This window comes from Chenopodium album, chromosome 2 (genome assembly GCF_948465745.1).
Source record: "Chenopodium album chromosome 2, dcCheAlbu1.1, whole genome shotgun sequence".
Taxonomy (NCBI): Eukaryota; Viridiplantae; Streptophyta; class Magnoliopsida; order Caryophyllales; family Amaranthaceae; genus Chenopodium; species Chenopodium album.
Window position 1 is genome coordinate 77,410,839 of NC_137835.1, and position 60,948 is coordinate 77,471,786.

General features: G+C 34.0%; 5 protein-coding genes across 6 annotated transcripts; all 5 read left to right on the plus strand.

The window, feature by feature from the left end:
• Positions 1-5,965: 5,965 nt before the first annotated feature.
• Positions 5,966-6,832, plus strand: LOC145576188 (uncharacterized). Its single transcript, XM_081633971.1, has one exon. The coding sequence runs from the start codon at positions 5,966-5,968 to the stop codon at positions 6,830-6,832; it is 867 nt and encodes a 288-aa protein (XP_081490097.1).
• Positions 6,833-26,415: 19,583 nt separating this feature from the next.
• LOC145588563 (uncharacterized) lies at positions 26,416-30,892 on the plus strand. The gene is made up of 3 exons (XM_081645198.1): positions 26,416-26,813; positions 27,845-28,348; positions 30,152-30,892. The coding sequence occupies exons 1-3, from the start codon at positions 26,544-26,546 to the stop codon at positions 30,683-30,685; spliced, it is 1,308 nt and encodes a 435-aa protein (XP_081501324.1). The 5' UTR covers positions 26,416-26,543; the 3' UTR covers positions 30,686-30,892.
• Positions 30,893-32,444: 1,552 nt separating this feature from the next.
• Positions 32,445-39,144, plus strand: LOC145601348 (uncharacterized). The gene is made up of 5 exons (XM_081657351.1): positions 32,445-32,743; positions 35,443-35,529; positions 36,548-36,607; positions 37,210-37,312; positions 37,857-39,144. The coding sequence occupies exons 2-5, from the start codon at positions 35,443-35,445 to the stop codon at positions 38,804-38,806; spliced, it is 1,200 nt and encodes a 399-aa protein (XP_081513477.1). The 5' UTR covers positions 32,445-32,743; the 3' UTR covers positions 38,807-39,144.
• Positions 39,145-40,066: 922 nt separating this feature from the next.
• Positions 40,067-46,215, plus strand: LOC145601355 (uncharacterized). 2 transcript variants are annotated; one of them, XM_081657373.1, is made up of 9 exons: positions 40,067-40,533; positions 41,015-41,218; positions 41,848-41,905; positions 42,074-42,136; positions 43,035-43,110; positions 44,467-44,582; positions 44,762-44,851; positions 44,935-45,066; positions 45,395-45,701. In XM_081657373.1, exons 1-9 carry the CDS (start codon positions 40,151-40,153, stop codon positions 45,404-45,406), a joined length of 1,134 nt encoding a protein of 377 aa, XP_081513499.1. In that variant the 5' UTR covers positions 40,067-40,150; the 3' UTR covers positions 45,407-45,701. The 2 variants fall into 2 exon arrangements, with proteins under 2 accessions (XP_081513499.1, XP_081513491.1); XM_081657365.1 differs by having other exon boundaries at positions 40,071-40,533; positions 45,561-46,215.
• A 745-nt stretch (positions 46,216-46,960) lies between these two features.
• On the plus strand, positions 46,961-51,177 carry LOC145588565 (SNAP25 homologous protein SNAP33-like). Its single transcript, XM_081645201.1, has 6 exons — positions 46,961-47,268; positions 48,159-48,748; positions 49,862-49,955; positions 50,032-50,162; positions 50,520-50,617; positions 50,775-51,177. Exons 2-6 carry the CDS (start codon positions 48,233-48,235, stop codon positions 50,872-50,874), a joined length of 939 nt encoding a protein of 312 aa, XP_081501327.1. The 5' UTR covers positions 46,961-47,268; positions 48,159-48,232; the 3' UTR covers positions 50,875-51,177.
• Positions 51,178-60,948: the final 9,771 nt, after the last annotated feature.

The following is a 60,948-nucleotide window of genomic DNA, read 5'->3' on the forward strand; positions in this document are numbered from 1 at the left end:
AAATCATCATTTACCTTATTTTCTAGGGTAGGTTGACCTTTTCACTAACTGCTAAATACAAGTTATCCGATCCAATTTCAAATTACTGCTAAATGAGCTCTAAAAATTCATATAAATTTAAATAAATTCGCATAAGTAAAAAATCAAGTGAATAATACAACACACTCCTTTAGTTTAGCTAAAAAAAAAAACATTGTTTACATATACATATACATGGTGCAAAATATCCAATATATACCTAAACATTATAGATTGTACGGATTACTACTTTATAGTAATGGTTTTCATGGGATCGGTTAGATTTAATTGGAATCAGCACCATATCTTAATCGAAATGGGTAAAAAGAAAAGGCTGAGTTGAGTGACCACTTACATTACAGCTTTTTGTGGCAGCAAAGAATTAAATTTGTACTATATATATAAATGGACAAAGGAAGCAACTACAATTCCACCTTCTCTCTTATATACTCCATTTTAGGTTCTAATCATAATGTTGCATGTGTTTCCTTCTTATGCGTAATAATGGATCATGTTTGAGTGACCTAGCTATTCTCTCACCAACAATAATTAGACTAACTAACAGTACATACATACTTAGTCGATCTGAAAAATCAATACATACTTAGTCAATCTGAAAAGTCAATACATGCTCGCCATAATACATCTAATAAGCTAGCTGATATATTATCTTTCTCATATTGCTAGTCAATACATACATATTCTACTTATATAAACTAGTGTTTAACCTTGTTAATCAGTTTTTTTAAATAAGGATAAAAAGAACACGTGCTAAAATATTTTTTATATAATGGACGATTTTATCCCTATGTTGTGCAATGTTGTTGGAGATAAGGATGGTGGTTTGGGTTAGGAATGAGCACACAATGGCACTAATTAGGCATATATCATGCACTAATTGTAGTGTATACCCAACTTATGCATGCACTTAATATTAATTAAGAGCATAGTGGTTAATTTCTTGATTTTGAGTTAGTTAATTAAGAAAAATATTCCTTAGATTGTTGCATTCCTTGTCTACAATCATGTGGGCATCAAAGAAGAAAAGTATATAGTATATATGCATAGCTTTCATATCTCAATTGGTCCTTTTACTTTGGCAAGGGTTACATTTTCTCAACTAGAAGCAAAGTAAGAGTTCGACCAATTCAAGCCCACCAACTAATTTGTGTGAATTATTAACTAATCCACCTTTGACTCAACAAAATAAATTAAAGTATGCTAGGATTAATACTAGTTTCCTAATCATGATAAGTTGATCATCAAGCTAAGTTTACTTGAATTCTAATTAGTTATTTACTTGATCTAGATTCACATTGTTTTTCCCTTATTAAAGCAAGATAGTATAACGAAATTGTGACAAATGAGTTACTCCGATCAAGTTATTACATTATTGTACTGACGTAATTTGTTCATACTATAATTATGAGAATACAATTTCGTTATTCGGTAACAAATAGCTCAAGTTAGTAGTACGCTATGATTTATCATCGATGGCTATGACAATCGGTATTGTCTATATATTTTTTTTTTTTTTTTTTTTTTTTTGGTAATTAGAGAGCCACAAGAGCGGGGTGAGAATCGATCCCACAATCTCGTGAAACCGGGAGAAAAGCTCTTACCACTTGAGCTATCCCACACTCTCTCAATATTGTTTATATTAACTTATGTACAAAATTTTATGTAGGATTAAGATATTTGGGCTTCAAACATATGTAGTATTACTTGGGTACACTTTACTTTCAAGTTTAAGTAATGTATCTTTATCATTAACAAAGAAATGGGTCCAATGTATGGAACAATTTACATGAGTATGGTTTTCGCCTCTTGGTCCACTCATTTAAGGCTGGCCCAAAAGTAATATGGCTGGGCTTCACAAACTCAATACATAATCTATTATACTACTCCCTCCGTATTTTATTATTTGCTCTATTTCTCCATGCACAAAAATTTAGGAGCAATATGTGTGCATGACCGTGCCATCAGTCTTCTCGAGAAAAACTAAGACAAGTTGAACTGAAAATAATAGGCCAATAGGGAGAAAACAAACCCAATTATAACGTTAACCATTTTAATTATAAAGGTTAGCCCATCTGATGTTAACCTTAAGAACATACGTATTTATCATGGATAACCTTAGAAAGAAAAACCTGAGGTTAACCATTTTAATTACAATTATAAAGGTTAGCCATAAAAAAAAAAAAAAAAAAAAAAAAAAAAAAAAAAAGGTTGCTATATATGCTTAATTTTTCTAAGCTAAAGTGTCACTTGATAGAATTGAAAAAAAGTTTTCTTCCACATAGAATTTTTTATTCCATGAGTCCACCATGTAGAATTTTTCATGCATTAATTTATTTAAAAAAAAAAAAAAAAAAAAAAAAACTCATACTTTTTATTCTTGTAATACTTAAATTAATACTTGTATATGTCAAAACTGGGTACCTAACAAATTTTGGTAAAAAAAAAATAGGGAACTGAAACTAATTTTAACCACTCTTTTTATTACTAAAAAAAGAAACCACTTGATCATATTGCGATCCCTTTACAACCAGTTCCTAACTAATTAAAGTTCCATTTTGGTACCCAAAATTTTCGCTCACCCCTCACGATAGCCACAACCTTAATTAAATTGCATCAAGGTTGTAGAATGTTGCTATTCCGTCGAATAAGATTTGAGCCATTTGATGTTTGGTTTAAGATATCAATCAAATAATCAATCAATCAATAACTATATAGCAAAAGAAACACCGGCAATGACATGTGTCATCTTATGGTGTATCCGTATTAGTATATTTTTTAAAAATAAAAAAAAAATAATAGAGAATATATAATACGTAAATATTTTTTTCCCAAAATTTAGGAAAAAAATTATAAAATAATTTATCTACCAATTTAGATTTCTCACCATATCTTTATATTAATTCCTTTAATGTATAATGATTATATATATTAATAAATAGTGAAAATATATGTTTCAAACTAATGTAATTAGTGAATGAAAAGTTATCAAATATAAAATAAAAATAATATGTCAGCATTGTTCAAAATAGAAGAAAGCTTGAACAAAAAATACAATATATAACCTAAAGGATAAAAAAAATATATTTTAAGTTGCTTGAATTGGAATAAAATAAGAAATAGATTTTGGACCAAATTATTTACTATATTTAAATTAATACTCTGTAACAAAAAGTGAAAAAACCGTCCACAGCACGGGATCTGACCTAGTGCTTTTATTTTTCAATCCATGGAAGTTGGGCTTTTATCCTGAGGACGACACGCCGTTTACTTTTTGCGATTTGTATTGGAGGACGTGAATCGTCTTGAAGAGAGATGAAAGTTATCCACGACTCACCTATCTAAATTTCTATATTATTAGACTCTCTATTTTTTTCTTTCATTATTCTATTTGTTCTTATATTATTTACTACAATATATGTTCAACCATTAATCATTATATTGATGTAGTGCTCGGGGACTCTAGTGCTCGGGTATCTCTTAAAAGGATTCTGTCAATGGTTGAGACTGATAATATGGGGATTCACCTAGGAGCTCCTATTGATATACAGGGAAAGAAGAGTTCCTTCTTTCAATTTCTAGTTGACAAAGTGTCAGAGAAAGTGGTCTCTTGGGCCCTTTTGCGTATCTCTCAATCCGCCAAGCTGGTTTTAATCAATGCAGTCTTGGTTAGTATTTCGGCTCATGTCATGAAATTCCTGAAACTCCCACAAGGAGTGGCAAACAAAATTGACTCCCTTATCACTAGGTTTTGGTGGGCCAATAATGGAAATAAGGGTATGCACTGGGTGAAGAGAACAACAATTCAGCTCCCCAAGGGTGTGGGAGGCCTAGGTATAAGGGGTACGTCAACTCTTAACAATGCCCTCTTATTTAAACAGGCAACAAGAATGCACCTGAATCCACAACTTTTGCTCTCAAGAGTACATAGAGGATTCCAACCTTGTGGAATTTGTAATTTAGCTAGACCTTATGAGAAAATAGGATGCCCATCGATGGGAAGAGCCTAGCAAGTCTGCAGAAAGTAGCCGGGTCTTTCACGAAAGGTTTTGCCTGGAAAGTGGGAAATGGGGAAAGCATAAGAGCTATTAGAATGCCCTGGGTCAATGGAGAGATTCCAATTGCAAACTCGAATCACACTACTAGAAAACAGGTAAATAGCGACGGACTGCTTCCGACGGACATATTTTTCCGTCGGAAAAGGCGAAAATTCCGACGGATTTCTATTCCGACGAATTTAAGAATTCCGTCGAAAATTTGAGACGGAAAATAATTCCGTCGGAATATATGTACTTTCCGACGGAAAATTCCGCCGGAAAGTACTATTTCCGACGGAATAAAAATCCGTCGGAACTTTCCGACGGAAAATTCCGTCGGAATTATAATTTTTTTTAAAAAAAGTCCCAAACCCTATTTTTTTCCGCCTCTTTCCCCCAACTCTTAATATTTCCGCCTCTTTCTTTTTCCACATCTCCTTCTCTCTCATTTCTCTCTCCTCATTTCTGGTTTTCTCCTCTCCTCTTCCATTTCCTCTTCTCTCCTCTTCCATTTCCTCTTCTCTCCTCTCTTTCAATCTCTTTCGCCTCTTTCCCCCAACAACATCAACCCGCAACAACAACGACGACCGCCACAACATCAACCCGCAACAACAATGACGACCACCACAACTTCAACCCGCAACAACAACGACGCAACAATTACTAAGGCGACAAATACCGTCTCGAGCCACCCACTCTCATGGTTTTTTTTTTTTGTAGATCTAGTTTTAATTTAGGTTAGATTGTAGATCTAGTTACTTTTTTGTAATTGTTATGTAAATTTATGAATTTTATTAGATAATTGTAATAAAATTAATGTTTTTTTTTTTTTACGAAATTCTGTTTTGATTTATTTTGTGTGGAATTTTTCGATTTTGTTGTTAATTTTTCGATTTTGTTGTTAATTTTTAGATTTATGGACTAATTTTTGTTTTTGGGCGTTAATTTTCGATTTTGGGGGATTTTGGTGGTGGTGTGTGGTGTTTAATTTACTGAGTTAGTGGTGGTGGTGTTTAATTTACTAGGTTGAGATTTAATTGTTTCTTTATTTTATTTTATTTTTTTTATTATTTTCGGGTTGTGATTGTATGTTGTCGTTGGCGGTGGTGGTTTTTGGTGGGTGGTGGGGTGGTTAGGGGATGGATCTGGTGTGTAGGGGGTTCTGGTGGAGGTTTTGGTGGTTGGGTAGTGGGTGGTGGTGTGGGTTAGAGGGGTTGGTGGTGCGGTGTTTGGGTAAGGGGGGCTGGTGGTTGGGGTGATGGATGGTGGTGCGGTGTTTGGGTTAGGGGGGCTGGTGGTGTGGGGTGGTTGATGGTGGTGCGGTGGTGGGTAGGCTTTTTTTTTGTTTTTTTTATACAGATTTCCGACGGAATTTTCGTCAAAAATTTCCGGCGGATTAAAGTCCGTCGGAAATTTCCGACGGATTTTTTCAGCCCTAGAAATATCTTCCGGCGGACTGAATTCCGTCAGAATAGTGTTTCCGATGGAAATTTTGTCGGAAAAAGCTGTTTTTCCTACGAATTATATTCCGACAACCCGTTCTGACGGAATTCCATCGGAAACACTGTTTCCGACGGAAAACAGGGTGTTTCCGACGGAATTTTTCCGTCGTTATTTGGTTGTTTTCTTGTAGTGTCAGACTCTGGGAGAGTCATTAAGCTGGAAGGTTAGTGATTTTATTGACAAGGATTCGACTTCGTGGAAGGTGGGGAAAGTCAGGGAATGTTTTGATTGGAATAATGCAAGGTCAATTCTGGCTATGGAGCTTCCCTGCTCTATGAAGGATGATTACCTTTACTGGAAATACCATCCATCAGGCAAGTTTACTGTAAAGGAACAAGGAACAGGCGCTTACTTTAGAGGAACAGAAGTTTTTAAAGCTCATCTGGAGGATGGATATCCAACCTAAATGGAAGATATTCCTGTGGAAGCTGTTTCATGATGGCATTGCGGTAAAAGGCAATTTAGCGAAAAGAGCCATACAAGTCGAGGAGGCTTGTGAGTTTTGTGGAGTGGACGAGGAAGATAGCCAACATGTGTTTAGGCTATGTAATCTAGCAAAGGAGGTCTGGGAGTATGGCTCCCTGACAATTTTCTCTGATTCTACTGGTTTCAATTCTTTAAGAAGTTGGATCCAGCACTATATCCTGTTGTATTATAGCGAGGATGGTAAGTATGGTACCCGTGGCATTATGTTTATTGCTACTTTATGGGGCCTTTGGAAGGCGAGGAATGCACGAGGCTTTAATGGGGTAAATGGGGGAGCAAGCCTAGTCTTGGAATTCATCAACTTGGCAATGAAAGATCATGATACCTTTTTCCATAGCAATGGGGATAGGACTAGTAGTATTAACAGGCCAGGGAGTGATCCCTACCTTCCCCCGGGTTTCAATGCTGTGCAATTGGGAAAAGAACAAGATGGCTTCGGAAACTTCATTGTGGTTGTGGATGGCTCGTGGGACAAGAGAACAACAAGAGCAGGGATTGGTTGGGCAACCATGGGGAGTAGTCACGGTAATGAGGTAAGTGAGGGGGGCATGCATGGAGTGGCAACCTCGACTCTTCATTGTGAGGCATGGGCTTGCTTAAAGGCAATGAAATGGGCTAGGGCGAAAGGTAAGCAAGGGATTCTCATCCTTTCGGACTCTGTTGCGCTTATTAACAACCTACAAGACAAAACGGGTAAGGATATTTTGATCTCTTGGATAATAAAAGAGATAGGGAAATTAGTGCTTCTTTTCAGAGGTGCGCAATTCTAAAGGTCCAGAGGGACCAAATGCAAAGGGCAAACAACATCGTTAGGAAATGTCGTACTACCCTTTTGAACTATTTTTGAGTTTGTTTTATTGTAATTTGCTATTGTCAAAAAAAAAAAAAAAAAACATTATATTATAATGTATTACAATCCGGTACATATATGTTCAATAACCAAAAGATTGGGGTAAGACGAATCAAAGTTGCATTTTGCTTATATGTACAAATGTTCATGCTTCTATAATAACTAGTCATTATTATTAGAGATAGGATATTATATTATGTGAATATATTTTTTTACAAGGTTATTAGAATATATTTGTTACTATGTTTTGTAATCATTTATTATATTATTTGATACTTATGAATATTAGAGATTGTATTAGGATTATTCTTTTGTATGGCTCACCAATGAATTCAGTAATTTGGTCTGTATTCCTGTGGAATTGTAATTTGGAGAAACAAATGTATTTATTTACAAACCCTAAATTTTAATCTTTGCATATTTTCGACTATCAACTCTACTTTTTTTTCATTAATTAGGATTTTTCATTTATGATCTCGACTACGTTGAGACAAATTGAAAAATTCAAACCATTCTAATATATTAATTCAAGGCAACATTAATAAATATTGAAATAATTTGAAATCCGAATACAAAATCAAAATATGACTCAAAAATTAGTTTCAATATTCAACTTTCATGATTTACCTAGAATATCCCTGGATTTATATTTGACCTAGGTTTATATAATTCATCACATTTAGGGCGGGCAAAAGCTGACCCGACAACCCGACCCGAACCAACCCGAAATAAATGAGTTTTGAAAGAGATTTTCAACCCGCTTATATAATTGGGTCAACCCGAATCCGACCTGAAGTTAAATGGGTTGGGTTCAGGTTGGAAATCCCAACTCGAAACCAACCCGCCTAAACCTGTTTAATTAATTGGGTTGGTTTCAGGTCGGGTCAACCCGAACCCAACCCGCTTAACTTAAATACTAATTTAAAATATGGGCCAAGCCCAAACTATCTAAGCCTAAAAATCTAAAACCCTAAACGGCTAAAACCTTTCTCACTCTTTCTCTCGCCGCTTTCACTCATTCTCAACTTTCAGTCTTTCTCTCTCTTCTCTCTTCTCTCTCTTATTTTCAATCTTTTGCCATAAAAATTGCTTAAAGCTTTATCTCGAACATTCTCAAGGTAATTTCATTCTCTTTCAGTCTTTTTTATGAGTTCATTTGTTCATGTGTTCATTTGTTTATGCAATTTCTTTAATTGATTTGATTAAGCGATTTTATGATTTCTTTGATTTGATTATACGATTTTATGATTTCTTTATGCGATTTTTTGTTGTTACGTATGATTTGTATGCGATTTTATGTTGTTCGTTTGTGATTTATTTCTGCATGTGTTATTTTCTTAGTCTGCATTTTTGCAGAGTTAGCCCTTTAATTAGTTTATTCTTAATCTGATAGCCCTGTTCCTGGTGAACTCATTGAACATGCGATTCTTAAGTCTTTTTTGCGATTTTAAGTTTGTTTATACTTTATACCACTGTTTACTTGTTTATGAGTGAGATTTAATCTGATTTAATTTTCCCGAAATAAATGCGAATTTTATTTGATTTCTTCATCTGATTATGCGATTCTAAGTCTGCATTTGTCGTGAGTTTGATTATTTATTTAATTTATTCCTAATCACATATGGAAGATCTTTGTGGAAAAATTATGTTGATGAAAGTCATTGATGATGCGGGTGATACACCAACTCCTCCGAAAAGTGCACCTCAAATTCCAGCAGCAGCTATGGCCTATAGGGAGTCAAACCTAATTTGTCATATACCTTTATTTGCCACTATTGGAACTTTGGAAGTATTTTGGAACTTTTGGACATGTATGCTTGTGGCTTTGAAGTTTGGATTTGCATTTCATATCTTTATATTGTTGAATGGTACAGTTTATTTTTAAAAAATTAATTACATGTTAATTTTAAAAAATTACAGGTTTAATGGTTTATTGAAAAAAATTACAGGTTAAGCAAATTACCTGATAAAAAAAAAATTCAGGTTAAGGCAGGTCGAGTTCAGGTTAACCCGTTTATAAACAATTTGGGTACGAGTTTGATTTTCTGACCTGTTTACGTAGACAGGTCAGGTTCAGGTTGTAAACAGGTCAACCTGAACCCGACTGGACCTGTTTGCCAGCCCTAATCACATTAGAATATGTATATATTATTGGGTCAATAAACTGAATTTTTATTGATGCATATAATTTGTTAATACATATATAATTTAACGTAATTTGTTAATGCACAATAAAATTAATATAATTTGTTTTATATTGATTAAACAACTAATAAAAAAATGATAGATTATAATAGATTTATTACTAATCAATTAGATTCAAGGGATTTGTTCTAATAATTAGGAAGATTGGACGATTGTTTGGAACAAAAATGTATTAACGTCATGTAAATATTTATAATTTCAACATTTCGCACTCGTATATGTCGTTAAATAAAGAAAATATTTTATATGATAAACAGTACAAATTAAGAATGTTGGGGTAATTATATTTTATTGTTTTTATATATATAAAATGTTAGGGAAATTCTCAATGGTACTCATGTATTTCTTTTTTTTTCTCAATGGTAAACACTAACTTTTCTTATTATCTATGGTAATTAATAATTAACTAATCTAATTCAATGGTTACTTTTTGACATTAATCCTTTAATATTAGCCTAACTATAGTTAACTTAAGTCAAAAAGTCTAATTTACCCTTAGAAATCAGTTTTCCCTCCAAATCAGATTGCCCTTTTCCCTTCTAATCCAAAATCCCCAATTTTTTAGCTTTATAAACCCTAGAAATGGAAATCCCCAATTCATATTTCCCCTGTATTTTAATTATTTGCAATTAAGCTAAATTTCTCAATGAAATTCTCTCGTTCTTCTTCTGTTAGGGGTATCACAATTGACGAGAAGCTTGATTGGGTGAAGCATGTCCATTGCTACTGCAAACCACCCCAGGCTGCTGCTGTCATGGTTTCGAAAACGGCAAAAAAACCATGAAGGTTGTTTTACAAGTGCAGGTCTTGCGATTTTTTGCGTGGCTGAAGGATGAATTAGAGGTTAAACAGAGTCTCATTGTTGCTTTGAATGAAAAGGTGGATGGATTGGTGAAGTATATTAAGGGAATTGTTAAAATTGGTCGATTATGTACTTTATTATGCTAGTTATTGTTGCAAATCGAAATTTAGATGATGTAATTAGGGAGAATTGTGGTAGCCTTAGTTTCAGTTAAGTAGGTGTTTATGTGTTCCCTAATTATGTACTACTTTCTAATTGAATAAAAGTAGATGAATTTCCCTTATTTTGCATTCTATTTGTTCTGTATCAACAACATTGAAATTACAGATATTGCATGCATATAACACATGCATATAACATATAACACATTGAAATTACACATTCAAAGTGACAGAGATAAACCAAAATCAACATATTAACTAATGTTATCCAAAAACATCAACTGTCATAAAGCAATTGCATCATTAACTAATGTTGTCCAAAAAACAAGTCAGCATACATAAGCTGATATCAGTAACTAAATGTTTCCAAAACAAATACATCAACTAAAATGGGTGTGCATGCTTAAACTAAGGAACAGGCTGTGATGCAAACAGACCAGTCATAGCCTTCTTTGCTCTTGGGGATCTTCTTACTGGTTGAGAAGAAGATGCAGGGGCTGGATCTGGTTGGCTGAGAGAGAAACACCTTGAGTCTTTCCTCTAGGAGATTTCCTTAATGGTTGAGAAGAGGTTGCTGGAGCTTTCTTTTTCTTTGATTCTGCTGTTGTTGCTTGCAAACCAGCCTTCTCTTTTCCTGTCATTCCACCTTGACAGGTATGTGCATTGTGGCCAAAGGTTTGGCATTTGCTGCACCTGACTGTTTTAGATCTTTTGCCCTTGGCTTGCTCACCCTCTTCCCTCCTTCTGTTTCTTGCAGGTCTGCCTATCCCTCTCTTCATCTGGGGTGGGGCTATCTCAGGGTACTGACTTTGTGGCCACTGCTCCACATCAGGGATTGCATTAATGGTGCTGCCATAAGTCAGTTTGTACTTGGTGATTGAGTACCAGTCACTGACATACTTATGAGGGTCATCATGTGAGTGTAAGATGGCCCTCATGGCATGCTTACATGGCAAGCCAGTCAAATGCCATGCATTACAAGCACAAGTACCTGCCCTCAGATTTACAGGTAAGACTGATCTCCCATCCAACACTTCATATTCACCTTCCCCACTCACCAAGCACTTGCATGATCTTGATTCTTGGCTAATGACTTGGAGTCTTCTAACTATGTTTGGACAGATATCACCTCTCCATTTTTCACATGCCTCCCTTCTAGTAGCCATCCTGACCATGGTAAGCCTCCTCACACCTGTTATATTCAAGTAAGGTTAGGGTCAAAATGTCACTGAAATACAAGTAAGGACACAACAACCTAGGAAAGTGACTAATATTACCTTCTAGCAATGTCATAACAGGTCGACACCTATCAAGGCCTAATGTGGAGTTGAAACTTTCCACAAAATTTGATTTGTTGACATCTGACTTTATAGCTGGATTAAATGCATGCTTAGACCACACTGATTGTGGTCCAAGCTTAGAAAACCACACTACAACCAATGGATTAGCCTTTTGCAAACGTTCCATAGCCTTTCTAAAAGTAAAGGGATTAAATGCTCCACAAGCCAACCAAAATAATGAGAACATTAACAAACCAGGGAACTGTGGTTTGAAATTCTTCAGTAAATGTTTGCAGTAGTATCTCCTTCCCACTTTAGGCCAACACACCAGAATTGCAGCCTCAATACCCTACCAAAAACATACAGAAGTGTTAACTTAGTGTCAGGTAGTATATATTACATAAATGCAAAAATTGACCATTAAAGATAGAATCATTACCTTCTGCCTGTCAGAGATAACTTTGCAGCCAGATTTGAGACCATCCAATGAAGCTTTGAAGGTAATGAAAATACTGCTAAATGCCAGAGGTCTTTAAGGGTGGTTTGCATCTTTCCATGCACAATGAGCCAAACTCCCTGGGTTTAACTCTTTGATGACATCACAATACATTGGCAGATGTTTGTATGACACATCATGCCTGCCATGGATCTCCTCTAAGGCTTGAGTTCTGACTCTGTACAAAGTAGACTGAGCCATATTGACCCCATATCTCTGGAACAATAGGTCATTCAATGACTTTGCAGGGATGTCATTATTTGCTCTAATGTCATCTAAAAGTACTCTCTTTGCCCATTTGCAATTCACCATAGAATTTCTGAGCTCAACCCCTTGGCAAGTATGTTCTGAATTCTCAATGGACTTAATAGCCCATGCTGTGCCATCTGGAAGGAGAGAGGCATGTAATCTCCAATTGCAGCTCATATCTGAGCATGAAACTGAGTACCTGAAGTTGCTTGCATAGTCAACAATGATGGCAAATCCACATTGTATGCAATAGTCCCTTACAACATCTCTCAAATGTTGCTTATCTGTGAATAACTGCCATGGCTTCAACACAATTTTACCAAAACCCTCATCCTTGTATACCTCACCATTGTTGTATAACTTTTCAAAATAATTGTCCTGCTCATTTTCACACTAAAAAACAGGCTCCTCAAATGGATCAAAGCCATCCTCAATCAAAGGACCATATTCATCTTCCTGTATATCATCTTCTGTATCTACACTCTCATCAGTGTCTTCATTGTCATGCTCAGTTGGATTGTACCCTTCATCTTCTGCATCATCTTCTTCCAGACTCAGTAACTGGTCAGCATCATCCCTAAGGCTAATGCTCAAACTCCTTCTAGTACTACCTACACCAGAAGCTGCATTTTTCTCACTACCACTTGCACTGCTGCTACTCACAACTCCATGTCTCTTAGCAGTAGTCCTTGGAACTCTCCTCTTACAGAAGACAGATGCTCTAGAAGACTCACCAGACCCTCTTTCATTTGAGTTTTTACTACACCTAGCAAACTCTCCTATGTTTTCAATAGGCTGTAACAGTGATTGGGTTGATGGGTGAGGGGGTTGTGTTTGTTGTGTAAATAACTCTGATGGTATTTGAGTGTCATGGTCTTTAGTAGGGTGATCAATAGGCTGGTTTGGATCCCATGGAGTAGGAGATATGTTAAACCAATAGTCCACTGTATCCCCCCTCCCTCCATCTCTCCCTCTCCCTCTCCCATTCCCTCTACCTGTCTCATTGATAGCCCCTCTACCTCTACCTCTACCTCTACCATTGCCCCTGCCTCTCCCTTTTCCTCTCCCTGTACCAGTTCCCCTACCCCTCCCTTTTCCTCTTACAGTTTCAGTCACTATTGGAGCATCAGGTACCCTATCACTCTCAGTCTCTCTATTAGGTGAATCAATAATGTCAGTCCATTTATCATCTATGCATTGATTAATAGCATGGTCAGTCTGATCCAAATCATATTCATCGATTGGAAGTTTACCTACTGCAATCATATGCCTCTCAAAGTCTTCTTTACTAACAACCTCAGCTTCAACTAACTCAGGCTCACCGGTCTTTCTTTTCCTAGGTGTCAGTTTAGATTTCATGTCAATCACTTTAGGTTGACTCACAACAGACTTGTCCATACTAATGGGTTCAGCTGGTGTCTTCCCTGACATCAGTGACCTAGCAGCTTGGACCACCTTACTATCCTTACCTAATGTTCTTACCCATATGTATATCTCCTTCTTCTCAGGCAAATTACTAAACATTTTCATTAAGTCAGCATCACTTAAAAGACTAACATGCTTCATTTTAAACACATAGTTAAATGTAGGGTGTTCTGGAGTTTCTATATTGTCCCTAGCTGCTTTCTCCCAGTTCTCTATAATTAGGTCAATCAAATTGGCCTTATCAATGTCCTCAACAACAACAGTCACATCTTTACCAAGGTATTGAAATTGTAACTTTATATTATCACCCATTCTGCAACAAATATAAGTAACATGTATAAGCATATAACCTACAACATCAAGTTCAATATTCAACTAATTCTAACAATAAAACCCCAATAATTAACTCCATACACAACATAACATTAATTTTGCCAAAATAAACAACAATAAACCAACAGCAGTAGTAGTAATACACTAAAACCCTACACATTTACAAAAACAGAGCATGCACCAAATTATAGCGAAAAAAATACATACCTGACTTAAGATCGCACCTCAAATGGTATAATTCGAACAAAGATCGAACCTTTCTGACAATCGCAACCTTTTTGCTACAAATTCGCCTCCAAATGCACCCAAATTATGCGTCATTCGCACAACCCAGATACCCCTCAACAATTCACAAGCCTTCCGAAAAACCCTAATTTAATTGCTACTAAATTATCCTAGACAATAAACTAGATTTTATGAGAGTTTTGGAGCAAGAATTTTTAGTCAGATTCGATTTTCAGAGGCAGCAATCAAGAACTCGAATGAAGATGATGAAGTTCAAAAGTTTTAATCAGACCCTTTGACAAGACACAGTTGGTGGGCTAAAATAAATGGGGGTATTTTAGTCAATTCATCTTTTCCCTCCCATTTAAGCATAAACCATGGTTAATTATACTTAAAATGCTTAACTCAAGTCACCATTGAATTAGATTAGTTAATTATTGATTACCATAGATAATTAGAAAAGTTAGTGTTTACCATTGAGAAAAAAAATAAGTACATGAGTACCATTGAGAATTTCCCAAAATGTTAATTATAATAATAATTTTTTTTTTGTTAACTAATATAATTTATGTGATTTTATAGTGAATAACTCGAGCAAAGAGATGAATTTTGATTTGTTTGAGTTTGACAAATTTATCAACATAGTTCGTTGTAAACGAACGTTGTAAACGAAATACGTCTCTTGTGAGATTGACACAAGACTTTTGTGAAAAAAGCAATGTCAACCAGCTAACTACAATGAAATGAAAAAATTGAAGTAAATTTTTCTTTGTCATTTTTTAAAATAATAATCCTCACTATGTAGTAGTTCTTTTGATAAACTCGTAAGAAGTAATTTCTTATGATAATAACCTCATAAGTAGTAATTAAACAAGTAGCTAGATCATAGAAATAATTAAAGAAATATGTAGATTAAAAAAGTAATTACAAAAATATGTACAGTGTTACGTATATATAATGATTCTTTTGATAACATGTTAGCAAACAAAAAATAAAATTACAACTTATAATCTTATTTATTTCTTGGAAAATTAATATACATGGTTCAATATGAATTCTCAATTATTTTGATGTTATTATTTTTTTATGCTATATTAAACGTATAAGATATGAATTTGCAATTATTTTGGTGTTATTATTTGTTTATTATAGATTAAACGTTTATGAGTTGAAGATTTTCTTCAAAAATTCAATACTTGAAGCTTTGCTTGAGAAAAGAAAAAAAAAACATAAAAAAATAAAAGGCAACAAACATGATAAAAAAAATAATAAGGAAATTCAAGGGTTGAAGTATCTTAAGAGCAAGATTAGGGGCCTGTTCGGCGGTAGCTTTTGAGGTAGCTTTTAGCTTTTGGACTTAATTCAAACACTACCTATAAAAATTACTACTGTTTGGTGAAGTAGGGATTTAAGTAGCTGTTAGAGGTGGAGGTAGCTTATGAGTAGCTTTTAATAAAAGCTAGAAAAGATAGCGTTGAAAAAAAAACTAGCGTTCAACCTATTTTTTTAGGTTTTATTATCTTTCTTTGTTTTTTTTTTTTAAAAAAAAACAAAAGTACGTAGTATTTTAAAAAGGATTGTTGACGTTAGTTTTTATTATGATCGGAAGCATCTGATTTTTAGTACATATCTTATTTTATGAATTGATTGCTTAATAGATTTATATATTATAGTCCATGATATTTTTTAAAAATATTAAAATAAGATATGTCATACTACTACTACCACTAATAATAATAATAATAATAATAATAATAATAATAATAATAATAATAATAATAATAATAATAATAATAATAATTTCAACAGCTAGTTTTGCCAAACATTCATATTATGAACAACTATCTTGACAGCTGACATCTACCTATTGACAGCTCATAGCTATCTTTACAGCTAACAGCTGCTTAAAAGCTAACAGCCAGCAGCTACAACTACTTTTGCCGAACAGACCCTAGTTCTGTTTCAGGGATTTTTTGGATAACCTGAAGGAGGGTATGGATTCCCGCGGGAGACAGATCCGAGATGCAACACTCGTACGGCTTAAACACCTGCAAAACAACGGGTCTTCAGTTTACCGAAAATCCGCCTCTAACGATCAAGCTAGTGATCGAAAAACGGAATTTTAGAGAGAGAAAGTAGAGAAATGTAAGATCATATTTTTGGGCAGAGTGCCTTAGGAAATTGTGTGTTATGTCTTTCCATCATGAAACGATGGGGTATTTATAGGGAAGTGGGAGATCATGCTCCAAGGGTTTCATAACCTAGAAAGATCAGATGCCCTACACGTGGTTGACACGTGTATTAGGGTTTCCTTCATGCTAGGCTTGTTTCCTTAATGGGCTTTGAGAAGATTTCTTTTCAAAATCTTCTTATGTACTCCCTCCGTCCCTTTTTTACATTCCTGCTTCCTTTTTGGGTATTCCAAAATTACATTCCTCCTTTCCTTTATATCCCAAATCATCTCTCTTTTTCTGTTATGTAATTAATGCTTACTCTTATTTTCTCACTCTTACTTTCCCATTCTCACTCCTAAATTTAGCTGAATACGATTGGTTCTTATTTTCTTAATTTTCCAATAGGAGCCTGTTATTAGTTTTTTTTTTTTTTTTTTTTTTTTTTTTTTTTTTTTTTTTTTTTTTTTTTTTTTTTTGCAAGGGATTGATGACATGACATCATTAAATATTAATCTATCTTTGTTTTACTCAAAGACATCATTTAATGTTTTGTACTTCCCATTGTGTTTTGTTTTATTGTTATTTGTTTTATTCTTAATTCCTTAATTCTCGTGTAATTTTAAAAATAGGAATGTAAAAAAAGGACGGAGGGAGTACTAAGTAGTAAAAAGATTTCTTTTCAAAATCTTCTAATGTGAAATTGCGAAGTACTCGTACTTCTTCCGTCCCTTTATTAGATTCTTCTTCTCTCCATTATGTGAGAAATAAATGCTAGAAATCTATATCTATCTATACTTAGTATTTAAAAACACAAACCACAAATTTTTCATATGACACATGGCATCACAATTTACAAGTCACTCATCATCTCATATGTCACATCTCATTTCCCTTAATATTTATGTTTAAGTCTTTATGCATTATACAACTTGCAAATTCCAGTAAGAAAATGAAGTGTTTCATTTCCACCATAATAAAATAATGTTTTAATTAATACACATTACATAAACATATACTTTCTCTGTTCTATTAATATTGCAACAAGTAGGAAATTACACATCCCAAAGCACATTTTAATGCTAAATATCTATAATTGTGTAAGAGTAAAAATTATAAAAAGTTGATATTGTGAAAGTATTTTATGAGATGAATCCAATAAGATCTCACATGACTATATTTTACTTTACGTATAAATCTATATTATAAGGTCAAACAAGATTGATAAATAGTGCAAAAAAGTCCATTATTGCAATATTAATAGAACGGAGGAAGTAAATTATAATAAAAATTGTCTTTTCAACTCCTAGACTTTAAATATAATTAAGAATTAAATGTCATTTTATATCCCACAATCTTCACGTGTATATATATCTAATAACTAAATTCGTTCATCTTCTTTCACGGTTCTACCTTTTTTTTTTTTTTTTTTTTTTTTTTATTAAGTTTTAGAAATGAAACAATCTTCCTACATATGAAAATAATTAACCAAGTAACAATCCGTGCATTGAACGGGACAAAAAGCTAATAAGAATATAATTAAGGGACGGATGGAGTAGTATATATATGCATTATATGGACAACACTCTAAATTCCAGGGGCGAATCTTTTAAGGTGCACAGTGAGTCACGTGACTCACCAGCACAAAAAAAAAAAAAAAAAAAAAAAAACTAAGAGACCGCCTATTACAGATAGGCGGTCTCTTTGTTGATTCTATTAGCCCAATGTCAGTTTTTAAAATATCAAAGAGACCGCCTATTAAAATATCAGATAGGTGGTCTCTTTATTGCTGCTATTGCCACCACGTCATTAGAGACCTGTTATATTTAATAACAGGTCTCTTAAGTTATCTAACTTTTTTTTTTAAATAATTCTTGTTTTAAGTAAAAGATCATAAAGTTAGTTTAATATAATAGTTTTATAGTATGTATTTTTATATCCTATTTTTGGATTGCAATCATTTTGGTGAAATATAATTTTTTTATATAATTTTTGGATTGAAACAAGTGATCAATTATTGATGGTGACTCATAAGTTCGAAAATCCTGGATCCGCCACTGCTAAATTCGCAATGAAACAATTTTGTTCACCACAATTTTTTATTTTATTTTATTTGTATTTTTTTTTTGAGGAATACCTCAATTAATTTAGAAAAAATAACTTTTCTACAACTTTCACATGAATCTTATTTTGTAGTCAAGATTATTACTCCCTTCGTCCCTTATGGTTAATTTTAAATCCCAAAATGATAGTCCCATTTGCTTTTTTCAAAACCATTAATATTATTTTTTTTAATCAAAATTCCCTCCAATTCGCAACAATATTTGTGTAAATTTAACTTTTTCATATAAGTTTTGTTTTTCAATGTATTTTTATTACTTTCTCTCTTAACTTTTTTGCATACCCATTATAAATTTACCTTTTCATGTACTTTTACTAATTCTTATTATGTTCCTTTCAAAAAAAAAAAAAAAAATCTTATTATGTTTATTAAATCCCGTGCTTGCCCATAATAGATTATCAATAAGAGACAGAGATAGTATTACTCCGAATTTGACTTTTTCAATATTCACATACTTCACTTAAATATAACATAATACTTCCTGTCCAAAAAAAAAAAAAAAAAAAAAATACTTGTTAGTGCTTTATACATTACAAAGTAGATTAAAATATAGGCATATACACACATTTATTACGGAATAGAAAAAAAAGAAAAAAAAAATTGAATGTCAATATTTACTTTACACTTTCTTGTCATGTCAAAAAAAAAAAATCACTTTCTTGTTGATTACTTGTTATAAAAAGATACGGAGTATGTAGTATTTATTATATTGTTCAAAGTTTTGCATTGGCAATTGAGCAAATCAAATCACCCTAACCCACAATTAGTTGCATGGGAAGCTCCTCCTCTCAACTCCTTCAAACTCAACTTCGACGGTTTGGTGAAAAACAATTCAGCAGTAGTAGGAGTCATCATCAAAGACGGTGACGGTAAACCCATTGCAGCACAAGCTTTCAACCTTGGAACCACCAACGTGTTTGTAGCTGAAGCTTTTGGTCTTCACAAGGGAATTATCCTCGCCCTCCAACAAGGAATACAAGATCTTCAAATTGAAGGGGACAATCTCCTCGTTGTCAACGCAGTGAATGGTATTTGGTCGACCCCATGGCAGATTGATCACATTATAGCAGATATCAAGATCTTAATTCGTAAATTCCCCCATTGGAAAATTCGACATGTCTACAGAGAAGCAAACAGAGCAGCAGATTGGATTGCAAATGTTGGCCATCTTGTCACTGATCGGGATTAGATAGGTCGTTGGGACTACTAACCCTAACCAAATTAGAAATTTATAATACCTAAACTTACACTAAACTAGTTAGTGGCAAGTAAAGGGTCGAACCCAAAAGGACTAAGTGTATCATTTTGTGCTAATTAGACTACTAGGAAAGCTTGTGAGATATAGAGAGGTTCAACTAAACACAACTAAGAACAAACTAGGGAAAGTGGAATCCAATTACATCAATACATTCAATAACATCATACAATTAGATGAAAGTGACCTTGATTAGGAACAATCAACACATTTAACTCACTCTCGCACAATTAAGCATGTTAATTATCCTACTAAACTAATTCACTCTCGTGCAACTAGCCTAGCAAAGGTATGGAAGAAATTAGGGCTCTCAACCAACTCACTCTCGCACGATTGATTGAAAGCACAATTAAGAACATAGAATCAATTAGCTAGAAAGATTCTAATCCATAAAAGCATCATCCATACACAATAATCAAGAAACAATTCCATACTAATCACAATCAATCATTCAATTTATTAACATAACCTTCATCCATTTCCCTAGAACAAAATCTAAGCTAACATAATGAAGAAAGACCTGGAAAACAAGGTAAAATAAGAATAAAAACAAGATTAAACAAATAAACTAATTAATCTACTCAAATCAATAAACAAAAAGCAAAAACTAAGAATTAAGAAAGAAATAAAGATGAGAGAAAGTTAGAAAATGCTCATTGAATAGATGAGAAGAAGTTCCACAAAGTTGCTTCTTCAACCTCTCAAAAACTCCATGGAAATCCAAGCTTTCTCTCTCTACACTACTCCTAAACTAAACCTAAGAGAGAGAAAATAAAGGCTAAACTAATCTAATCTATCTAAAATAAAATGTTGATTGAAAGTCTTTAGAAAATAACCCCAAAGGGGTATTTATAATACAAGTTAAATAAAAAATAAAAGAAAGAAACTAAAAAGAAATAAAACTAGCTATAAAACAATTAAAAAAAAACTAAACTAAAAACCAATAAAAAAAAAACTTACAATAAAATAAAATAAAAGAAAATGAAAAGGAAAAAAAGAAATCCCAAAATCCCTAAAATTCCCACCCAAACCCACGAAAACATCAGACCTCCTTTCATCTTCTCTTTCGAATTTGGCTGCTCCAAACTTTCATCACCAGCAAAAAAAATCATCATAATCACCACCGTAAATCAACATCATCATCATCTATCGTGGCCGTCCAATTTTCATTAAAAATCACATGAAAAGCTCATGATTGACCCACAATTGCGCGCTCGCACAGAAGTCGCACAGCAAGTCGCGCATAGCTACTGCCTCGACTATGATTTTGGATTGCAATTGCGCGCTTTTTGACAGGGCTGCGCGGCCGCGGTGGTCTGGGTTGGGCGAATTTGGAGGTTCGATTGAAGCGGCTTCTCTGATTGGTGGGTGGTTGTTAGTTTAGATGAACTACTACGAGAGGCGGGGTGAATAGTAGTAGGTTCCAATCGCGGAACTTATGCGGAAATAAACAATAAAAACATAAAGAAACTTAAAGCACACAGCAAGTTTTACGAGGAAACCTTCCAGTGCCTAACTGGAAGTAAAATCTCGGCCCTATTGGGACTTATAAACAAATTCCACTATAATAGGCAACTCTCCTAGTACAACCTATTACACAGACCTTTGCTTCGCAAGTTCCTCCTAAGACACTTGCTGATTGATAAGAACCTATCCTATCAGACCTAAGACAAACTCAGGCACCTTTTTCGACCCAAGACACACTCAGGTTCCTTTCTCGACCTAAGACACACTCAGGTTCCTTTTTCCCACTGTGCAACTCAAGACACACTCGGGGTGACTAACTACCACTCGAATTTTAGAGAATTCAATTCAAACTCATACACTCAAACGTGAATTTAAGAGAATTCACAATCTCACCCCAAAACCAATTACAACGCAAAGACACACTCTAACACATAAATGGAAAGCTACACATGAAACCCGAAATCAAAATGATAAAGCTTAAACCTTTGGCAAACTTACTCTTAAGCACTAAGTGGTTTTCACGCTTAAAACTCTCACTTTACTTCACTGAATTTCTTCTATATTTATAGAGGTCCTCCAGCTCACAAAGTAAGGTTTTCGTAAACAAGATAAGTTAAACTGAAATCTAACCTTATCTCTTTAAAAACCGAAACCAAACAGATTTAATTTCGTTTTATTTAAAAACCAAATCTTATCAAATTCGTTTTAATTAAAAGATAGGATTTTATGAAAAAGATAAAACCAAGTTAAATCAGATTTTATAAGATAAAATCAATTAAGTACTTTTTCATAAAAACTAAAGTTATCTTTTACGAATTGATTATCTTGCCAAGCTTTATCTGATTTCTAATAAGTTCCATGCATAACAACCATTAATATGCTTACATCAACCTACAAAAACAAACTTATCTTTTATACAACTATAAGTTATGAAGTCCATCTTTTTCGGTTGATATCTCGATCTCTGCATTGGTCCTTGATTGTTGAGGCTTGCCCCAGCATTACACCGGAACCAGGTCGTTACAACCCGTTTTGAAGTTCCTATTGAGAAACTTCGGGAAGTTCCATTACTGGAACTCTTCTTCTGTCTTTTACTTGTCCTCATGGATCTTCTAAAGTTCCTTTGTCTCAGTTCCTATTTCAGCCCTCAACGCCTACTGAACCTGCAAACATCACAACACTAGAAAATCCTTATTAAAAGGAATTTTGCTCAATTCTTAACATCATCATCAAAACCTCATAAGGGTCAACAGTGGTGTTTGCGTGGGTTTGGTTGGAGGTGAGGTGGTGAATTGGTTGCTGATTGTTGTTGTTGCGAGTGGAAACAGGGGAAGGGCGTGGTTCAGGTGGTTTGGTGAATTGAGGTTGGTGGTTGATTGGTGGCTGACGGAAGGTGCGGTTTATGTGTGGTGAAGGACGGTGGAACAGGGGAGAATTGATGGTGGAGGTTCGCAGGTGGTTGCGGTTTTGTGTGGTGGTTGATTGGAGTTGTTTTGGTGGTGTATTAATGGCGGTTTTGGCGGTGGCTGTGGAGGCTGTTGGGGTTTGCGTGAGGAAGCAGGGGAAGGTGATTGGAGGTGGTGTGTTTGTTGCTGCTGCAGTTGGTGAATTGGGGGAAAGCAGTGGTGGAGCTGGTGGTTTGTGAGTGGTGATTTTGGTGGTAGGTTAATGCCAAGGGAGTTGGTGTTGGGTGGCAATTGAAAAGCCTCGGCTTGAACCTTGAACTCGAGCCTACACACAAACAAACCCGAAGGTGAAACCGAGACAAATAAAATAAAAATAACTTAAAAATAAAATCAAAAGAAATTAAATAAAATAAAGAAAACAAACATGAAAATAAAATAAAATAAGAAAATGAGAGAAACTAGGAACTTATTAAATAACAAGAACTAAAAACTTAAAATATAAACATAGAAAATAAGATAATTTAAATAAATTAAGAAAATAAGCTAAAAACTATTAAAAACTACTAAAAATACTCAAAATAAAGATAAAAGACGAGAATAAGCAAATAAAAGAAATAAAGAACAAAATGGGCTAAATTATTGTAAAATAAGCCGGAAAGCGACTCAATAAACACCCTAAAAGTGACATAAAAGTCACTTATCAGTCACTGACAAATTAGATATTTCTTTTTGTACCTCTTCAGTTTTGTACCCCATTCTCACCTCAGATGCTTTAGGATCGCCCCTCGTAAGGAGGGGGTCCTAATTCTTTCCTTTTTTTTTTCTTACCTTCCAAAAAAAAATAAAAATTGAACAAATCAAATCAAAATACTCCCTCCGTTCTTTATTGATAGTTCATTATGAAAAATTTTCACGGGAATCTATTAACTATTACTAAAACAAAACGTTAAGGATGTCATCAATTTCTTAAAGTGCTTATGTGTCAAACTCTCATAAAAAATTTTCCCTCCAAATTTTACCTATGATGTCATCATTTTTTTTGTGCGTTTTCTAACTAGAAACTAGGACCAATTAGGTGTGAAATTTGAATTTGACATCAATATTGTTGTATATAATCCACACTACTTTTGGATATTCATAATACAACAATATTAAATAGACATAGATATTGGTAGCTAATTATATACATTTTTTTCAAAAAATTAATACACATTTAAAAAAAAAAAAATTTGATAGTAAATACACATTTTTCCACTCTTAATGTATAAGCTTAATAAATTATACATTTATACAACATTAGTATATTTAATCTAACCATCATTTTAGTATATTTTTAATAACATAGTAAATATTACATTATGATGTAGCATTTTATAACTATTTTTTTTAAGTACATGTTTTTTTTTTTGTTTTTTTAAACATATTTATATAACAAATTTATTTTTTTTTTTTTTTAAATAACGAGCCAAATCTTATTAGAAAGTTATTAACAACAAAAGATAAAAAATTATAGAAAAATTACTAATCAACCACCGTGCAACGCACGTGTACTAATCTAGTTAATAATCATAAATAAGAAATACGGAGTAGTAAAGTACTCCCTCCATCCCCAAAAGTTCGACCCTATTGTCCTAATTTTAGTCCCAAAATGATCGACCCATTTGCATTAAAATACTTACCATTTTACAACAATATTTGTGCAAAATTAGCTTTTCCATATAAAATTATATTTTTTCATATATATATTTATTACTTTTTCTCTCTACTTTTTTACAAACCCCATGTAAATTTATCTTTCCAATATACTTTTACTTCTTTTTATTTAACTTTCTTAATACCCGCGAAATCAACCCAAAATGGTCGTTTTTCGGGGACGGAGGGAGTACTAATAGTCCCTCCATCTTCAAATGATAGCCCCTTAATTATGGGTAAATTTTAGTTCCAAAGTGTTCACCCCATTTGCTTTTTTCAATAACCATTAATATTAACTAGTTTTGTGCCCCGTGCGATGCCTGAGTTGTCTATTGAATTTTGAGATAAATTTTTATTCTATATATCAAATTTTAAAATATATCATTGATATAAAATTAGTTAGGAATTGATTTGATTTTGTGACAATTAGTAGACATGTAATGACTAATAATAATGTTAGTGGAAATGTTTGATTTAATACATCAAAAAAATTAAAAATTAGCAAAAACTAAATTAAAATTAAATCAATGTTTAAATCCCGTTGCCCGAACCCAAAACTTTGGGCAAGAGTTGAACATTTCTTGACTCGTAACCTGAAGTGACCCAATCCGAGATGACTCATGACCCGACCCTAATTGTCAGGTCTACACATAGTTATAAAATTCTATTAGATTGTGAAGTATACTATTTTAACCGATTAATATATATATTATAAATGTATGTTTTACGCTTTGAACTACTTCTTTCGCTCCAAAAAATATTATGATGTAAAAAAAAAAATTTATATGATAATTTTTTAGAATTATAATCTAATAATTTTTTTGAATAAAATTGTAATTCAAATTGTACATTTGAAAAATTGGTATTTTATCGAAAATAAAACTCTAAACTAACAATTTTATCCAACATGGCACGACACTTGACGAAAAGTTGGAATGCTAAGTGTCGCTGTCTCATGGCCTGACTACAAGTTTAGCTTTATATATTAGGGCCTGTTCTTTTACGTTGAAATTCAGTTTAGTTAAGTTAAGTTAAGTTCAGTTCAGTTCAGTTAGATTCAGTTTAGTTCAGCTAAGTTCAGTTCACTTCAGCTCCTAATTTCCTTCTCTTATAAAATATTCATTTCAGTTCAGTTCAACTCAGTTCAGTTTAACTCAGCTCAGTTCAGTTCAGTTCAGTTGAGTTCAGTCATTAAGAACAGACCCTTAGTTTTATGATTTTTACCAAAATTCCCTCCAATTTGCAACAATATTTGTGCATATAACTTTCCTATGTAAATTTTGTTTTCCCATGTACTTTTATTACTTTCTCTCTCTACTTTTTTGCATACCCAATGTCAATTTGCTTTTTCAATATACTTTTACTATTCTTATTTGTGTTTATTAATTCCCGTGAAAAATGTCCATAAGAGACTACCAAAAGGAGACGGAGGGAGTAGAAGTACTCGTATATGGAAAAACTAAATTTACATGGGAAAGTTAAATTTACACAAATATTATTGCAAATTGAAGAAAATTTTTGTAAAAAATTAATATTAATAGTACTTGAAAAAAGCAAATAAAAATATTATATTGGGACTTGAAATTGGTCATAAGGGACTATTAATAAGAGATGAAGGGATTCTTTATTTTAGAACTAAGGGATAACCATTTTTTTTTTTATTTTTTTTTATTTTTATTTTTTTATTTTTTTTTTGGTTGTTGTTGTTGTTGTTGTTGTTGGGTTCACTCTAAGAGCATGCACAACAATGAGGAAAAAAATATTTTCCTCATTCTCTCTCTACCCACTTTCTCTCTCCTTTATTTCATGAGGAAAATTGGTGAGGAAATTTTACCCCATCAATGATCAAAAAAAATTTCCTCACCTTTCTCTCTCCTACTTATTCCAATACTCCACTTACATTTCTCTCTCTTACACATCACCATATATTTGTTGATTTTTATGGGGCCCACTACACACTATTCATCATGAGATTTCCTCATCCTATGAGCATTTTTGGACTTCCTCATGAGCATATTTTTTTTTCCTCATTGTTGTAGTACCAAATTCATCATTTTTGCTCAACATTTTTGCTCATGAGGAAAATTTTCCTCATTGATGGCAATGCTCTAATGTAAAAAAACAAGGAGTCAAAATGAAAAATGACATTGGTAATCCTAATGTTTAACTGAACAAAGACACCTCTATTTATAATTCCATAATTACCCTTGATTATTCGACTCATCAGTAAACAAATCCTCTCCTTCCCTTTTGATGTTGTCAAGATCTACAGTTCCTCTATTATTCCTTTCTTCTAAAACCCAAATTTCATTTCATTTCTACTCTAAATTTGGAAAATTAAAATGTATGAACCAATTAATCAAGCATCATGTACCAACAATCCTTATTTACCTGGGCAATCTTTGCCCCCTTCAATCCAAAACCCTTCATTTTCATACCCTCAATTTCAATCTCTTCCTTCTAATTCTTCTGGGTTCACCCCATTTCCGGGTTTTGGGCAATACCCATCAAATCTTCCGGGTTTTGGAGCTCAACCCGTTAATTATTCGGACCCTTCTGCTTCTTCTGCTAATTGGGTAGTCAAACAATCTGCCCCTGTTAAATATTCTCCAGTATGTTATTCTATTCTCTGAAAAATGGGTAGTTGTTGAAGTTTTATTTGCTGTTTTGTGTGTGATTTTATGCTAAATGTATGGTTGTTGATTGAATGTGTGTTTTCTTGAAAATGGGTAGTTTTTGAAGTTTTATTTGCTGTTTTGAGTGTGATTTTATGCTAAATGTATATTGAATCTGTGTTTTCTTGAAAATGGGTCGTTGTTGAATTTTTATATGCTATTTTTAAGTGTGATTTTATGTTGAATGTATGGTTTTTGAGTGTGATTTTATGTTGAATGATGACAAGTTTTAATTTTAGGAACAAATGATGTGTAGTAGTGGGGATTTGTATATTAGAAGCATTAGTAACAATGATCAATGTGTGATTTTGTCATAAATTTAGTGATTATGCATTATAAAGTCATTTCTTGTTAAATTTGTGATTTTGGTTGAATTTTGTTTGCTTGTTGACAAGATTTTGGAAAAACTGATATGTGTAGTAGGGATTTGTTTACTACGTATAAGAAGCCTTAATAGCAATAGCATTGATTGACAAATGATTTTGTGGTAAATTTGGGAATTATTATTGTTTTAAGAAATACATTTATAATTTTAACTTAACTGTAGGGTTAGGTATAGCAAAACCCTTAATTTTGACCTCAAAGCAAGATATTGTGTGCCGTACGATGTGAATTTGATGTCCAAATAGATGTACACGAGTACACGATGATCACTGTGCATTAAAAGAACCATAAAATTAGTTTTTAGGTTGTGTTTAAATGTAAGAACAATAGAAGGAATCTTTAAATTTGTCTAGTTATTATGGGTTACTAATGATTTCGTTGTTTACATTGCTAAGGGATAGTTAGTTATTATGGGTTACTAATGATTTCGTTGTTTACATTGCTAAGGGATAGTGTCATTGGGTGTGCGTTCTTGTTATTCATCTTTACTTGTGAAAAAGTTGTAATTTAAGTGATTAATATTATATGTGATTGAATTGAGTGTGATTACTAGAAATTTACTCGTGGATGTTATTAATCTGTAGGCTATACAACCAATAAGGAACGAAGCCAATGCTTCATTAAGTTATGAGCCCGCACTGAACTACACCATGATACATCAAATCTCTTCTATTAAGGCCCCTAAGAAAAAACTAAAGGGACCTAAGGCGATTCCTAAAATAATCCCAACAAGCCAAAGGGTTCGGTGCCAACTTTGTGATATCGAGTGCAACAATGTTCAAATGTATGAGAAGCACTTATCTGGAAAAAAGCATGAAAAAGGTCTCATGAAACTTTATGCTCCCGCTTTACAGTCTGCAACTATGCAGGCAAGCCAGACATCTCAGTCTAGTCAAGTCACTGCCCCTGGTGCACAAAGCATGCAAGTAGCCAAAACTAAGCCTGCTAACTTGGAGGTCAAGAAGCAAAAGCTTGTGGAAGGTGGAGCTACAGTTCAGTCTGTAAGGGTATGCGCAATATGCAATGTAGTATGTAATGGGGACGTAGCATTCAATGATCATCTTGCAGGGAAGAAGCATGCTACTCAGGTAATTTCCTTGAAACTTTATTCCCTCAGTCACTTTTCCATGGCTACGTTCAGTTTTTGTGCGGGTATTAAGAAAAACACTCTGGGAGTATGTAATCAATCTATCAATTACATGGAAATAAATTTGCAAGACACAATAAGTGTATCTTTTCTCGTTATGATATTTGCTTTTTTGACAAATTTTAAATGTGTATCTTTTCTCATTATAATATCTGCGTTCTGGATAAATTTTTTTTTTTTAATATCTTAACATTTAATGTGTCTTGCTTCTTGTGCTTCGTGTTTGAACTCATGTAGTTTTGATTTGGGTTTCTTAATATGGTTGTAGTCTTGTAGATACTAGTATGATTTTAAAAGGAAGTCTGAATTTTGGAGCCTTCTTTTATTATTGACTTTTGTTTGGCTATAGTTATGTCTTGTAACTACCTTTTTTGTGAATAGCATTTAATTTAAGTCTCTTAGGTGAATCTGCATGCAAAATTAGAAATTTCAGCCCGTTTCCTATCTTTGTTAGATTCAGAAGGTTTTTTTTTTTTTGGAGGGGGGGTGGGGGGGGGGGGGGGGGGGGAGGGAGGGTTGTTTGGGTATGCTTTAATTGTCACCCACTGGTTACTTTTAATGTATACAGTAATAATAGGTTACTTGGAAGCTATGCTTGGACTTGGGTGTAAGGATAAAAAAAGAGTCTAAGAGTCGGACACAACAAAATTTTACCCTTGAAAATTTAGCCAATCTAGCTCACATAATTTTTCTGTATACAATATTAATATGGAGTGGGTCATTTGGAAGCTATTCTTGTACTTGGATAAAGGGATCAAAATTGAGTGTATGGGTCTAGTCTAAGAGTTGGACACAGGAAAATTATAATTTTGAATATGTAGGTTACAGTTTTTAAGTTACAAGTCTTACGGTTACAAAGTGACTTTATCTTGCTATGTAGGCATTAATAGTTTTGATGTTACAATGTTTTGTCAAAAGTGAAGTATTAATATCCATTTACAAGCATTTTAGCAAGGAAGTACTTCCTATTGTCATTCTCTTAGATAGCTATTCCATAGTATTAGTTCAGGAAAAAGCCAAGGTATTAGTTCAGTTGCAACATCATTACATGAGCCAACACATGCCTAGTAAATCCTTTCAGTAACATGGTGTTGAATTGGTGATTTTATTATTAAATTTTTCAATAAATCGGCTGCAGCTGGCCTCTGATTTCTTAAAATTCTCTTTTCCATTCGCTCCTTGCTATGTACCGTTTAATACTAAGGATCATGCTCTCATTAAGTTTAAACTTACTAGTTCATAGAGCTGAATTATGTGGCTACCACACAGTGCCGTAATTGAAAATAGGGGTTCCAGTTTTTATCCTTGTGTCACCGCATGCTAACATGTGATTTACAACTTGCTAACTTATGATGGTAGGTATTGTTACTTTGGTCCCTTTTCTTTATTTTTTTCCTTCGAAAATATGGATTTTCATTCTGTTTATTAGCGAATGTTATATAACTATTGATTTGCCTATTTTATTTTAAGGTGATTTCATTCTGCACAAATTTCACTTTAATCTTCAAAGGGTTTTGGTGGTTGTTGTTGTTTTGCTTTTGAGAAGTTTAGGAATGTACTGATTCTTCTTCTGAGTTTTTTAGTTGGTTTTGAGGCTCAATGTAAACTTGTTTTAATCTACTACCTTCTACCGGCTATAGCTTTGTTACTGTGTGTGTACAGTCTAAGCTTGATATGAAAATTCTATTTGGACAATCTGTTTTCATTCATGTATCAGCTCTAACTTCTGGTGATGTTGCTTCAGGTACGTGTCAGTGCAAATGTGTTAATTTCAAACCCTGCTTCAGTGAGTACCACTGATACCACCCAACATGACCTGTCCAAGAAAAGAAAAATTGATGAACCTGCTCCAGCGTGGTGTGATGTTTGTAAAATCAGCTGCACAAGCAATGATGGTCTTAATATGCACTTAGTAGGAAAGAAACACCAGAAGAACCTACGAAAGCTCCAGAACCCAAATATCAATCCCATTACTCCTGTTTCAACTGCTGCACCACAGCCTTCAAAAAATCCAACCACAGCTGCTGCCAAAATGCCTGTGTCCAAACCACAGCAAGTGAAAAAGAAAGGTCTGTCTATGGAGACTAAGAAGCAAAATGTTCTAGAATGTGGGGCAGCTGCTAATGCTGTGAGAACGTGTACTATATGCGGTGTGGTTTGTAACAGTGAGACAGTGTTCAATTCTCATCTTGCTGGCCAAAAGCACGTGACTATGGTGAAACAGGCTGAAGCTGCAAAGGCGATCAGTGGTCTACAAGCTGTCTACCCTGTAACATGAAGAATTTGTAACATCATTTCACTTTGGAACTCTCTGACTCTCTCCTTGTAAAATTGTACATATTCATCACCTTTTCTTTGAAAGGTACTTTTGGAGAATGAAACGAGGGGGTTTTATGAGAAGTAACTTTGTTTCCTAACTTCATCTACTGATTTACTTTTGTTTTATATATAGAAGAAAGTACGGAGTACATTATTATGTGAGCTATTGTCAGGTTTGTTTTGATTTGGTTTCTTTAAAAATATTAAATTTTACAAAATCTATAAAGACTGGGAAGTTACTCCTGCTAGCATCCTTGTGGATACTGGGCATATATAGGCACATAGCTGAGCAGAAGAATTTTGCTCGTGGGAGGATGAAAGAGATAAAAGGTACAAGGAAGACTCCTGTAAGGCATGATGCAGCGCTCAACAACCAAATTTATCAGGTAGGGAAGGACTTAGAAGATTGGCACGAGCTCATTTTGTGGGGGGTCATGAATGCAGGAAAGCTACAGTCAAAGTCATGGGGAGTTGGAAGAGTGGGAACATAGGACACATCGCAGGGACCATCAAGGAAGAGCGCAACACTATTTGGCAAGGAAAGGAACGATCAAGTGCACAAGCAGAGATCAGAACACGATTACAGCTCTGCACAGAGCAATTCAAGAAGCCCTGAAGAGGAAGTTGCTCAACATAGATATCTCCACACACGACAAGAGGTTGCATGGGTGGCTTACAGAGGAACAGGAAGGGCCTGTGAATTTGCAAGAGCATGATACAAAGGGTCGAGTGTCAACTGCAAATGCTGCAAGGGTGTTAATCTTGTGTTTATGTCTAGTTTTGTTTGCAGGTAGAACAAGGAAAGTTACAGCTATTAATTGGAGTGCTTAGTCTCCTTTTGCATTCTGTCAATTAAAGATGAGCACCAAAAAAAGAATGTACATAATTAAAGATATAAATTGCTCAAAGTATTGCATAAAAGTTTTGGTTATCTAATCAAATTTCATCGATTATACATTTTTAATTTTTAAAATTTGAGTATGCTATTATATAAAACTCTACTAAAAAAAGAATAATTTAGGAACTTGATCACCTTTGTAACTATCTTTTTCCTAGCTTTATTTGTTTTTTTTTGATCAATTTTTTCCTAGCTATCCCATTCTACTTGACCAATTTGGACATAGAATCCTTGACCTTTTTTTAAATTTTTATTATTTTTGGTGTTCCACTCGGTTCACCTTTGGCTAATCTGGATTCGGGGATTGAACACGAGTCATGCCTACCAAGTGTAGTCCCAATCACTACTATACCAACAGCCAATTGGTATCCTTGACCTTTTTTTAGCTTGTTTGATATTAACATACATGGAATCAACTAAAAACATTGTTCAAGTTTTAAGATACCTATCATTCCATATGAAGCATCAATATCGATCATCAATTCATATGACTTAGATTCATTCACAACAATGAAAATGTAAATTAAAGCATTACCTTAAATTACATGTCTAGAACTTTTTATTTAAAAACACGTAATTAAATCACGGGTAACAAAACTTTTGTAAATTAGTTACACGGCACAGCTATACCTCCAAATTTGGAGTATTCTACTTTCATCCAATTCACAATTCAACAAGCAATCGATATTTCACGATCAAGGGTGTAGTACTCTTTGTGGTAGTGGACTGAAATCACATTCATTTGTTTGTTTTATTTTGGTGAGATTTTTGGTACACAAAATTTATGTATCAAATCAAATAATGAAAAATGATTATTTCTCCCTTTAAAAAAAACTTTGAGCATGATTATTTCCCCTTCAACCTTTGACCACTGTTTCTTTGCGCATTTCAAATTCTTTTAAACTCGTTTTACAACTTTCTCTCTCCTCACATTCGAATCATTCATTCGTCATTCTTCAAGCTTGTTTATTGAAACCACCCTGAATTATTTGTTTAAGCTGTCAATTATACAAATAATACTCTTCAATTTTCTCAAAAATTCAATCTTGAACCTTTTTCATTCCTGGGTATTTCCAGTTATTCCCTCTTCTAAGCTGGGGAAATCATCTTCTTTTTAAGGTAATTTCGAATTATTTGTTATACCCATTTAATTTCTTGAATATGTAATGCAAAAAAGTTATGAATAGTTTCATTTTATTTTGTGAATTTTGGGGGTTTTTGGGATCAATTGTATGATTGCTGGGTTTATGTTTTTCATTTTCATGAATTGGATGACATTTATCATGTTTTTTTTGTTTTAGTATACTCAGATAATAAGACCATAATTAATTGTATTTGTTTGTGCAATTTTTTTTCTTGATATTAATTTATAGTATATTTTAAGTGGATGCTGCTAGGGTTAGCTTGTTTTTGGAATAAATCGATTGTAGAACAATGATTTGTTTTTGTATGAGGTGAAATGGATAAGGTTCTTCATCACTACCCCTCCATTTGGGTGTTGCCGGGGGCAGCCGGTGGCAGGTGGGTCCTATGTTGGTGGATTCAATGTGCATTCTCTGCAGGATGTGTATTTAATATTTATCTGATTATTTATGTGCCAATTGAAGGTATTCAAGGCGTACCATGTGAACGAGCAATGTGCAGCACTTTGCTCTTCTACTCTATTTGTAATTAGCTTTGTCTCTGATAATGATACGAGCATACCACGTATTCTTTTTCGCAGTATTCTATTATTTGATGCTCTGAGAAAGTTTCCATGTATCTTAAAATAGTATTGGTAGTTTTATATTTGGATGATCCGAGATGCCCCTTAGTTAAATTGAGTGATATGGAATTAGGGACTATGGAAAGTAATGGGAATGAATCGGTTTATAGAGGGTTTTTAGTGAAATCGTGTATTATCCTTAATCATGAGGGTTAGGACAATGCATCAATTATCAAGAAAGTAGCAAGAAGGGGCTTTCTTTTGTTTATCAATCATGATTATCCTTAGTTTTGTGGTTTATGACAATGCAACAATAATACAGAAAGAACGGGCATGTTTTTGTTTATTAATCAAAATTTGGAGAGAATAATGTGAATGTTAGGTGAAGAAGTAGGAAATGTTGTTGCATGTTTGGACATTTTAGGCCCAAGTAATTGGGGAAATTGGGCTAATTCTTTAGGAGCTTGATAACCATTAATTTTTCCTAGGTAGGAAATGAATTGACTGTTAGCTGTTACCCATGGAACCTTATCTAGAGTGATCAAGAGTTCAGCGATAGGAGCTGATTCTTCAATGATTTAGCTGTGGTGATTTGTGAGTGTCCCTTACAAGTTAATTTAAATTCATTCCTTGGGCATCTTCTCTACTTCCCTTGATCAAGTTTTGACTCATGAGGATGAAATGGCATGTAAGTAGGTTTTGTAGGGAGTAAATAGTGATTTTCCTTGTTCTCCACCTCATAACTCTACATAATGCACGGATTCAAATCTGTTAAGATAGAGGTCTTTGGAGGGTCATTCTGTCTTTATGAATCAACACTCTTGCTAGAGAGTCAAATGTTTACATCACAAATTTGATAATTTTTTTTTTTGAATTGTGCCTCTATGAATCGTCTTGCACTCTTGCTGATTGAGTTCAATCTAAGAACTTTTCTTGTGGCTTATTCTACAGCTAAAATTCTTACAGAATTTATTGGTCCATATCCAAATTCCTTATCCTGTCTTATACTAATCATTTAGTTATTGAGTTTTCTTTACAAAATTGATGAAATTTTTGACTTCATGTAATCAAGTTTGTTGAAAGTACTTTGAAGGTTTTATTTTATTTCATTTTAGAAAAAGCATTAATTTATTTAAAAAATGTTACTTTGAGTCTTCTGGAAACATCATTTCTGAAAATTTGTCAAGCATTAGCATTTGTGTTTGGCATCCCAAGCCTTCCGATGCCATGATGCATATTGAGTTGCAGCGTGGTGGCTGAGCTGTCTTATGTATGGTCATAAACCTTAAGGAATGTGTCACCTATGTAAACAAATGTAGCATGATCGTTGACTCATTGAACTACTTTTTTAATCAACTAAAATCTTGAAGTCAAGATACCCATATGTATAAGAATCTCAGCGTACTTTTCAGGATATCATAAAATCTTGTTAAAAAAAGAAATCTTTAGTTGTTACTATTAATTAAGAGAGTGGAGACCACTGGAGAGTAACTAGTTAGTCTCTTATACTAACATGTCCGTGCTGATATATAAGATGATTAGACTAAGTTCTTAGAGGTTGGTATAATTGACTTATTTCCATACATCAAATGGCATAACTCATGTGGATCTTGGTTTTAAAAAGCGCGCCTCGCTCCCAGGCTCAGGGAATGAGCTTTAGCTAGGCGAGGCTCAGTCACTTATGGAAGGAGTGCGCGCCTCAAAGCGCCTTTGCTAAGGCGCGCCTTTGCGCCTCACCGAAAATTACTAAGATTTAAGTTATAAATTGAAGAATGATGGACATTTTTTCAAATTCAGACTACCTTAGCTTTACATATATCATTATTTAATTTATTACGAATCTTTTTAATTGGTATTAAGTACAATCAAAGTAAAAAGTAATTTGAAATAAATATGTAAATACATGCGCCTTGGATACAAAAGGCGCGCGCCTTTGCCTTGCGCCTAGGCTGCAAGGACCATTTGCGCCTTGCACCTTTTAAAACTAAGATGTAGATGTATCTTTATGAATTTGTGGGCAACTGATGGGAACTTTATAAAAATATATATTTTGTGATTTTTAAAGTTGCTGAACCAGACAAATATTTAACTGTTTGTGGTGTTTATTTTCTAGATGTCCACTAGCTCCAGGAGTGATACTACCGATGACTCCATTTTTGACATAGAGGAGCTATTACAGATTGAAGCAAGATGTAGAGAGGTATGTTTCAGAATTTTGTTCTTCTGGGTTGTTTTTGCATGACATAATTTACAAAATTCTTGCATAAGTCATGAGGCACAGCAGATATTTTCCTTTGTCTTTGGTGAATTGAATAGCTAGATAGCGTTGATTTTGCCATTCTTCAAGCTTTTTTATTGAAACAACCCTAATTTATTTATTTAAGCTGTACAATGAATAAAACAAATTATACTCTTCAATTCAGACAGGGAAAAAGAATTTGGATTTGGACCAATACCTCAATAGAAATTTTATTGTGATTGATGGAGAGGATTTAATAACACCCCCACCTGCTGATAAAAAAATTAACTGAAAAAAAGGGATATCATCTGTTAATTTCTATTGAAAGTTCACAAGGGAGTATGTTTAATTAACAATAGAGTAGCAAAATTATTTTCTTATCTTGTTTCATGATTGATAATTCAATTTCAACCTTTGTTTTCATATATTTCACATCCCAAACTTATTAACTGTTACACACAAATACCTTCTGCTTTTTAGCTATCCCCTTATAGGCCATCCTTTTTGCACTATTACTTTATATTGAAAGTGTGAAGTAGTCAGAGCTATTCCTTCTGACTGGAAGGAATTAGAGGTGAGCCAGTATAACCCCTTCCTTTTAAGTGTAATTATATGAGATGCATTTGTACTGGTGAATGTCATTTTTGAAGCACCACGGTAGACAGTCTGGTTACTCATTTCCGACAATAAAGCTTTCTTCTGTTGAGCTTGATGCAACTCCAATAATGATAAGTGCACTCTGGTCATGAAATACTCAATATATATTCCATGAGAACATTTGGGGGTGTTGGCATTGCTGGCACCTGTTAATTCGCTTAATTAGTATGTCAGTATTTGTCTGGTCCTTGAAGACATGATATTGCTCTGCATTTGTAATATCACTGATTCATTTACGAAGTACTTTGCTTTAATGAATTTACTTTTGCACGAAAGGAATTATTTGCTGATTTCTTACTTAGTTTCTCATTTTTGATTGCAGTTAAGAAGAGAGAAGGACTTGCTTAAAGAAACACAATCCCAAAGCTTCGACTTGATCAAAGTAATATTGTAATTTCCATTTGGTCTATTTATTTACTGTTATAAAGCTGTTATTGTTTATTTTCACCATTTGCTTAGCTAGACATCAGTAATCTTCATTCTCCAACCTCCCCTACACCTACAACCTAAAAAGGATATACAAGTGATGTGGAGGTAATATAATAATTCGTTGACATACTCAATCGTAATCTATCTGGGAATCCAAGATGATAGTTATAAATGTAGTATTTGATTCCTTTCGTTACTGAACTGATCTATTATCATTTTGGCATCAATATTCAGTTTCTAATATGCGTTCTAAGCTGTACTAAATAGAGATACAAACCTGTTGATGGTTCAACCTGGACAACAATAACAAATGATGCATAGTTCTGGAATTTCCAAACTAAAAGTACACTATAGATTCAATGATGTATGACTTTATTTTGGCCACACTTAATTTCAGGAAGGGTAAATAGTCAGTTGCTATGTTCTTTTCTGCAATTTCTACATTAAGAACTCTGTTTTCGGCTGTCCAAAGGACATCAGAAGTCAGATTTAGTGCAGACTCTGCATGTTACTCTTATGCATGGTGATCTTCTTACTAGGTTTCATGCATTGCAGAGACTGGAGCTGCATGTATGGAAATTGAATGAGGCCCGCTTGGATGATAAGAGGAAAATTCAAGAGTTAGAAAAAGAGCTGAATAACTGCCATCAGGAAATAGGTAATATAATTATATTTTGTATCTTTCATTTAATTTGCATGCTAAAATTCACTGTTTCCGTCTTTGCTTTGGGGGATTGAGGTTTCTTCTTTATATTTTGGCTTGTGTGGTTGGGGTTTTCTTTAGAGTGGAAACTTAAGAGTAGACTTGGCTGGTTTTTAGTCTTTTACCCCCTCCTGCTGTTGTTTATCTTGGCTCAGCTTTAGATTTGATAAATATTATAAGATGCCACTGAACTTCGGATCCTAATTTTTCAAATCTGTTCTCATTTACTTTACTAGCATATGCTACTAGTGGCTCTATTAAGGACCTCGTTAAATGCACTGGTGAAAAACTGCCCCCAGCAATGCCAAGAACCTGTCTGCCAAAAAAAAAAAAAAGAAAAAAAAAAAAGAAAAGCAGTGCATAGATGCTGTGAGAACGGTGCCTAGTTTTCTTTCTTCAGTTTCATAATTGCTTGGTGGGTGCTTATAAATGGATACTTTGCTATGCTGATTGTTCATAGTATCATTAGTCATTTAGTGCATTATTGTGTCAACTCCAGACTATTTGCAGGATCAATTAAATGCAAAAATTGCTGATGTGAAGTATCTCGAAGAGTGTGTTGGGGGCGTTGAGATGAAAATGGTGGACTTTGAACTTCTGCAGGAGGAAGTTGTCAGTCTAAGAGAAGAATTAGAAAAATCGGACTCAGAGTGTAATTTTTATATTCAGGAACTAGGGACTAAAGAAACACAACTACAGCAGTCAAGGTTGCATATAGAAAAACTAGAAGAGTCTATTGCCTCTGCTGCATTGGAGTACCAATGTGAAATAGAGAGCTTGAGGCTAGAAATGATGTCCTTGGAGCAGAGCTGCTTTGAGCCTGAGAAATCCGAGGAGTACTGTCAAGTAATTGCTGGATTGACCAAGTCACTTCATGAATTTCAGATCCAGTTTGAAGAAGCACAAAAAAATATTAAAAATTTGGAAAACGAAAACAAACGAATGAAGGACGTGCTTAATGCACGCGAAAAGGAAGCAAGATTATTTTGCCAGAGAGTTGAAGAGCACTTCAAAGGATGGATGGATTGTAGTAAAGGTTCAAATTCTGGTGGATTGTCCAATGTTGCTGCAGGAGAAGTTAGCTCATGTGGCACTATCCTAGGACCACTGCTCTCAAAACTCCTCAAGATAGGTACATCAGTTAAAGATCTTAAAGGTGGTGATACTGGAGAGAAAATGTCCCATGAACTTCACAAGTATAAAGAACAAGTTAAGCAGGTTAAGGAAGAACTGAAGAAAGAGAAATTAAAAGCGAAAGAAGAGGCAGAGGACCTCGCTCAAGAAATGGCAGAATTGAGATACCAAATGACAGAGTTACTGGAAGAAGAGCGCAAACGACGTTCTTGCATTGAACAAGCCTCTTTACAAAGAATATCTGAGTTAGAAGTACAGCTTCAGATGGAGCAAAGAAAATCTGTTGGCCCTGTTCAAAGATTATGTGAGGCATAATAGTTTCGATGAGTTCAGTACTGTTGTGTTTTGTAACATTACCAGTCATTGTGTAAAGACTGAACTAATATATTTGTACAGATATAGAATGTGAAAGTATCATTTGATTGAGATAAAGCATTATGTTTGGTCCGAACACAAAATGATACTTCACTGAGATAGTTTAAGCTGCTCAATCTCGATTTTTTTTTTTTTTTTAATTTTATTTGAACCTTCTCATCTACTGTATTTTGATCTGTTGGAGCTGGGCGAAGCTTTGAAATTTAACAGATGAATATGGGTTTATGTTTGTAGAATAGAGTGGGCAAAATTTGGAACATAAATTTGTTATGATAAAATATTAGTACAATTTATTGGCAAAATTTCTCTTGCAAATAGTCTCATCTAAACACTCAAAGATCCTTGCCTTGCACCTTTAACTTAATACTTCCTCCCCTTTATTTAGTTGACACCGTTCGACTTTTATACTATTTATATAACACGCTTTGACTCGCTTTTGTGGTTTATAGATATTAATCGTAAAAAATATGCGTTGGCAAGCGTGATAATAGAAATGTGTCAATTAAAAAAACAGAGGAAGTATTAGATTAATACTCCCTCCGTCCCCGATTGATAGTCACTTATGCCATTTTTGGGCACCCAAAATATTAGTTACATTTGCATTTTTTAAGTACCATATATTATTTTTTTTACCAAAATTCTCTAACATTTGCAAAAATATTTGTGCAAATTAACTTTCCAATGTAAATTTTATTCTCCCGTGTACTTTAATTACTTTCTCACTCTACTTTTTTGCATACTCAATGTAAATCTACTTTTTCAATGTACTTTCTTTAATTCTCATTAATTCTCGTGATTTTTCTTCAAAAGTGACTATCAATTGGAGACGGAGGGAGTAATTATTTAATTCTATTAAAATCGTATATACTTCTTTAATCTATTTTACCATATTCGCTTTTTTTTTAGTTGCATCACTTTTCTTTATACTCGATCTCTCTACCTCTCTCCTATTATGACCATTTTTTCCCCTATCTCTCTCATTTCCTAAAATCGTTTAGGAATTTATAATTTGCAAATTGATGCAACTAAAAAACAGGAGTATTTTATACCTAATATATATCTTGTCAAATTCACCCAATTATACTTCCATTGTCATCAACTCAGCACACCATACGATTGGTTTTGAGGAGCTCATCGTGTCTTATTTACAACAATTTACTGTCATCACTTGCACAGTTGCACCCAACTAATACACTACTACAGTACTACCAGTAGTATAACTTGATTAACAGCACAAATTTTCAAGAAACTCTTTCTAATCGAAGTTGAACACAAATCCCATCAATGGCAACACAGTTAATCTCTCCCTTAAAATCAACCTTATTCCCAATTTTTACAACCCCAGAAAAATTATCAACTCCCTTTTCTTGGAAATTAAACCCAATTTATAATCAACCCCACAAATTTTCTGCACCTAAGTTGGTTTCTGGTGGTGGGTTTTTGAAGAGTGAAAGAAGGAAAATCAGCTTCAGAACATACTCTTACTCTTCTTCTTATTCTTCATCATCATCTTCATCTTCATCATTTGGTAATTTTGATAAGAAAAATGGGAATATTATGGTTGATACTTGCTTGGTAATTCCTCCCCCAAATTACAAAAAGCCTCGTGCAATTATCAATTTTCTTGGTGGAGCTTTTATTGGGAAGGTTTCTCATGTCACTTACAGGTTTGATTGTGTTGCTGTGTATTTTATTTTTGGAATTTTCATCATCAAATCCTAGTTAATTGGAAACAAACTAGCATTTGGGCATGTGATTTATGTTGTTTAAGGAGTTTTAGTAGATCAGTAATTTACTACTTAAAAATAAAGTTTTTAGCTTTAAAGTAGGGAGCCCCCTAAGGCAGTGATGTAGATGGGATTTGATTTGAAATTCGTGTTTTGTCCTCGGGACTTTAACGAACTAAACTAGTTGACATTCGCTCCTTAGTGTATAATTGTATATGATTGCTCACCTTGTTGTGTGTGTGTTTTATTTCAGCTGTTTAGTTGCTATATAAGAAGTTATTTGTGTTATACATGTGTGTAACAGGCATTTGGGACTTTGATCTTCGGATTTAATTTGGTGAATTTATTGTTTTTTGTTGCTAAGAGAGAAAGCTTGGATACTGAGTGTTACTGTTCTTTGTGATTTTTGTTTTTGTTTCAGCTATCTAATTGAGTTATTGGCGAAGGAAGGGTATCTTGTTGTGCTTGTTCCTTATAGTGTGACATTCAATCATGAAGATGCAGCTAAGCAGGTTTATGAAAGGTTTAATGCCTGCTTGGATATCCTTCTCACTTCTGGATTGTCTGAAGCCAGACTCGAAGCTTCCCAGCTTGTTGGCCTTCCTGTTTTCTCTGTCGGCCACAGGTTGGTTTTAGTGTTTACAGTTCTTCAGCCTTATGCTCATTGATTGTCATTTATAAAGTTACTACTTCTGGAATAGGATGATAGGGACATGCCATTAGTCCTTGGTTAAGTAACAATCCTTTCTTTCTTTTGTGATTTTGGAAGTTGTGATCTCATCAAGATTTTTAGCAACTTAATCTAGTTTCAGCTTGTTACCAAACATGGATATATGGTTTCCCGGACAGCGGTGAATGTGGTGTGTTTTTGTATCATTATGAACACACTCGTCCTTTGGTTTATTGTTCTGTAACTGTCCGTAGATAAAGGATTATGTCATGTTTCTCTGACTGATCGAGTGTTTTGGCCTTCAATCTGAGGAACATATGACTTTTTACCGTTAGAGTTGAATGCTATGCGTTGATACCTTTAATCAGTCAACCTATTGGAGGCTGACTTTGCCAGTTAACCAAGTGATGCCTGTGCCAGAAAATTAGGTTGAATGAGACACTTGTTGGATACTAATGCTATATCATTCTCACTACATTTCCAAAGATTATTGACCATAGTTAAATTAGTGGCTGCTTGACTTGCTGCGGGTAAAAAATATATTCTTCTCCACTGATCACTTATTTTCTTTAAATTCCCTGCAGTAATGGAGCACTTCTCCAAGTTCTGACAGGAAGCTACTTTTTTGACAAACTACCAAAGGTTACTTCCTTTCTTACCTTCTTATTTTCTGCAGTAAATTGGCATATTTAAGCAGGAATTTTGATTTCATGAACTTGTAGCATGTAGGGAAAAGAAAATTGTAAATTATAATCTGTATTAACTTCAGCATTTTGCACAATGTGACGAAGAATGTATCTCTTGTGGAAGGCTAATGCCATTGTTTCGTTCAACAACCGGTCAGCAACAGAGGCAGTGCCATACTTTGAACAGGTAATAGTTTTGCTTATTCGTATTCTGTACTTTGTATCTCATCAGTATCATTTAAAATTAATAATACAGCTGAATATTCTTAGTTTCCATTTGCTTTTGTTTAGCCAGAGTATCAGCTGCTCTTAGGAGCATCATATACTTGCGTAAAGCTCTCTGGTTTCCCCACAATAAAATCTATGCTAATAATAACCAAGTCATAAATTTGCTATGCAAACTCTTGTGTGTGAATGCTTTCAATATGTGTAACTGGACTCTAGGTCTTTAGATTAGGGATTAAGCTTCTTTACACGTGATAAAAGTTGCTGCCAGGGTCATTTGGTTGATGCTCAGTGAGCTGATGCTACTGGTCACATCACTAAATTGCAGATCTAAAAGCCAAATGGGATTCTGTGATAGTGCAAAACCATGGATGTTAAGCCTTTTGGACACTCAATTACTACTGTTTAATGTGTTGAAGGCCTACAAGCATTTCCCCTTTCATTTTGTTTTTCTTGTCATTATCATATTATTCTAATGATGGTTATTATGACTTGGAATCTTTGTGAGTTATTGTTTGTGACTTCTGAAAATGCAGTAGCATTTGAAATGATGAATTAGCTTTTGGCCTTCCATGTCAAGGAAATATTACAAATGTTTTGGAATTTAGTGATTGTTGATGACCAATATCAAGCTCATGTCTAAAAGTTCGCTCAATTTGATCTCAGATGTTATATTTTGTGGACATGCAGATTTCTGCATTATTTGTAGACTTTCATGGAACTGTACCTGATTGTCCTTGTATGTATGACTCACAATCTGGTGTAGTGTTGCATGCATGGCATAGTGGGTAATAACATGAGCTTTCCACCTCGGTAATTAATATGCTCTCTTGATGGTAATTGTGGTAATTATTTCGCAGTTGGGCCCTTTGATGAGTCAGGTTATGCCAATGGTGGAAACAAGTCCAATGTATTCAATGGCTACTAGTGTATCAGGTAGTATTAATAATTGCATCTGAACTTCATTTGCAATATTTTTGTAGAATTGGAAACATGCTAGTTCATCTTTTGTATTCTGTAAGTGTTAGCTATCCTCCTACTCTCTAGGCTTTGAATTTGTGATCATCTATGACACAAACTAGGATTTGATCTTGCATTTGCACCTTATGAACTGTACTTCTTAATAAATTAACAAGATTTAAATATCACGGTATATAGGGATTCCCACTTAGCTAAATAATCTGTAAATTTTGTTTACTACTACTGTCTATATGTTACTGGTGTCCTGTATCCACATTTAGACTGCATATGTTGCTTATAGACCCAATGAAGATGAAGATTAGCTAATTCTATTTATAGTATTTGATGTATAGACTATTTGAGTGAAGGAACCCTTTTTCAAGGCATGGTGGGTTTCCCTATCTGAATCCGTTTAAATTATGAGACAGGACTGGAACTAGGTCAATATATCAGCTGTAATGTAATAGCTTACATGAACACCATTATGATTTAGCGTGTTATAAAGTTTGCCTGCTTTTGGCAAAACAAAAGAGTATTTATATCTTTGTCCAATTTGTCTTGGAATCTCATGCCTAATCAATTCTGAACAGAACATTTCAGATTACTAACCCTCAATTTGACTAGTTGGATACTAACTATAGGCATAAACACAATACGATTTGGCCTGTATAAAGAATTGTAGAAATCCTTTAAAGCTATGATAAACATCTGAAAAACTTATTGCACGGGTTGCTCCTGTAGCACTTTCTAAGAAATGTTTGTCAGAGAAGTTTCTTTTTTATATGATTGTTCTCGGACCTATTTAACTTCATGTGTTTTGCTGCCACCTAACGCCATGAAATTTTCATGGTATTTATGGTCTATGGATCAGAGCCTTAATGATTAAGATAACCACTCGGACAGTAATAATCACCATGTCTATGACTTGAAGGACTATACCGGTCATGGCATCAGCCTTTACATGAAACTTTTGAGCTATCTATCGGTCTTTTAAATCAGCCTCGTTGAGTACGAGTACATTGAGCACCACTTGAAAAAAATTATCAGTATGTTCATGACTGCAAGGATTATCTTTGTCTCGAGGCTGATTTTGTCCACCTAATTAAGGTGCTTACTGCTTAGTTGTGTTTTAGATATTTGATGCCCCATCCTCATAACATTTCTCACAAGTATTTCAGGCCATAACGGCTATCTTCTCTTTATACAGTAATCCTTATTGTTCTTTGCTGTGATTCTGTCTCTTTGTAGTAGTAAGTAGTTAGCACAAGTCAATCAAGATTCTGAGGTTTCTTATTAAGGATTGTAATTTAAGTTCCCTTTATGTTGATATAGGAGATGCATGGAAGGCGTTACTAGATGGAGCTGGAGCAGTAGTAGCTCAAACTGATGCCGAGTTATTTTCTTCAGTTACTCAATTTGTTGATCAATTGCCCTCGGTGCTAAATGAGGTATACATCATGATTGAAGTATGCATTTTGTTTAAATCATTAATCATTAGCAGGTTTTATTCCGTATCACACGTATATAAATTGGTTTCAGAAAATCAGAATACTACTTCGTATTTCATTACAAATTTTGGTATTCCAGATCTAAGATTTTGCTTCGTAATTTTGCATGATCTGATCAGGTTAGACAGGGAGTGTCAGAGTTCAAGCCAACACCTGCAGAAAATCGTGAACGTTGCAAAAGTTCATACAACGTCCCACACACATTATTGGTAGGTTAAGGTTCCCTTGTCATCTGTATAATACATAAATTTGTCATTTACAATTTTACATTCCAGAAGATTTTCAATCTCAGGTGAAGTTTAGTTTTGATACTATTGACGAGACTGATCTCCTCGAAGAGACACTGAAGCCCCGTGTCAACTCCATTGGTGGGACACTTCAGAAGCTCCAACTAAGTGGTAACCACCTTACACCATGCATACAGGTAATATTCTATATTCATTTAAAAATCTAGTTTCTTAACAGTTCAACTGACTTTGGGAAGAGCACATATTCCTTTATTTCCTTCTCAAGAAATTATCCATGGTGAGTGGTGACCCTGTACTATGGCCAAATTTCAGACCAGCACTTTGCATTCTCCAGAATACATCCGAATTTGAAAAATCAAAGTTTTGTCAACTACATTTGAGTTTAGAACTACTTTGGAGAATGTCAATAAGTTGGTTATTTTGAAAAATGACCAATGCCCTGTAGTGTTACCATGGATAATACCCTTTTAAAAATATATTTTTTGAAATTTTTTTGTCAAGAAGGGCAAAGATTGATGAAGCTAAACTTGAAATGAAATCAAGGCTAAACATGCTGAAGTTACTGACTACTGAGTGATACTGACAATAAGCTCCTCGAGTCTTTAAATGTCATCACTTTTGTGCTGGCATAGAGTCTAAAAACTTGTTATCTGGATATTGACATTCTCAGGATCCAAAATGGCAAGTGGGTGACCTCTACACACCTGTAGATGCTATCGCTCAAGGCCTGAAAACTGCTTCATTGAATGATACCAAAGTTCTCGCTCAAACCATAACCAATTGGTTCAAGCGTTTTGAAGAATAATATGATCAAGGCTTGCAATGAATTATGTCCTGCATATTACAACAAGATCTCATTGCAGAGAAGGAAAGTGTGATGAGTGCAGTTTTATTCGTTAGATGCAGGATGATTCGAGCCTTCGACCTCAACAACTAATGGATTACTGTCAGAAGAATATTAATATGGCTTGCTCTATTCTCTGAAAAGGAACGAGATTGATAATCTGGAAGGATAAATAAGATGCCTAAGAAGTTTGTGACTTGTAAGCATATATGATATTTGTTAATACAAAATATCACTGTATTCTAGTAGATGGAAGCTTAGCCATCGTTGACCTTTATCAGGTCAATATAACTCTGCTTGACTAGGTAATGATCAAAATCAAAGGGGAAAAAAAAGCAAAAAAAAAAGCATGCAACTTGGGTTTGGAAGGATTCATTCATTCATACCTAAGGATGTTAGGTATTTATTTATTATTTTTTTTAAAAAAAAATTACTTAGTATATACAAGTATATGTTAATAGTTGGGAGATAATTGAGGTCACTTTATAATTAATTTTTCTTGTTAATGATGTTATTAAATAGTAAGTCAAAACTCATAACATCATATTACATGCACATCCAAACCTTGACGAGGATGTTCACATTATACAATTCGCACTCATTGTCAATAACATCTTGACATAAGATGATTGGGAGAGAATCGAGCGAGAAATATATACACTAGATAGAATATAGGAGAGAAAATTTTTCACTAACTTTTCACCTTTGAGTTTTTCCTAAAATAGTATTAAATTCATTTTTTTTTTCAATTTGATGTTCACACCACAAATGTGTTCCACAATGAAGTACAATTGAGCTTGGAAAATTGGATTAATGCATTGATATTAACTATTAAGGCCACTTATTAAACTATCAACTATTTTTTGTCTTTAAGTAATCTTTTACTAATTTCAATTTCAATTCGAGTGACTGGGTTGAGTTTAATTTCAATTTGAGTCATACTAATCTATTATGCCTATGAAAGTCAAAATTTGGATCTGATCACTTTTGAATAAGGTTGAATTAGTTTTTGACACTTCTATTGTATATATTACTAGTAAAAAAAAATTCGAAAACATAAAATTTTTTTTTTTTTTTTTAAATTTTTTATAGCACACACACCATTCATTTTTCATTTCTTTTAGCTTATTTTCCAAATTATTAAATCCGACATGTAACAAAAGAAAAAAAAATAAATAAAATTGGCACCTTCAATTTGACAATGTCCAACAAAAATAAATGGATTAAGTTTAGTCTGCCCAAAAAAGAAAGCCTCCAATCTTCAAATATTTGATTTGTTCAACCAAACTATTTAATCAAAAAATCAAACTACCCCAAATTTCCACAGTAAGTTTGGAAGAAAGAAGCCGTGTTCTTAAAATAACGGGCAATTTCTTCCTTACTTCCTGCATTTTTCACACACTAAATTTCTCTTTCCTCCCAATTTTTCTTCATTATTAAGCTTTCCCTTAATCCCTTCTTTCTATTTTCTTAATCCCCAATCAATTTTCCTCCAATTTTCCACTTACCCATTTTATTTCTTGCAAGTTTTCAGGTACTTTTATACTTTATTTTTTTGATCGAGTTCATATTTTCTTGATTATGTTGGTTGAATGAGTAATTAAAGTGATGTAATTTACTTTTTATGTCTTAATTTTTTCTGGGTATTTGCAATTTTTCATTTTTATTTCTGGGTTTTTTCTGCTGTTGTTGATCTCTTAACTTGTAAATAAGCACCATGATGTTATGCTGGAAGTAATTGAAGTTTGCTGCTTTGGTTTTCTACTATTGATTGAATATTTTGGATTCAAATTCAAAGTTTTAATTGAAAGTTTGATCGTATTGTTAGTGAGTGCTGGTGATTGGATTGATGTGTTTTTAAAATTCAAATTTGAACTGAACTCATCTCAATTTTGTGGGTAATTTACTTTTCTTGGATTTATGTTAATTATGTTTTGAAAGTATATGACATGTTATCCAATAATCCTTTTTCTATATGGCGTTGTATGTATAGTACACCCGGGTATATAATGAAAATTGTCGAAATTGTTGATGTTATGAATTGATTTTTGCCCTTAATTGAATTGTAAGTTTCATTTTTTGTGTTTTTTCTTGAGTTTTAAGTTGTTAGCTTGGGTCTATATTAGTCAATGGAATCTGGAGAATTTTCAAATTAAAGTTAAAAGGGATCACTTTTATGTCTACCTTTCTTGGATGTTTTTATATTCTGTCCCAATTAAGATCTTGCCTTGACCATGTTGAAGGGGTTTACTGATTCTTCTTTTCGAAGTTGCAATACAGAATATTAATATACTAGAATCCGTTATAAGATGTTTGTGTTTTGTATTTCGGGTTGAGGATTGATTTGCCATGTTTATTTTCTGGTTATTCCATCATATGAAGTTTTCTGCTGCTGATTCATTGTGGTATTGGGATGATTTGCAGAAATTTTGTACAGGCGTTGTGTAACCAGATTTGTGCCATTTAGCAGTTTTTCGAGGCATTATTCATTTTCGACTATGAATGGTATTAAGAACTCGCCATTACATAGGTTTGCTAAGCCTAGCTCTGCTGGCCGGAAAGTTCCCAGTGATGCAAGCTATAACCCTTTTGATTCTGATGATGAGTCTGATAAGAAGCCACCTACTCAAGTATCCTCTACAAAACAAAATTCTGGAGCATCGAAGAATTTACCTAATTCTTCAATGACCAACCCTTTTGATGACAACATTGATGATCGAGAGAAAGAAGTGAGTTCGTCCACCTCTAAATTCTCCTTCACCTATGCACAAAGGAACAAATACAAGAATGATTTCTATGACTCAGGAGGTGTGGACAATCAAAATGTAGAAGAACTAGAAAATTATTCCGTGTACAAATCTGAGGAGACAACCAAGACTGTTGACAATTGTTTGAAGATTGCTGAGGGTATAAGAGATGATGCTACTAAGACACTAGTAACTCTCCATCAGCAAGGTGAACAAATTAGAAGAACTCATGACGAGGCTGTACATATTGACTATGATTTAAGTCGGGTATGATTTTCTTACTTTTGTTCATTATCAATGATATTGTGTGTGTTGTGTGTGTGTGTGGAAGACACCCTCAATCTAAAGTAGCATGACCACCTAAAATTGTATCTCTTGGGATCTCATTACCGTGCTTCACACGTCATAATATCTTGGTTACCTTTTCATCAGGCCATTGAACATATAATGTATATCTGTTCTTAATTAGAAGCTGAACGAATTGTCATGGATGAATCAGAAAAATATGCCTTTTGATCTGTGTCGTTTTCCTTTTCTTTTATTTTTTTGATTTTTCCTATCTGAATATTAACCTTTTTATAAAAGATATGTGATAGCCTTTTTATCACCATCTACAGTCTACACACACTGACACACACACACACACAATGCACAAACACTTGCTCACAACCGCCTTCCCTCCACATATTGAAGCACACACATAGAAAACATGTGCAAAAACACTTGATCACAACTGCCTTCCCTCCACAGCTGAAGCACACACATAGAAAACATGTGCAAAAACACTTGATCACAACTGCCTTCCCAAGCACACACATAGAAAACATGTGCAAAAACACTTGATCACAACTGCCTTCCCAAGCACACACATAGAAAACATGTGTGCAAGAGTTGTGTGACATGAACTGCTCTGTTTATTGGAGATACTGGACTAAAGTTCACCATCCGTCAAATGGATTTGAGTTTTGTGTAATAGTTAATGGATGAGTGAGAGTGACACAGGACTAGCTTAATTCATGCCACTTTTTGTGCTTGGGTTGTTATAAAGAATTGAAATATGAATACAATTCTTCTTTTTCTATGGCCTATGAACTTAACACTTCACATGCTAGTGACTATTAGTCATTATGCTAGACCACTTTCCTTCTCTTTGAAAGATATATCATATAACAATGTACGGGTAAAATTAATGTGTTGTCTTTCTCCCAAGGTATATCTTTCACTATGGATTGGTGGTTATCTTTTATAATCCTGCATAATTTCTTCTGTTATTATATTCATGTATTAGGATTCTAGTTATTTCTTCTTTCTGAAATCTTGGATTATATCATTTCCTTTAGTTTAAGGACCCGTGATTAAATATTTGTTCAATGATTGCAGGGGGAAAAGCTTTTAGGAAGTCTTGGGGGGCTATTTTCTAGGACTTGGAAGCCAAAAAAGACTGCTCCTGTTAAAGGCCCTGTTGTTTTGAGAGGTTTGTGTCCCACTTCTCTTGCTCTATATTTGATGTTGCAGACATAGCTTTGCCTCTTATATCTCTTTCTCAACAGATGATCCTGTTTGGAGCAAGGGTAGCCACTTGGAACAGAGGGAAAGACTGGGATTGACATCTGCGTCTAATGGGCGTTCAAAGTCACAGACTCCACCTCCTGAACCCACAAATGCATTACAAAAAGTTGAGGTATGTAAGAATATGTTACTCTTTGAATTTGGTGGGAGCTTTATCAACTGCTTTTTAGTGTCACCAAGGCATTTTGTTGTAATATTATAATAACATGTATCTGTTTCTATTGCGTATATGCTCTATTCAACCAGATTCAATATTCACATCTCATACAAGTCGTCGCCCCTGTCACTTAATTAAGTGAGATGGAGAGATGATAAAATTGGTCTTACTATTATCTTTCATTTCCTAAAAAACTTCTTGTATTCTTAATTATAGGTATTGGCCAATTGGGATAACGTAATAACTAGAAAAAAATGTATGCCTGTCATTACTTATTGTGCTAATCCTTTTCTGCTATCTTTGCTATAACAGGTGGAAAAGATGAAACAAGATGACGGTCTGTCAGACTTAAGCGATCTTCTAGGGGAGCTGAAGGTTATGGCACAGGACATGGGGTCTGAGATTGAGCGGTTAGTGTTATTTTTATTAACCCTTGCCTGTTTTCGAACTTGAGACACTTGCCAATGCTACCTTCACCAAATACTTAGGTTTAGCACCATTTGTTGCTTTTGCTGCCTATTGTTTTGTCAAAACTTTTCTAACTCAGATTTGTTGTAACCATTTCAGGCACAACTCCTCATTGAATGGCCTTGATTATGATGTGGAAATCTTGAACGATAGAGTTAGAGGTGCGACCCAACGTGGCCGCCGATTACTAGGAAAATGATGATCTGGAGTGTCTGCCTGCAGCATGGTAATCCCATCCCAAGAATGGCACTGTTACTTAAACTTCATTGTTAGAAACATGTTATAACTACTATAATTGTTGGTTGGGACTTTAGGGTACTCGGGCAAGTGATAGTCAAGAGTTTGGGAAACTAGGGAAGAGAAACAGGAGATTTTAACTACCTTGATATATGTTTATATTCACTGTATCAGTATTTGATGTTGCATCAGCTTGCAAATTATGTAAACAATAAATTTTCAATTTTTCGGTCACATAATGCATTTTTAATACTTTTTTCGGATATTCATGTTAGAGTATTTTGTCAAATTTAGCTCTTCATTTACAGTAACTACAAGTAGCGTTTGGTTAGCTTGATGCTCATTTTGGGATGAATGAAAATTTTGGTTAACTTTGGATTGATACTAGTAAATAGAAATTACTAGTTGATTCTCTATCTAGTAAATAGAAATTACTAGTTGATTCTCTATCTAGTAAATAGAAATTACTAGTTGATTCTCTATAACATTTCATATTATCATAGATCAAATGATCTTTTACAATGACATTTATTCCGAAAGTACAATCCGAATATAGTTTCTACATACTAATCTGACAAAGCTGATAAACTTGGACAGTTAGACTATATATTCATATCTAAACATTAGCAGGTTGTGATAAACCTGGAAAGCAAGACTATACTGAATATTCTAAGCATAATTATTCATCTTAGCTTGAAGATCATCCGTTTTCGGCTGTTGCTTCATTTCAAGGATAGACTTAACTTTGGGGTGGAAAAAGGAGTAGATAACAGATTGGCGTTGAGCAACCTCCAGCTGAGAGACACCATCTGCATAAGCGTTGGTGATATGAGCCGGGTCAGAAAGAGAGCTGTTCTGTCGAAAACCATCTAGGGTGCGACGCTTAGTGTATTCTCTAATGTTGTAGTCAGGGAATTTCCGGGCTGTGCGTAGGAGTGCACGAAGGAGAGAAGCTACCTCTGCCCTTGTTGGGGTTGTGATATGGGTTGCCATGAGATGAACTTGAGAGGGAGAGAATTAGAGAAGAGAAATGAAATAAGGTTTGCGTTTGTGTTTGGGAATGAGAATAAAAGTGTTAGTTGGAGATGCTTGTTTGTTTGATGATGCTTAGTGCCAAGTGAACAATTCAATGCCGCAAATATCAAGTATAAGAACTTTTTAGGAAGAATTGACGTGTTGAAAGCGAAAAAAGGGCAACAAATGAAGCTCTTAGAAATTTTGATTTTTGAGGTTAAAATGTAGTACAATGTATAAAGTTTTTGGCATAAAAAATCCTTGACATTTCTAACAAAATCTCATTGAATTAATATGATGTGGTTTTCGGCTTTTTAGTCAACACATCCTAATTAACATTTGAGAGTAGTAAAATAAGATTTTATTGTTTTTTAATTTTTTATTTTTTATTTTTTTTTAAGTCAAGTGGTAAATTATTGACAAATTTTGTTATTTAGTTAATGATATTTTCTCTCCTTAATCCTTATCCATCAATTAAGTAAATTTTTTACTGTAATTAAAAAGTCTGTGCCATGGCAATGGGAAATGCCTTTTAAGTGGTAAAAGTAAAGAAATCTTTTTATATTTTTTTAATTTTAAAAGTGTTAAAAATAAATATTTAAAATAATTAAAATCAAAATCATGCTTTTTAAAGAGGTAAAAGTAAAATATAAAGAAAAATCCCTTAATTTTTTTCACAAAATACTTTTAGTAACTCTATGGGAATGAACATGGCTTTGTTTTCCATACAATTAATTAAGATATCATAATTTTGAGTCAATAGTTTATTGAACATATTAAAAACATATGTACTCGTATATATTATATTATGGAGTAAATGTTTATGCTCGTATGCAAATCTAAGGGTTCGTATGTATCATTATTGTGAATAAATTAGTACAATTAGGACCTTTGCATTTGTTATTCTTTGTGTTTAAGGAAATAGCAGCAAGTGCTGAGACTGCTGACCATTTGATCATGCACATCCTTGGAAATAAAACCTTGATAAGTTGATATTCCCTTTTTTCATAACTTTAGTCAAAATTTAGTCCGTATTATTAAACACTAATTCTCGTACGAGATGGTGATTTCCAATAAATTATCTAACTTGACTTTGCATGAAATTAAATCTTTATGGACTGGATTCATGCATTTTAATCAGAGTTAATCTTTCACTAATTAATCTTCATGAACAACAAAGTATGACCAATTGACCACTCCCATCTATAAATACCCCAACTTGTCTCACAAAAAAAAAATACAATATTACTTTAATTTCAACTTACTACATAATTTTGCACTACTTAAAAAAAAAAAATCTACTAGCTTTATAATATGGGTGGCAAAGGCGGTGGTGGCGGAGGAAAAGGTGGAGGTGGTGGTGGAGGAAAAGGTGGAGGCGGTGGTGGTGGTGGCGGAGGAAAAGGTGGTGGTGGTGGCGGAGGTGGGAGAAGTGGTGGGGGAGGAGGAAAAGGTGGCAGCGGTGGTGGCTCGAAAGGAGGAGGTGGTTCAGGAGGTGGCTATATGGTTGCACCCGGGAGTGGTGGATCGTCTTACATATCTAGGGGTGCATTTGAGAGTAACCCAGGAGGTTACTTTTCTGGATTTCATGCTGGTGAGAAAGGGAGCAAGTAACTAGCAAGAAGCTTGTTAAATCTGGCAGTTATATATATCTATGTATTGTATATGCCCTTAGTCGCCCCGGAGAAGCCATACCCTTAAGAAGCTTACCTTCTGCATGGAATAGCTCCATGTGTTTATGATGATGCTCTTGTTATCTTATATTAGTACTAAATAAAAAGCATCTCGAATTTATGGTGATCTTATTAGAACTTATCGTAGCGGTAAATTATAAAAAAAAAAAAAATAAACCATACCCTTACTAATAATGATTTTCAAAGCTTTTTGAGGGCTACCCAGTTAATCTTCTTGATTGCTGAACTTTGTCAATCTTTGATGCCATGTCAGAATGTAGAGTACGCTCATGATGAGTCAGAAGTAGAATGCTACACATAGGCAAACTGATATTAAACGAAGCTACTTATGCATGATATTTATTAGGTAGTTAGTGGGGCTGTTACTTTAACGTGGAAGATGAATATTATCTTTGCATTTATTGTTGGTAGGTGCCTAGGTGGTGGTTTATAGACCATTTAAAGATAAGTTTGACTCATATTACTTCCATATTATAAAGATGAAAATTTCTTGTTTAGTAAGATCAAGTGTGAGTGATTTAATGAGTTGGTGATATTATTTTGAAAAAACACGTCTAAGCTATAGGCTGAAGAAAGTGAATACGTGGATCAGCATACAAAATTTTTTATGAAAAATTTTACCAAACTTTTTTTATCACCAAGTTTAAATATCACAATTCAAAATTTTTTTGATCACCAAGTATTGCAATAACAAACATTTTTCTTTTGAGAAAAAATAACAAACTTTATTATCACCAAGTTTAAATATCACAATTCTATGTGAGCACACCAACCATAAAATTAATCATCAAAATTCAAAACCCTTTATGTAAGTATTTTAATATCACCAATTATTTATTAATGCGACAATATACATGTTTAAAATAAATTAGTGATATGATATAAGATTGTACAAAGCAATACGTGTTTAACAATTCTATCTATAATTCTCTTAAATATGCACTATGCCATATAATTTTGTACATAAACTAACAAACAATAATACAATATTCAATGACTATTGCAACAATACATATAGAAAAAGAATTAAGTGGTTGTAGATGATTGAACTTAATTACATTATTACCAACAGAAAAGTTTAAAACAAAATAGTGGGGTTAATATTTTATTATTGAAAAGTATTGAATGTGATAGGAAAGAAATAATATGAAGTAAAAAAATACTGCTAGTATAAGTGGATTTGGGTATGGTTGGGGTTCATGATAGAAGAGAGCATAATATTAAAATATACTCTATCTGTCCCTTAATTACATTCCTGCTTATCTTTTTGGATGTTTCAAAATTACATTCCTACTTTCTCTTTTTAGTAAGTGATTTTTTACCAAATATCCTCAAATTATCCCTAAATAGTTGTGATGTGACATTACTTTAATTATTTTTCTGTTTTGCAATTAATGGTTGCACAGAAACCATAATTTTCATTCACCCTTTTGAACATTCTGAATCCATGTGCAGCACTATAATTGAATAATTCATCCTTTTATTTTTCATAAACTAATGTGATTGTCCTTTTTCTTTTCAAAGGATCGATGACATGTGCTTCATTTAATATCATTCTATCTTTGCTTTATTCAAAAACACCAATAAATGTCTTGTAATTTCCATTGTACTTTCTAATCATGAGTTTTAAGGTTATTCCAAGTTCCTTAATTCCCGTGTAAATTTAGAAATAGGAATGTAATTAAGGGACGGAGAGAGTATCTTTTTGCCAAATAAGGAATTGTAATACTCCCTCCGTCCCTATTTGATAGTCACTTATTCCATTTTTGGTGCCCCAAAATGTTAGTCACATTTGCTTTTTTTCAATTACCATTAATAATTTTTTTTTTACCAAAACTCTCTCTTATTTGCCAAAATATTTGTGCAAATTTAACTTTCCCATGTAAATTTTGCTTTGCCATGCACTTTAATTACTTTTTCTCTCTACTTTTTTGCATACCCAATGTAAACTTAGTTTTTCAATGTATTTTTGCTACTTCTTATTCATGTTTATTAATTTCCGTAAAAATTGGCCAAAAGTGACTATCAAATAGGGATATAGGGAGTACGTACTAAAACACGGTCGCATTTGGAAAATGTAACAATTATTAAAACATGAATAGAGTATAAAAGATATACTATAAACCACAAACTAGATAATTTGAAAAGTAATATAAAACAAGTAATATTATAATCTACTCCCTCCTTTTTTAAACACTTGCTCATTTTTTCCATGTGCGGAGTTTTAGGAGAAATTGGAAGAAGTGCTCCCTCCGTCCTTTTATTTAAGAGCTATTATGTCTTTTTGGAGAGCCCAAAATTAAAAACATATTTCTATTCTAAGGTTGTACTATACGAAAATACGAGATCAAAATCCCGTGTAATGCACAATTGTTAAATATTTTTGACAATAATATTACAAAGGAAAATTTGTCAAGAATAAGTAAACTTTTATGTATTTAGCTTAAAATAAGCCAATCTTTCGATTAACTCAAAAAAAATCTACTTTTAAGAGGTGTTTTCTTTTAATAGGCCATGTGACCTACAATTTACCAAACAAGTCATTTTAAATTAAAAATAATATATTAAAATTAATTTTTATAGATAATATTAAATTTAGCTAAGTAACTATGATTATTTTAAATAAACAAATTAAAAAAAAAAAAAGCCAACCCCTTCCATTTCCCACTACCAACCCCTATAATAGACGCGTCGCATACCTAACAAAAATAAACCTAACTAGACCACTATTATGTACATATAAGGGGTTGCGAACCCATCTTCCATTGCGGGGCTGGGTCGCTGAAATCACAGAAATCAAAAGAATTCGATAACTCGTTATCACCATTCCTTTTTCTTGAACTTAGATCCGCCCCTAACCCTACGTAAGGTTTGCCACCAGTGATGGTGCTTAAGGGTAGAGGAAGAGTATTGTCGGCTGCAAGCATTCCCTCAGCTTCACTCAAATAATCATGAAAACCTTGAATGTGAGATTGATTACCACCAAATGCAAACATGACAGATCCAATAGGAGCACTACGAGTCGAGGAAGGGTATGCATCATCGGCCGTAACATGACATTTGAAATCAAACGGACCTTCCACTTGATAAGATCTACCATTCACAAACAAATCAGCACGAGTATTAGTAGGAGACATGGAGATGCCATCGTAAACACAAGAAGACGAAGAATTTTGGAATTTATCAAGGAGTACGCCAGGAATCTTCATCTTCAACCATTTAACAGAATCGGGTCCTGGCTGTCCGAAATCGGCAACGTAAATCAGACGAACGCCGATGCAGACATCTTTATGGACTACACCAACCAATGCCGCCGGTGATTCCGATCTTTTCCTCTTCCTACCGGCCTCCAATTTTTTCTTTTTCATTTCTGATAACTTTCAGAGAGAACAGACAAGATTGTATTTTTAGGGTTTCTTTTTACCCCAAATCTAATTCCACCTTAAACCTTACCAAGTATATACTATTATAGAAAACCTTTTTACATTGGCCTTTAGGAATCAACTTTGTATCTATTTACTCTTTCTTTTTAATCAGCACCTTTAATATGAATCCGGTGAAACAGAAAATCTTGCGTGGAATACACTCGTAACTGGCTTTATATTCAACATATGATTTATTATATTATGAACTTAAAATACATCATTATGTTCAATAGTGACCTATTTAACATAGTGATCTTTATTATTCATATTGATCATTATATTAAAGATTTCATTAAAAAAATTAGCCCTTATATCTTTTATAATGTCACACTAACTTTTATTTCAACATAATATTTTTTATTTTAATATAGTGACTTTTTTTATTAATAAAACAATTATATTGTCTATGTTAGTAGTCCACAATAAATAAGTGTAAACCAGGTTCATTTGAGAATTTGTACCGGTGAAAACGGTTTAGTTATCGTTGTCTCTATTCTTTTGAAAGTAATTCCACATTGTAATTTGTGGGTAGTGGGCCTTGTTTGGAACAAATCATATGGTTGTGATTTGTGAAGGATAGCTAAAGTGATTACAACTTTTTTTTTTTTTTTTTTTTTTTCGATTCTAGAGAATTCTAAGATCGCATCATCCGTCTTTGTGAACTTAGGGGTGTTCAAAATCATACCAAAACGAATTAACCGGCCTGGTCTTTGGGTCTAAAAATATATTTTTTCCGGTCCGGACCAATCTAAAACCCTATAAAAGCCGACTTTGGACCAAACCAATGTTTACGTAAAACTTATGCATAAAATCTTAGATAACGCTTAAGATTATCCTTAGTAACCTTTGAAAACTTTAATTGTATAAGCTTTTTTTCTACTTAACATACAAAAAGGAAGCTATAATAGAGTTTTTCCTCTACTTTTTTCGAGTTTTCCATAATTATTATTATAATTTTTGGCATTTATTTTAAGTAAATACTAATATCAGTCTAGTTTTGGACCGATTTTTCACTACTAAAATTCGGCTAAATTGCGACCGTTTTTTACGACCGTCTGAAAAACGGTCGCAAAATATGAATATTGCGACAATTTTTTATGCGGTCGCAATATTACGATTGCTTTGACAACTGTCGCAAATTTGCGACAGTTTTGCGACCGTTTTTAGCCTTTTAGACGGTCGCTAGGACATTTAAACAATTAAAAATAATTTTAAATTAAAATAAATCGTTTGCGACCGTCAAAGACAGTCGTAAATGTCATAATCTCCGACCGTCAAAGAGACGGTCGTAAATGTCATAATCTGCGACCGTAAAAAACGGTCGTAAAATTCATAATCTGCGACCGTCACAGTGACGGTCGTAAATGTCATAATTTGCGACCGTCAAAGACGGTCATAAAATTCATAATCTGCGACCGTCATAGAGACGGTCGTAAATATCATAATCTGCGACCGTCAAAGACAGTCGCAAAAAGCTTATTTTTTTATTAAAAAAATCGGGTATAAAATGACACCATCTCACCCAACCCTAATTTACTACTCCGTATCCGGCCTCACGCCGTTCCTCTTTCTCTTTCCTCTCCTCTCTTCCATTTTCTTTCCTCTCTCCTCTAAGTCTCTGATTTCTTTCCTCTCTTCTTTCTCTTTCCTCTACTTCCTTTCTCTTTCCTCATCCTCCATCTCTTTCCTAAGAATTGAAGAATTAGAAGTTGATAAATTTGCTTGGTGTTGATGCCGACGCTTGCTATCACCGTACCTCCGCGCTGCTCATCACGACTGCACATTCGAGCCACCGTCACGACCTCCACCGTCACAAGAACGAACCTAAAACAAGTCAAGGTTTTCTAGATCTGATATTTAAATTAGTTAGATTGTAGATCTAGTTTTATTGTTTCTAATTATTTCTGATTATGTATAATTGTTATATTGTAATTTTTGTTTATAAATTTTGAAAAATTTTCATTATTATTTCATTTCGAATTTATGGGTAATCTTTTGTATTTTGTATAATTGTTTAATTTCGAATTTATGGGTAATCTTTTGTATAATTGTTTAATTTCGAATTTATGGGTAATTTTCTGTATTTTGATTGTTTTATTTCTGATTTTGTGGTTTTTTTTTTCAATTTTTGATAATTTTGTTGCCGGTGGTGGTGGGTACTGGGTAAGGGTGGTTTTGGGTCAGATCAAGTGTTTGTTAGGTAAAGGTGGTTTCAGGTGAGAGGCAGTTGGTGGTTGTGGGTTGAGGGTATTTCGGGAGAGAGGCAATTGGTTGTGTGTTGAGGGTGTTTCGAGTTGAGGTAAAGTGGCGGTGGTAGCTGTTTGGGTGGGCGGCAATGGTGGGTCTGTGTTTTTTAGGGTGGTGGTGGTGGTTTGGGTGGGAAGTGATGGACTGGTGGTGGTGGGTAGTAGCGTTGGGTACAGTTGGTTTGGGTGGTGGGTTAACTGGTTGCGGGGTACAGGATGTGGGTGGGTTTTTTTCTTTTTTTTTTTTAGCGACCGCCTTTAGCCGTCGTTAATTCTTAAAATTGCGACTGCTTATAAAAACGGTCGTAAATTTTAATATTTGCGACCGTTTTCCTTGCGGTCGTTGAAAATATTAAAAACGGTCGCAATAAATCTACGACCGTCAAACGGTCGTAATAATTTTTTTTTTGCGACCAAGGAAATAACGACCACCCCTTTACGGCCGTTGACGGTCGCAAAAATGAATTGCGACCGTTTTTGCTATTTTTTGCGACCGTTAGAGGCGATCGCAAAAACCTTAATTTTTAGTAGTGTTTTCTGTCCAATCCGAGTTCAGTCCTAGCTTAATTGGTCCGATCTTTGTTTTAAAATTTCGCTGCATAATATAATCACGGAATTAATCTAACGGTTATTAATCGCATCTCTCGAATCTTGACTTAACCATTTAAAATTAATCTGCCTATTGAAACTAAGCCTTAATACCAATTTTCATCTGTTGAATCTCGAATCAATATTGCATAATTGATGAGTCTATTATATATATATATATTTTTTTATTCCCCGTCCTACGATCATATTTGTGCTTATTCGAGCTATGCGGAGCTATTATTATTACTAATATACGTGTAAATCAGTGTTATTAGTGTTTATATTTTGATGATTTCTTAACTTTTTACGATTTTCAAGTGTAAATTTAATGCTTATATGTAGCCCTTGTAGCCCTAAGGGCTATGTATAACATTAGCCTATTATTAAACACTAATTCTCGTACGAGATGGTGATTCCAATAAATTATCTAACTTGACTTTGCATGAAATTAAATCAAGTTTATGGACCGGATTCATGCATTTTAATCAGAGTTAATCTTTCACTAATTAATCTTCATGAACAACAAAGTATGACTAATTGACCATTCCCATCTATAAATACCCCAACTCTAATTATCGTCTTTGTCTCACAAAAAAAAAAAAAAAAAAAAAAAAAAAAAAAAAAAAAAAAAAACTTTAATTTCAACTTACTACATAATTTTGCACTACTTAAAAAAAATTCTACTAGCTTTATAATACGGGTGGCAAAGGTGGGGGCGGCGGAGGAAAAGGTGGAGGCGGTGGTGGAGGAAAAGGTGGAGGCAGTGGTGGTGGTGGCTGAGGTGGGAGAAGTGGTGGGGGAGGAGGAAAAGGTGGCGGCGATGGTGGCTCGAAAGGAGGAGGTGGTTATATGGTTGCACCCGGAAGTGGTGGATTGTCTTACGTATTTAGGGGTGCATTTGAGAATAACCCAGGGGGTTACTTTTCTGGATTTCATGCTAGTGGAAAGGGAGCAAGTAACTAGCAAGAAGCTTGTTAAATCTGGTAGTTATATATATCTAAGTATGTATTGTAATATATTTTTAGTACTTTTGCATGGAATAGTTTATAGTTCCATGTGTTTATGATGA

Coding starts and splice junctions, on each gene's coding strand:
- LOC145576188 (XM_081633971.1), top strand. CDS start 5,966: ATGGATATCCAACCTAAATGGAAGATATTCCTGTGGAAGCTGTTTCAT.
- LOC145588563 (XM_081645198.1), top strand. CDS start 26,544: ATGTATGAACCAATTAATCAAGCATCATGTACCAACAATCCTTATTTA. Junction 26,814..27,844: donor CCCCTGTTAAATATTCTCCA/GTATGTTATTCT, acceptor ATTAATCTGTAG/GCTATACAACCAATAAGGAA. Junction 28,349..30,151: donor GGAAGAAGCATGCTACTCAG/GTAATTTCCTTG, acceptor ATGTTGCTTCAG/GTACGTGTCAGTGCAAATGT.
- LOC145601348 (XM_081657351.1), top strand. CDS start 35,443: ATGTCCACTAGCTCCAGGAGTGATACTACCGATGACTCCATTTTTGAC. Junction 36,608..37,209: donor AAAGCTTCGACTTGATCAAA/GTAATATTGTAA, acceptor CATGCATTGCAG/AGACTGGAGCTGCATGTATG. Junction 37,313..37,856: donor TAACTGCCATCAGGAAATAG/GTAATATAATTA, acceptor TGTCAACTCCAG/ACTATTTGCAGGATCAATTA.
- LOC145601355 (XM_081657365.1), top strand. CDS start 40,151: ATGGCAACACAGTTAATCTCTCCCTTAAAATCAACCTTATTCCCAATT. Junction 41,906..42,073: donor TTTTTGACAAACTACCAAAG/GTTACTTCCTTT, acceptor CTCTTGTGGAAG/GCTAATGCCATTGTTTCGTT. Junction 42,137..43,034: donor CAGTGCCATACTTTGAACAG/GTAATAGTTTTG, acceptor ATTATTTCGCAG/TTGGGCCCTTTGATGAGTCA.
- LOC145588565 (XM_081645201.1), top strand. CDS start 48,233: ATGAATGGTATTAAGAACTCGCCATTACATAGGTTTGCTAAGCCTAGC. Junction 48,749..49,861: donor TTGACTATGATTTAAGTCGG/GTATGATTTTCT, acceptor CAATGATTGCAG/GGGGAAAAGCTTTTAGGAAG. Junction 49,956..50,031: donor AGGCCCTGTTGTTTTGAGAG/GTTTGTGTCCCA, acceptor CTTTCTCAACAG/ATGATCCTGTTTGGAGCAAG.